The following is a 72,089-nucleotide window of genomic DNA, read 5'->3' as shown; positions in this document are numbered from 1 at the left end:
AGAGAGACGGCTGCAGGCAAGATGGCAGAACAACAACACGAGCGCTGCCCAGGTCGTCGTCTTCACCGTCTTTTTGGCGCATTCTTCCATGCTCGGCATAGCGCGTAACACTTTAATAGAAGATACATAGATACGTAACTCTAAAGACCCTAGTTTCTTAAGCTGCGCTGAAAATGCCATGCTATGCGCGCCGACGAACGACGTCTGCCACGAAGGGAGGGAACCCTCTGCACAAGCTCGTGTTTCCCCGACTGCGCGCCGACGAGCGCCCTCTGCCATGGAGGAAGGAAACCTCTGCACAAGCTCATGTTTCCCGATGTATTGCCAGATGGCGTCCATGTCTCACGCAGCGCCTCCTCAATTTATCAATGCCAGCCAGATGCGGCCGATTCCGCCTCCTCAATTTTATTAATGCCAGCCAGATGCGGCCGATTCAACATAAAGGAAGCGCTGTCTGAGGCAGGGCAAAACATAAATGGCCGCATAAAAAACCCACTCTACAAGACATGCCCGGACAACGCAGGGAAAAGACCGACGACCAAATTGCAGCGGAGAAGCGCCTGCCTGCCGACGCTCGTCGTCTCAAGCGTGCCCAGGAAACGTACGAGCAACGAGCCGAGCGGCTAGCGCAAGGAGCTTGGCAAGCGAAAGCGAAGTGCCTACAACCCGGGTTTGGAACGGCTTCTCGACACGTCTTCCAACGCGGGCTAAAGAACGTGGAAGTACTGAAGTACGCCTCCTACTTCAGCGTACACAGACCTCTGCTCTGCTTGGTTGCCAATGCGTCGGGACGACGAGGGATGTCATAGTGACACTCAGTGTGCCAGTGGTACCAGTGCCACTGGTGGAACGTGATCGTGCCTCACACCCTGGCGTCACCGGAGACGGGAAGGCGTTCTACTTCGGCGCACCAGTAGTACATGCGCACAGCCATTGACCCTTCCACGCAATAAAATACATTCATGTCTCACAAATGGTTCTTCTTTGCAAACTATCATGCCTATACAGTATACCACACGCGACCGAAACATTGCTGACATATCGTGGAGGTACGCAACATGGCATGCAGCAGTGACAATGCGGTAAAATGAAATCTGTTCAACAAACCTCCATTGCATTTTATCATGCCAGGACGGAAATGGTACGAGAACAGCATCACGGGTGGCCGCGGATCAGACCAGCACTCATGTAGTACGGCCGGCAGAAGACTATCGTCTTTCGACGACATTTGCAGCGAAGCAGGCAGATACGTGGCCATTTTTTTAGGGGCCGAAGCTCCTTATAGCGGCAACCCGTTCGTCCCCGTCGTCGTCGTCGTAGTAGTAGTGTGTAACCCGTTGAGAAAAATAAGAAAAAAATTCCGAAGTTTTGTCCGTAGCGCGGAATCGAACCAGGGACCCCTCGTTCCGAGCGCGCGGCGTTACCACACTACGCCACGAAGCGGCATGGACACACGCACCACGATGGCAATAAATACCCAACATTAACGAAAGGCCCGCGTTTCTAACGCGTTTGTGCTAGCGGGCGTTACGGCCCGTGTAAGAAGCTGGTGTAAGACGCTGTGGCCTCTCCGCCTTACCTTCAACGCGTTTCGACGCGCTGCCTACAGTGGTACTAGAGAGTGTAGTGCGCTCACACCGCGGCAGAGCTTGACGCACTTCATGTCGCCGCCGACCGTGGCGCGGTTCGCAGCGTCACCTGAAACTTTCCTACGCGTCGCGGTAAAACAGCTATCGCGTGTTGCTGTTTTCTCTCGTATAAAAGTAAAATGCACGACGTGCAGCGCACGAAAGTTCTTTTGGTGCACCTTCGCAGTGTGCAGTGACTAAATTACTATTGTGCGGCTGATCTACAGAGGGCTGCCGATTTTTTTTTTAACACGAAAGTGTTTTATTCCGGGGTCCACCAAGACTTCACTGACGTATTTCCGTCACGGAAATACGTCATAGAACATAATACAAAGAAAGAAACCAGAAGAAAAAGTTCCACAAACATGCAAAATTTGGGAATCGAACCCACGACCTCTCGGTCCGCGACGATAGATCGCCGAGCGTTTAACCCATTGCGCCACAAACGCATTCGCAGAGAGCTACACAGACGCGCCTTATATATCTAACACTCCTCCGTGTACCCGCGCTCTTGCTCGGGGCGGTGCCGCCGCCTATGAGCAGAAAAGAGAAGTACTGCATTATGACACTAAAGCCCGGGATACATGGAGCGAACTTTCTCGACGAACTTCACGCGTCAAGTAACGACGCGGCGACACGACGCAGGATGTTTGCTGTGTTGCAATACATGCGGCGAACGCCGCCGCGCGTTGGCCGCCGTGTTGGCGGCGGTCCCGGCCGCCCGCTTCGAACTGAATTTGGCGTTGTCCTTGTAGAATTCACTTAGTTGGAAGCAAATGACTGCGTAAACGGCTTTCGCTTAGTCTCAGGCCGCTTCGACGACAGAGTATTATGGATAACCTTGAGTAGTTTTCGAGATCGCTTCTCGTTTCGAACGCGTCTAAGCCTAGCGAAAGAAATATCCGATGCCAACGCCATCTATCGGGGAAGTCGGGAGATAGGCATGACGACAGCATGTGGCCTCTGAGATCAGAAGATTTCTGTTGAAGGTTGTTGTAGAGAGCTTGCACTGCTTGTCTGTTTCCTCGCAGATCAGCGGATATGGGATGTACAAATACAACGCGATTCCTGAGAGATCATACTAGGAACTACTCAATCGGTGCAGAGACATGCAGACACGGCAACACCAACGCGATTGCAGACGACGCGAAAAGGCGCGCGCGCGCGAAACACCAGCATGCATTGCGACCGGAACTAGTGCCTCCTGATTGGCTGTCGTCCACCGCTGCGCGCTAGACGCTTCCGGCGGCGGCGTTCGCCCGACGAAAATGTTTGGACAGGCAGATCGGCTGCGGACGGCAAATTTCTTGACGCCGGCCGTCGGACGTTCGCCGCCCGACGAAGTTCTTCGCTCGGACGCCGGTTATTCGCTCCATGTATTCCGGCCTTAACGCGCACCGACAGTGAACGCTTCGGTGGTCTCAGTACTACGACGCCTCGATGCCAGCATTCGAAGGGACGCTGGCATCAAGAAGCACTACCAACGCCACCTAGGTGGCGTTCACCGTACTCAGCACAGCGGAGCGTGGCCTCCGCAATTAGCTCTGAAAATGTTTCTGAAGTTGATCGCGGAGGCTGCAATTACGACGCGCTGTACGCGCTGATTTGACTCGGTGACGATTCAGTTACGTGCTTTGTCTTGCGCGTTGTATTAGTGTGTCAGTTACGTGCTTCGTCTTTCGCGTTGTGCTAGCGTGTGCAGCGTAGTGCAGCTTCCATATGCACGACGGTTGCTCATGGTCATCGACGTTGGTAGTCGTGATGGAGGAGACGTGCCACCAGGCGTCAGCGTGGGTGCATCAACGCCTAAGGGCGCTTTAGCCACAAAACACCAATAGACATTATATATCAATGTGCAATAAACATTACACTACTTCTGTGAAGACACGTTTCACTTTCGTGTTCTATACCGATTCCTATATAAGAGGGATCAACCACATTTTTTTTTTTTTGCCGGAGGCACGGATGAACTAGCCTTCTATTCATGCTGTTCTGTTAAAGGCTTGATACGGCCGCTGCAGTCACGGTAGCAAGAGGCACTCGAGTTTTTTCTGCAGCTGATCGATAAAATGGTCAGTGTGGTTTCGCCACAACGACCGCGCATCCCGTTTCCAGCACCACCGCGCCGAATTTAACCACCACTTCGAGTTTTTTTTTTTCGCAGGTAAGGCGTGCAGCGCCTTAGACATTTTCACGTTGCCCCATCTATTCACGAAATTAAATATTTAGGTATCACTGCTGCACAATTTAAGTTGGTTAGCTGGTATTTATGTATTACATCTTCGTAACGTTAATGGGACATGAAATCGAAAGGATGAAAATACCAGGTACACCGGTGAGCAAAAGTATACAGACCACAGGGTCGCCGAAAAAACTCAATTTCTTCGTAATTAACATGCATAAAGTGGAATTGACCAGTACACGTTAAAGCTCGCAATGCCAAGATTGGACTGCAGTCCTCAATTTCAAGTTGCATTCGCAGGCAGTTGAAAAAAATCAGCTTTATCGCGCAATCCCTGGTCCGTATACTTTTTGCTCACGGGTGTACATTTCTGCAATAATTAACAATGTTTATTTACAACGAAGTAAAGAATGATCCCGGAAGCGACGGGAGCAGCCGGTGAAAATTCCGAATAGCTACTGTCTAGTGCGCTTCGGTTTTTCTTCCCGGTTGCTTCGTCCCTTTCACACCATTTCCTTTTGTTCCTGGGCTTCGGTGTCGTCTTCGTCACCTACTGTCGTAAATTCGGAAGAATCGTGGGAACAGCGTTTTCTGATAGCAGTGGCAATTGTCACGAGTAATTCACACCTCTTTGCATTCTATATTTATAAGGTGCACAGGTCCCTAATTATGAATCGCGGTTCGAAGTGTAAATCACAGACTTGCAAGATTCCTGCAGTGTCTTATCTGCACGGTTGAGGTTCCTCTCCCATTCCTTTCGCCGTTCTTCACGTGGAACGCTGAGCAAAGACGCCTTTGGTGCATCTTTCACACGACTGTAGCCAGTTCTGCACTCGGGTGCATAGCAGTATTTTCGACGGCGGCTAGCCATTCTCACTCACTGAGAGTGCACATTGAGTAAAGCGTCAAGCAGAGAGCAAGCAGAGAGGATACTGCTGAAAACGCCGGCGGGACTTGCAGTCGAGAGCCGACAACGTGGTTAGTTTAAGTGGTTAGTTTTCATAAAGGAAAGGTTGGCGCTATCTTCTGCAGCCCTTGAGGGAGAACGGTCAACGTCGCGATCCGACAGAACGTACTCCATACCAAGCGAGGGAAGTTTTCAGGAGAAACTGGCGGCAGCGCCTCTGGCGGGCGCCGGAGCAGTCGACACTGAGTGCGCCGCGGCGACGCGGCGCAGGGATATGGCAGTGAGCACACTGCCCCTATTCTAGTACACTGTAGCCATGGAGAAGGAGAGCGCAAATGCTGCTCAACAGCGCAGAAGAATGGAGAAGCTTGACTCATAAGAATAATCTTAAGAATAAGCTAAGAATAATCAGCTGAACCTTTGCTAACGCTACGTATATCCTGGCATAGCCGAGCTAAGCCACTGCTTTTTTTAACAGCGAAGCTGTTTAAGCCAGCCGTAATTTCTGGTGCGTAGGCGTGGTAGCCATGGCAACGCGGAGGAGGAGGAGACCGCGTGCAGACCGCGCGCATGCGCACGCGGTCTCCTCCTCGCCAGCTCCCTGCCTTCCGGACCCCTGGCTCTCTTCTCTCCGCGGCGCGCTGAGACAGGAAAAAAAAAAAAAAGGCGAACGCTTGCACTAGGCCGCGCAAAGCTCAAAACACAGTGAAGCTGGTCGATTGATATCGAGCGGCTAGCCTGCAACGCGTTCGGCGTCGGCAAGCAGCAGCGTTCTTGGCAATGTACCAAACTTGGCTAGCCTGCAACGCGTTCGGCGTCGGCAAGCAGCAGCGTTCTTGGCAATGTACCAAACTTGGCTAGCCTGCCTGCGTTTGTGGCACGCCAGAACTGCTGTCGCTCGTATAGGCGCCCACGCGTTCAGCGCTAGTCACGCGAAATGTCGCGAAAGGGAAGGCACCTCCGAAAATGATCGCTCGAGAATGCCTTCCTACATGCGTAGTTAAGTTAAACCAAGTTAAGACCTAGCAGCAACCAAGTTCATACCTGGCAGTAGCAGCCAGGAGGCTTCGCTGCGCTTTGCGCGACCGAGTGCAAACTTGCCTGAATTTTTTATTTCCTTACACAACGAAAACATCACAAAACCCTATAGGATGGTTTCCTTGAACCGGCGCAGCGGCTTGTATATTTAAACGTTTCTTGTTTACCGTAATGTATCTCTACCACGACGGCGTGATGATGATAGTTTTCTCCGCAATGCATGCACAGGCACCATTGAATGCCGAAGAACCCGAACGATGTTCCGCTGTAAACAAGCACATTTCAGCGACCGCAAATACGAGTAGCGCTCCTTTATGCGGTGCATCAACTCAAAGAGCTGGCCTCCGTCTAGCCTCTAACTGGGTTCTTTGAAGTTCGGTTGCTACCAAGGATTTTAAGGTCAGTACTATTCTTTACCGGCATTAAAATGAAACTACCCGTCTGATATTAATGCGAAAACATTATGAGCCCCGGGAAGCGCAAAATCCGGCGTTGGTGTGAACACGATGGTCCAAAAAGTCAAGGGAACCCAAGCGAGCCAGTCGAGGCAGTTGATGACGTAAATTAAGGTAGTTTTAATTTGGGCGAAGTTAATTAGGGCAGGTTTAATTAAGACAGAGTTAATTACGGGTCTCGAACCCACGACCATTATAGTAGGAGTCGAACTCAGGACCTTTGGTGGTAATCAAGGCGAAGTTAATTAAAGTAGAGTTATTTGAGGGATTTGAGCCCACGACCTTTGTTGAGAGTTGAACCCACGCCCTTGCGTTGTGTGCACCTTGTGAGGAACACCGTTGGTTGTCGCAATTACACAATGCATCAAAACGTTTCGGTGTTTACTGAACAAGAGAATAAGCATAGGCATCGCGCGGTGGTCGTAATTCTTTCACATTCGTCCACGTAGGAATAACTATGCACCCCTTAAATTAAAAAAAAAAAACTTTTTATATTGATAAGCTTGTGAACGTTTAATTAAGAAAAAATTCGTCGGCCCTTCCACTCCGTGAAGATGGTTAAACAGCGAAGCTGAAACGTACGGCCCCAGTGTTTATCACTGGGTTAATCCCGAGGGTTCAATAAAGTATTTCTCAATTATGAGGTTACACACGCGTTCGGCTGCGATGGAGAGAACGACGTCACTGACGGTATGCCCGCAGTCCGCCGTTGTCGCTTGCGTTCGATGTCTCGAGATTGCTCGGCGGCGTGGTTAGCAGCATTCGCCCGCCATTACGATTCTTCGAAATTGCTTAAAAATTAAATATGTCCGTTACGTAAGACAATGAATGGCTCATACCCCCTTAAGCAATGGCTCATACTCCCGTAAACGCGGCCTCCCCATTACGACGGCAGAAGAGAAGTGAAGTTATACGCTGCTGTGATGAGCGGCAACGCAGCCAGCTGCGGAAGCAGACGAGGACGACGACGAACGCGGCAGCAGTGGCACGAGCGCGTGCCGAGCATTAACACGAGCGCACCCCAGGGGTGCCAACGAGCTATAGCTGCGGGAGAAGACGACGACGTTCGAGCCAATGCTGATGATCATAGTTTTCTGTACACAGGCGATTTCGCCTAGACGTATATAAAGCTTCGCTTTGAAACATCTGCTTTGCTCCGCACACACAAACGCACAAGCGCGCATGCACACATAGAATAGAAGGAAGGCAGGGAAATGAAGCAGATGCACATTCTATTTACTACCCTGCACTGGATATTGCGATAAAGGAGAAAATATCACACCACGAAGTTTTCATAGTGCAATGACCAGCGTATCTTCGGCGTGTTCAATCGAAGATCCTTGATTGTCATGCTCCACTGTGGACAGTCAGCAATTTTATCAAGACCGGGAAACTCGGTCGCTGTCTGCATAGCGCTAATCTGTACACCGATATCGGGATCACTACAACGTCCGAGCACTCTGTTTCCGGTGTCGGTATTGCTTCTAGCGCGTGGCGACGTTGATATATTACCTATTGGAGGAATCAACAGTAAAGAAATAAAGCGTAGGGATGTTGAACCATTGTGCGAACGTTGCGCCGAGAGAACGTCACAAAACCGCGCTGCACGACGTATTCCGAATGTCAGTTGCGCATACTTACATAACGAAACGTCAGAAATATAGTGGTGCGAAATAGCAGAACGAGGCCAACGGCGTATTGTTCGTAGCCGTGCTAAGTTACTAAGCGAATTTGCGAAGTGCGATTATTCAGCTGATTTGTTACGCTTAACTATGCAAATTTTAAATATTCATTGTAGGGCATAAGCCGTACTTGAAAAGTTGAAGAGCATGCCAAGAAACATCGAATAAAGCTGTCACTATGAAGTTTTTTTCACGTAGTTGTTTATTTTCGGGCTCTTAAGAAAGCACGCAAAGAAAAAAAAAATATGACGCTGTCACACGCTTGAGTGTCTGGATTGGAGCGCTCTCAATTGTGTTTCAAAAGAACAAAACTCGCATTTAACGCTTACGTAAAATTGTTACAATGTTGATGGGGGCATGTTAATAGTGAAACTCAAAAATTAGTGGCGTGCCTCAAGTCTTTGTATGTGATATCAATTATGTCCGCTTCAGATTATTATTATTATTATTATTATTTATAACAGAGTGGGCACGGGAGAGCGGCTGAGGTGCGGTCACTCATGAATCCCCTCTTGTTTTACGTGCAGGTCGGTAAAACCGCGTCTTTCATTGTGAGCGCTCTAACAACATTTACTTGCTCGTTCTGTCGTGCCCAAGTGCGCTTTGCCAGTGTATATGCGAATGTGTATTCGTCGTGAAAACGCTTCTGCTCTGCGGATACGTTGATACTAACCGCCACGCGAAGACCCTGACAAACGACACAGTCAATTAGTTGAATTCATAAGAATTCTTAACGCGAAATCTGACGTCTGTCTTACCGACGGGCGCCAGATTTCCTTGGTGAACTAAAAAAAAAATGATCAAGATGAGCTTGCGGTTACTGCCTCTCACCTAACATCTAGAACGACTGCTGTGGAATCATTTGCTGAATCATTTCCAAGCGCCCCTACTTCAGCAGACATGCCTGATCTAGTCTCAGAAGCAGTATCAAAGGCTTTTTCGGATGCTTTTACCAAAGCAGTCTTCGAGGCAGTGTCAAAGGCGGTTTCGGCAGCGTTCTGGGAAGCTTGCAGCCACAGTATCCTCTGTGGCAGTTTCCACTGCTGTCTCGGAGGCAGTCAAAATCGAAAACGTGGAGCTGAATTCCCGCCTTGACGATCTCGAAGACAGATCGAGACGCGGTAATCTACTATATTCTACGAAGTCTCTGACACCCCGATGGAAACATGGCAACAGTCCAAGACTCACGTTCGTGATCTGTTGCCCCGGTATTCCATCACGGATTTAAAGGACGGTGCAATCTGTCGAGCGCACAGACTGGGATCCTTCGTAGCAAATAAAACCCGTCCAATAAAAGTTACATTTCCCCTCTTTAGGGTCAAAGAGAGCATCCTGTCGCAAAAAAGTTGAACTAAGGAGTGGTAGTGCCCCTTAGAGTGAACACTTCTGTAGGGCTATGCGCCAACCAAAAAAAAAAAAAAAGATTAACAGAATACGCAACGCTAGCGGCCATACCTATTCTATTCGGGCTAACAGGTTATAATTAACCAAAATGGCGCCGCCACTGACCGCGTTTGCGAACTTGACTTGCTACGAAGTGCACGAGCACCTGAGACCATCCGTACAGACAGAAATGGACGTGCTCCTGATAGCAGCGCTACGTCTGTAGATAGCTCTCGTACACATTCTTCACAGATATACGTATGTCTGGCTCGACCGAAAGGAAATGACGAATCTATATTCTTTACAAATGCCCGTAGTACGTTAAATAAACGTGCTACACTAACGTCCATGATTGATTCTTGCTCAGCCGAAGTTGTTATCATTACAGAAACTTGGCTATCGGCTGCGGTAAAAGAGGCGGAAATATTCGATTGAGAAAAGGCTTACAACACGTTCAGATGTAAACGTCACATTCGTTCGGATGGCGGAGTTTTGACTGCGATTAATAATGCGCTTGTTTCTCACACCATTCCAGTTCATTCATCCTTGGAGATTGTGTCCGGGTGATTATACATCTAGTCGTGAAATTGTGTAGTGCACGTGTTATCGACCCCCAACTGCTCCTTCCTTATGTTTTGAGCTTCATGATGTAATTAGCCAGATACTCATGATGTACCCTAACATGCCATTATTGTTTTTGATGATTTCAACTTTCCTAATGTTGTGTGGGCCAGGGATGAGATAACTGTTAAGCACACCTCGACAGGCTGTACGGAATTCTTAAATGATTGTCAGAAACTCGCAAACGGCTATAAGGGATGAAGACGGTATCATCTATGAAGGCGATGATGCGCTGCGGTACATCACAGACGTTATCAGGCATAACTTCGGTACGAGAAAAAGCGTAGTTAAGACAACAGATCCAGCAACAACAGAGAGGCCTGAGAGATCAAAATTCAGCATAGAAAGCTTTTATTGGAAAAAGGCAGCAGAAAATGTCCCTAACAACACGGCAGCAGGACCTGATGAAATCCCAATACAGCTAATCAAAAACCTCGGTCCAAAAAGCAAGGCACTGCTGACTAATGCCATAGAGCAAGTGATTAAAACAAAGAATATTCCCGTTGGATGGCGTGAAAGCAAGATGAATCTTATCTACAAAGGCAAAGGAGATAAGGATAAGACGAGCTCGTACAGGCCAGTTACAGTAACGTCGGTGATATATAGAATGGCAATGCAAGCCATAAAATTAGAACTGTCGAAGTGGGTGGAGGAAAACGGTGTATTGGGGGAACTACAGAATGGGTTCAGGCCAGGCAGACGCTTAGAAGACAATATGTTTGTACTAACTCAGTGCATAGAGATTTCAGTAGCTCAGAAAAGACCTTTATGGATAGCATTTCTAGATATTAAAGGAGCTTATGACAACGTAGACAGGGAATTGTTGTGGGATATTCTTCAATACGAAGGCATAGATGACGATTTCGTGGAGCTGCTGAGGGAGATATATCGAGACAACCAAGTACAAGTGGCATGGGAAGGCCGAAAAGGAAATGAAATGGTGGGAATTCACCAAGGATTGAAGCAAGGATGCCCTCTGTCACCATTGTTGTTCACGCTTTACGTCAAGGGCATAGAAAGACGACTGGAAAACAGCGAATTAGGTTTTGATTTATCCTACATGCGTAATGGACAAATGGTGCAACAGAAGATCCCTGGACTGATGTACGCAGACGACATTGTGCTACTAGCGGACAATAAAAAAGATTTACAGATACTTGCGAATATCTGTGGGAACGCAGCGACAAATCTAGGCCTTAAGTTTAGCACAGAGAAATCAGGGATTATGATCTTTAATGAGCACACGAGTAACTTCGTGGTGTCAATTCAACAGCAAGTAATACCCATAGTGAAGCAATATAAGTACCTCGGCGTACACATAAACGAAGGAAAGAATTACTCAAGCAACCACCAAGATAATCTGAAAATAAAGGGGAAGCGGAATGCAGCATTAATGAAACACAGAGCACTGTGGGGCCACAATAAGTATGAGGTGGTGCGTGGAATCTGGAAAGGAGTAATGGTGCCAGCGCTAACATTCGCAAATGCCATTATATGCTTAAAATCGGATATATTGGCGGGTTTGGAAGTTAACCAAAGATCAGTAGGCCGGTTGGCTTTGGGAGCACACGGTAATACGACAAATGAGGCAGTGCATGGCGACATGGGTTGGGCCTCTTTTGAAGTCAGAGAAGCACAAAGCAAAATTAGTTTTGAAGAAAGGCTCAGGAACATGGATGAAAATAAATGGGCGGCTAAAGTGCACAAGTATCTCTACATGAAAAGCGTGGACACAGAATGGAGGAAGAGGTCAAGGAAGTTGGCAACCAAGTACAGGATAATCGAAACTGTAAACAGACAACCAGGGGTCATCAGAAAGAAAGTGAGAGAAATAGAGACCGTAAATTGGATGCAAAGAATGGAAACGAAAAGGACAATGGAGATTTACAAGAATGAGAAGAAAGAAATTCGAAGGGAAAATCTGTACGATAACACAAAGGGCAGTGCGTTGCTATTTGAGGCTCGAGCCGGTTGCCTAAGGACGAAAACATATCGGAACAAATATTCGGAATTAGATGAGACATGTGTATGCTGCAGTAAAGATCCAGAGACCACTCAGCACATCCTAATGGAATGCGACGGGATCCACCCAGCGAGAACCGTAGGTAACGGGCAACTCCCAGAAGCGCTTGGGTTTAAAGTGGAAGGAAACATAAACAGATCAGCCGTAGAGATCAGCAAGAGACGATTAGAGTACTGGTGGAAAAAAAGTTGGGAAAAGATGGATGCGACCTGATCTCTTAAAATCATAGGCAGCGGTACAAGGTAAATTTTTGAAAAAGAAAAATAATGATAGGTATACAAAAATGCAAGATAAAGAACATCTATAGTATACCTGATTAAATCAAGCAGGCTAGGTGACTATTTGTCGCCGCCCCGTTTCAAAGGGGATGCCAATAAATCATCATCATCATCATCATGTCACGATTTTAGCTTCACACAACTTGTTCATATGTCTACACGTGTTAGGCCTACAACTGCGAACGTCCTATATCCCGTTCTTTAGACTGCACCTGACCTTGCCTCCCCACTAACATATCTGCCAGGTGTAAGCGACCACGTGATACTTCGTTTCACTCTGCGAGTGCAAGTAATTACTCCAGTTTTCTTTTCTTTTTTTGTAATAGTGTACACGTTTCACAGAATATCATGGGCCGTACGTGGACCTATCTGTAACCGCGATGAACAGTCTTAAGCAATTATTTCTAAGCAGTCGATACATTTAGCGACGCAAAGCTGCAACACATTTCAGTCAATATGCCCAGTTCCGAACGGTGCTACAAATACCTTCTACGGAAAGTCACGCAACGAATATCGTTCCTCTCTGTCTATCTACTATGCCCGCCTCATAGCTGAAGAATTGTAATCCTGATTTGTTTTTATTTGTTTTTGTTGGGCGGGAAATCAACGAAGATTCGGTAGTTTGTTCAACGCAGCAATTTTTGCAGTACTCTTAGCAACTGAGAAAAGCTCATAACAGTTGCAGCGCTCTAGACTGAACAGCGCGACAGTATGGCAACACATACCTGGAATATACAGCGAGGAGTGGCAGATAAAGTTATATCGATAGGTAACGCTCGTGCTTCACCTTCACATTTTTTTTCTTCATATCGACAGATACTGCCTCGTGCAAGACATCGCCGTAGTGGATACAGATAACAACTATGATGCGGCACAGACTACCGTGACATATATTCAAATTTGAAGTTGTAGCAAACGCTTAGTAAATTCATTAGCAAAACTGTTGAACGACAGATTATGCAGCGCACAATACATGCGGTATTCCCCAGTCCAACTTTCGGAGGTCATGCTCCTGTCTATTCTTGCGTTCCTCCGTTATAAGCTTATGCAATTTTAGAATGAGAATCCTTCAAATCTAAAGAAACTGAATTCTTGAGGTTTCCGTGCCAAAACACCACGACCTGATTATGAAGCACGTAGTAGTGTAACACTCCGGCTTAATTTTGACCGTGCGGGTTTATTTACCGTGAACACAATGCACGATACAGGAGCGCTTTCGCATTCCGCTCTTAGCGGAATGCATGCGAACGGGCCGCGGCGGGGAACGAACCGGCGACCTCGAGCTCGGCAGCTCAACGCCATAGCCACCCAGACACCGCGGCGGGTTTCTTCAAAGCCCCCAGCCAACTCAGAAAAAGAAATGACTCCTACAATACATCGGCGAAAAAAGACATTCGGAATTGATAACCAGATAAACGGCCCACTCATCAGCAACAAGAAATAGGCGTCAAGAAAGGAACCTTGTATCAGCAGTTCTACATCGAGATAGTTTCGATCACTCAGCTTATTATCAATCAGTCGAATCACCACGAAAGGGAACTTTTCTGAGCTTAAAATGGGGCATATCATGAGTCAGGCATGCGGCGGATCTTCAAAAAAGGCAACTAGAAGAAACGGGGGGGGGGGGGGGGGGGGGGGATGGATTACTGTTTTTTTTTTCATTTTGACAAAGCGCGTCATAAGCAATGTTATCACTGACTTCGCGTGATGCGAAAGTTAGTCACGCGGACATCGGAAAGGAGTCGCGGGAAATTAGGGATGCTTTATAAGGAGCCCCTTCAATCCTGCCGAGGACCATTTGGACGCGGAGCATATGTGTACGCGCACGAGCTAGCCGGAGTGAACCTCGCCAGAGCCTATCCACAGCCAAGATGTTCACCAAGGCGCAAGCCCTGGCCATGACGCAGATGATGGCGGTGATCTTCTCCAAGCTGCCAGCGCAAGAAGACTACTACGACTTCCGCGAACTCTCCGAGACATACGACTTCATCATCGGTGAGTGCTCTCTTTCTGGCCAAACGGTTGCACGGGCGTGTGTCTGGTGTGAGCAAAGTCAGAGTCCCACTTTACAGTAGCGAACACAGTCACTTTAGAGTGGCAGAGAATGCGGTTATTTCACGACTGCACCTAAGTTTTCTAATGGTGAAAAGTAGCTTAATCAAGAGGGAAACCGTAAGCTAACCTTCAATTTGGTTGCATTTCGTCCTTACTTAGTTTATCCGTGTTCCCGTCGGCCCTGCGGCCTGTGTAATCCCAGCAATTTCGAGGTATTCTTTCGTGTCCTAACCGTTTTAGTTTCATGCAGGAAAGGTCTCTCAAATGTAACGAAGTGAATTACTGCTTATTTGGTCCATAGCGTATATTTATCGCTTTGCAATAGGCCAGTGCTGGACTTAGGACGCCTTTGCCCATGCAAGCACGCAGTACACGTTCCCGCTTTCGTAACCGGCACCTATAGTTTTGGTTGTCGCACTAACTGTCACCTAAGCATAACTTAAACACTAAACACGAATGTTTAGTTGTATGACCAAAATAGTTACGGTGCTCCTCAGAGTGGCGCCTCTTATCGCGACACGGAGACTACAAAAGGACTACATTGCATTCTAAAGAAACGAAGGACTTAACCTGACAAATTCTGGTAACTTTTGCTAAATGCGATAAAATGTTTTGAAGTCTGTGACGTCACGCTAACGTACCCGCGCTCAGGGTACGACGCGATATTTCAGAATGGGAAGCTTGGTCGTGGTTTTATCCAGCAGTAATAAAGTTTCTCAATTTTCCATGTTCCATGCATTTTTCCATGCGTGTGTAAGGAGTAGGTGCATGTATTAAACAGGTACGTCAGTAAAGTATACACAAGCGATAAAGGTGTAATCAAGTTGAGTTGTTTTAGTTGTGTATTACCAATCAATGTTTTCCGCCACGATAACATATATACAGTTTCTGAAGCGTACCTTTCTATACTGATTTAGCGTTGCGCTTGTGTGTCACTTCAGAGGCTGATTTTCAATATTCACGGCACCCAGCACCCACAGAATGGAGGGGCACTGCAAAAGCGTACCCAAAAATGATAACTAAGGCATGAAACATCAATTCATTTTCTCCATAATGCAAATTATTTACCGCACGAGGCCGTAAGACAAATTAATTGAACTGTGGGATCGTGAACGAGTACAAAATACAATTTGTTGTTGACGTCATCATGGTCAGTTTATCCTGTTTTAACTGCTGAACGAGTGCCTCCCCCAGCTATGTCCGTTTACGTCAGTCGTGCGCCAGTTGACACCATATTATGTCGTATCCTCTTTTTGAGTTATAGAGCTTTGAAAACGGGATATGGTGAAATTCAACAACATGGCAGAGAATAACCAGCAGACAAGCATGATATAATGACACCTTACGAAGCACGTAGCAATTCCTAAGCCGAATGAATTATTGCAATCAGAGTGTGTAATACTGCCTATAGCTCAACTGACAACTGACAACAAAAACTGACGTAAAATATACACCGTTAGATAAACAGGTCCCTATTTTAATATGGACTAAGTTTACCATCGAAACTCGAACACAGATTTAAAGGCTACAGTAGAAGGAAGTTGTCCTCACCGCTGACCAGCAATTCATGCGCTAGAGGTATACCCACGTAGGAATACGATAGCAAGATGACCCTAAGTACTAAGAAGACAAGTAATCGTCAAAATTAAAGGAATTAACATTCTTTCAGACACTGTCAGACGATCGACCCTGTGCCAGACTTGAAGCCAGTTATCGAAGGAGCTAATAACCGGTCGAAGAGCTTTAAAATAAGCCTATAATAAGAAGAGTAATACTAAAAACGTGAATACGATAACAGGCGGAGTCATCGGAACTATCTCGACATAAAGCTCCTGATATAATCTCCTTTTCTTTACGCTTATCTCTTTTCTGGAGATGACTGGACCGTTTATCTGGAAATCAGCGCTTTCAACTTCTTTCTCTTTCTTATAGTTTTTTTTCTTTTATCTCTTTTTTTCGTTTTCTTTTTTTAGCGGACATACGGTATAGGAGTCAAAATTTTCTCTGTGTTGCCTGCGAGCTTCAAGGAACTAGTCGTGGTAGCCAAGGGGCTATGACGGTGTGCTTGTCACCTGGAGGTCGCGGGTTCGATGTCGGCGGCGTATGCCGCCTTTATCATGGAGACGAGATGCAAAAACCTCCCGTGTACTTAGGTTTAGGTGCCCCTTGAAGAACCTCGGGTGAGAAAAGCTAAACCGGAGTCCCCCACTATACGGCGTGCCTCTTAATCGGATCGTACACCCCCGAAGACGTGCAAAAAAATGTGGTTGATCCCTCTTATATAGGAATCGGTATAGAACACGAAAGTGAAACGTGTCTTCACAGAAGTAGTGTAATGTTTATTGCACATTGATATATAATGTCTATTGGTGTTTTGTGGCTAAAGCGCCCTTAGGCGTTGATGCACCCACGCTGACGCCTGGTGGCACGTCTCCTCCATCACGACTACCAACGTCGATGACCATGAGCAACCGTCGTGCATATGGAAGCTGCACTACGCTGCACACGCTAGCACAACGCGAAAGACGAAGCACGTAACTGACACACTAATACAACGCGCAAGACAAAGCACGTAACTGAATCGTCACCGAGTCAAATCAGCGCGTACAGCGCGTCGTAATTGCAGCCTCCGCGATCAACTTCAGAAACATTTTCAGAGCTAATTGCGGAGGCCACGCTCCGCTGTGCTGAGTACGGTGAACGCCAACTAGGTGGCGTTGGTAGTGCTTCTTGATGCCAGCGTCCCTTCGAATGCTGGCATCGAGGCGTCGTAGTGCTGAGACCACCGAAGCGTTCACTGTCGGTGCGCGTTAGTGTCATAATGCAGTACTTCTCTTTTCTGCTCGTAGGCGGCGGCACCGCCCCGAGCAAGAGCGCGGGTACACGGAGGAGTGTTAGATATATAAGGCGCGTCTGTGTAGCTCTCTGCAAATGCGTTTGTGGCGCAATGGGTTAAACGCTCGGCGATCTATCGTCGCGGACCGAGAGGTCGTGGGTTCGATTTCCAAATTTTGCATGTTTGTGGAACTTTTTCTTCTGGTTTCTTTCTTTGTATTATGTTCGTGTACATTGTAAGCTGACGTATTGCCGTGACGGAAATACGCTGCTACTTTCTGCAGCGTATGTAATTCCGGCAAATATCACCGGAAACCAAACTTGAATTGCCGAGGAGCATAACTGTGACGCCCTGTTTATGTTTCGCCATCCGGCAACCATGAAGCGAGTGTCCTTACGAAGCCGCGATCTCGTTCGCTTCATGATCGCCCGACGTGCCCGACGGTGTTGCAAGGCTGGGGCCGCTTATGAATTTCTCGTTCAACGTTTGCATAAGCATCAATAGTCTGGCATCTTCAACGAAAATGTTATGGACTCAAAATTTCATGATTACTTGACCAATGACCATGAAATCTGAGAAAAGGCTGAACATCGCCGCAGCCGCACAACGCAGCCTGGTATTTTCGTTTCGGAGCCTCGACTAGAATATGCTGACAACATTGTTGTGTACAGTTTTACTGGTTACGGCTGCATGCTGCTCGAGAATTGAACGTTTTCTGAGATCCCATGATCCGTAAACTTTTGTGGTTGACTGTACATATGTGGTGGTCGATGCGTATAAACTCAAAAAGGTTATGTAGAATTGCACTACATGGCAAGTTACACATTAATGCCGGCATTACATGAGAGGGGCATCAAGAAATCACACACATGTTGTTGCACGCACACATGGAAATCATAAGTGCCAGGCAAACCATACCGCACAATACATTCAGTAAAGTTGCTTTTGGTGGCTTCTCTCCGAGAGGTCAGGCTGGCCGCAAAAAAAAAAAAAAAAAAAAAAGCCATGCGCGCCCATCAGCTGTCGATGTAAAACGGCAAAACCACTGCCAGACAAACTTCTACTTCCCAAGGAGCAGTTGCTCCGCGAAAGCGATTATAGTCCGAAGAATACCAAGTGTTATTCTTGTTTGTTAGCTGCAACAGATTTTTAAATATAGCTTGTGGCAGATAGCAGAATTCTAACCCTTGAGCAAAATTACCCGGTGAGGCGGCCATGAATTCTACGAGAAATGAAAATGCTTAGTTAGAGAATTATCATAATTACACTGATTAACTTTTTTATTATTTATTTTACTGCACATATTAGGAATTATAGCCAGTGAGCTCGCATGGCGCGTCCCGTTGGAACGAATTCTCAAGGCTACACCAGATTCAAGATATTAATTTTCAATGTGTCTGACGAAATGCATTGACGTTCCAGTTACTTTTGTGCTTCAGTGCATAAAGCAGTGTTTTCATTAAAAAAAAAGTAAGTCGAACAACAGTGCATCTTTATCGCAAGTTGGACAGCGCACATCTCGAAACCGGGGCCATCCTCAGAATTCGTTCCAAGTCGACATGCTTTGCAAGCTCACTAGCTACAATTCCAAGATTGAAATATGTGCCGTCACGTAAATAATGAAAAATATAATTATTGTAATTATGCTTATTTAATTAAGCATCTTGATTTCTTCTACAAGGAATGGCTGCCTCATCGAGTAATTTGCTCGAGGGTTAGAATTGTGCCACCTGCCACAGGCATTTTCTTTTGTAATGTGCTGCAGCTAAAAAAAAAAAGGAACTATGCTAGAGCTGTGCCACAATCGAAAAATAGAGCAGCGCAGACGTTTTCCTACGGCTACTGCCTCGCACTAGTTGCACCGCAGCTAAAAGACCGCCGCTGCATTAGGAGAACATGCGGAGAAACGACGCGAGAAGTGACCAGATGTAATGAAACGGTTAACTCGGAGACCACGCAAACCGTCATACAAGCCCCCCCCCCTCCCCCCTTCCCTAAAAGACCCCTATCAAGGTCACATTGCTCCAGCATGCAACACATGCTTGTTTGGCTCTGGAAGGTGGCAGTTCAGACCAACTGAAGTTCAATCGATCACGCGTTGGGAGCAAGAGACTGCGTGATTGTGGTCTCTTGCTTGAGAGAGACTGCGTGATTGCGGAGAGGAAGAGTCGATATTATATGCAACCATTTAGGTAGCACGGCTAAGCGCCCCCCCCCCCCCCCCCTCTTGACTCAGCATGAAGTCTCGCAAATGATCAGGAAACAAGGATGAGTTCGTCCGGAAATATCGCTTTCGCGGCGTGATTTCAGACCGCTACCTGTGGTGGACTCACAATTTGACCGCACTTTAGGACCAAATTATTTGCATCACAGATGATCTCCGCATAGTGGCGTGCACCAAATTGGGAGGAACGGCTGCGTTTCTGCTGGACGCGTTCATTCAGCTCTTGTTCACCAGAGAATCGCTTACTTCACACCTGCCTTGCACTACTTGGCTGCGACCTCACTTCATCGAGTACAGCTGTTACAGGCTCCGAGATTACGCGTATGCCTAGGAGCACCACTAGCTACGTCCAGCCACCTGTCTATAATAGAAGCACGGGAGCCGCAACTTACTGCAATTTGCTGCCTGGAAACGTGCCCGAAACTGTTCTGACTTCCTACTCAGCATTCCTCTCATCCACTTTTTTCGTTGGTGGAGAACCGTCCGGGTGAGAAGAAAGAGACCTTGTTCAGAGTGTAAATCATGAGTTTGACAATCGGCTTTTTGGCATTTAGACCTCTGCTACGCTCCATGGCTTCTACGGGTACCGAAAATAGAAACGTCAATTGAAGGCCTATAATAAAAGCAAAGTCTTGACGTTAGCAACAGCACAAATATTATTACATCAACTATTTGAACAGTATTGGGACTCTATATTCACGTTTGCACACGCGGTTCTGTCCACAAAGAAAGCGATAGCAGCTTATATGGCACCAGTTTTTCATCATCAGTTTACCAGACTTTGTAAACTGATGACATTGACCAATTTATTCTGTTGTAAGTTCAACGGCTAGTACTAATTCCAAATGTGCGCAGAGTGTTACTGCCCCCTCTGCGTTTGGGAATGCAGGAATCCTTCATTATTCAGGCCCATAGAGACACATCAAGCGCATGCGTGTCGCAGCTAACGTTGGCCGAACTGCTCAACGAAAAGAAAGATGTAAAAAAAGAACACAGTGCAAGAAACCGTTAAAAGACCCATGGCGTTCAGTCGTCACAAGTCTGACGACCAAAGACCGTACGTATGAAAATCATATCTTGCATCAAGTTTTTTTTTATCTTTTTCTTTTCTCTTTACAGCTTGGCTAACGTTAGCCGGGGCACCCTACACAAGGCCCTAAGAACGCCTGAAGCCACAAGCACGAAAATTAGACAAATCCACATATACTATCACTCATTCCCGTGCTAGTGCGAACGATCGCAGCACAAGATTTCTCTCTGGTAATTTTTGTAGGAAACTGTGTAGTCGCGCCAGTTTACACACGCGCTGTCTCGCGCGAGAGCATTCAGTTGCGGGGCAATTTTGTCGGCGATACCTACGGCGCGTCCTACCGAGATGCCCCGTTTCGACTTTTTACTGCACTAATGTTTCTATTAAATTGATACGAAAAGTCTGTGGAACCTTCGTGATTTGTCACGCTCGTTTTCTATACTAATTCTTGGTATGAAATGGGAGTTCAAGTTCTGCCAACGTTGTCGTATCTTTCAAAGCAGGACTACAGACGTGCCACCTTACACGATTCTCTCTGTCTCTCTGGTGAGACCGTAAATTTCGACTGAATGGTTCTTCGGCTATGCAAGCTTTGCGAAGCGTAACCAGTGCAGGCGGCAGAACTTTTCTCTCTTCAGGCGCCTATTAAACTAATTTCTCTCGCGTAAACATCCAAAACGAAAAATAGAGCCTTTGAGCTCGTGGTCGTCGTTGCGACCGTTACATCTAAACGGCATCGAGGCATGGTGGTACAGTTTTATTTACTGACTCCCTGCAGCCCAGATAAAGCTAGCAGAGCTCTTTTTCCGTCAGCCAGGAAAGCGAGTTGACGCTGCGCCGTGGTCCCTATTGGGCAGCAGAAATGGGCGTCATGTTTATTAATAAATCACTACTACTACACCGACGCAAGTGAACCATCCGCGGCGTGTTGATCCGCGACCTTGTCATCTACTGGGAAGAGAAGACGGGGAGTTTTGAAGTCCGCTGGGAGCGGTATAGTTCGAATGACAGCCAGTTGTGAATGTCGTTCTCTATATAGAAAGGCGTTCGCCTTCCATTTTCAAGTCTTATACGGAGTACTATACGGTGCTTCGACCCGTCGCTAGCGCCGTGGCAATGGCGTCGCGATGCTTAGCGTGTGGTCGCGGGTTCAATCTCGACCGCGGAGGCCGCATTCCGATGGCGGTGGAATGCAAACGATTGTGTTCCGTGCTTTGGTTGCATGTTAAAGGACCACGGATGGCCAAAATTACTACGTGGTCCCCCACTACGGCGTGTCTCATAATCAGATCACGGCTATGGCACGTAAAACACCAGAATTTTTTTTTTTTTTTGATGCGTTGGCATAGGAGTGTCAAAGAGGAAAAACGTGTTACGCCAAATCTATCCCCTCTGTTTCCCTTCTCCTCGTATATCAGGATAAGAAGGGAAACAGACGGGCTTGATTAGGCTTCATATATATATATATATATATATATATCGAGGGCGGTGCAACTTAAGGTGGTCTGCTCCGGGCCACCGTCGTCAGTTGCACTTGGCTCCCCGAAAAGGAAAGGAAGGACGTGTGTCGAATGAGCTCCTAAGCAACACTTTGTTATCGTGTAGAACGTGATTTAAATCACGGATCCAGGACCATGAAGAGGCGCGACGTAATGATAACGCATATCTCTCGCGTTTACCGCTAAATCGCCACTGATTTTCATTTTAGGCGCATCGTTCCCGATGAAAACACACCTCGGAGGGAAAAGCGGCAGCAGTTTTATTGCATCAAAAGGACGGTACGTTGCGCACGTTGGTAATCCAGTTTTATTGCGATAGCATAACCATGCGGACACCCAGGCGCGTTCCCATCGTCGTGCTGTTATGAATACCGACGGCGAACGCGCTGCCTGCGCTTCCATGGTTTAGGTTTCCAGAGACGCGAAGTGCGTTTGAGTGCAGGAACTACAAAGCCAAGTGTTCGCACCGTCCCGCTCGCGACTTTACAATTGCTAGTAGGTACAACGGGGCGTGGCACTGCGGGTCACGTGACTTCCGCTTAACACGTGTTCTCATGACAATCGTGGAGCTCCTAGGTGCCTAGGGACATAATCGCTTAGGGACTTTTGAGGCACTGGTTTGCGCGGCTGCGCGTCGGCTGCTAGTTACCGAGCGTGGCTATCTTCGGTACCGCGCGCAGCGACCTTGCCGAGCGCGGCTCCTACGTGCGCAGGGAGCGAATCGTTTAGAGCGCGTTGAATGTCTGGCGGTGTCTGGCCCACACCGGCCGCGCTTTATTATGGTAGCATTTGTTCTAGTGGAGGAAATCCTTGCAATAGTGGTGGTGTGGCATGACGGCTTTTGATCTCGGTGAACTGTGGTGGTGTAAACAAGCGGATACTGCTCGTGTTTGTGCCCCGGTGCCGCGGTGTCGGGCGCCGACACGAAGCGGCGGCCGTTGGGGTTTGGCGGAGCGCAGCATAGCAAAATGATATGTCATGATAGGTCATGACATAAATGCCATGATATGTGTTTCATGTAGGTCAAGAAAGAGCCGCCTACGTCTTGGTGCTCTTATGGCCGTTTCGTTAACTTGGTATGTAACTAGAATGGGTTTGGACGTGGTTACTAAGTGACGGAAACACTAAAGGATGATGGCAGAAGTCATAGTCATAAGTATGACTCAACAAAAATGACAATGATTCAGCGAAAAAAAGATTAGCACTAAAAAAACACTGAAATGGGTTCGGACATAAATGATAGGTCATGACATGAATGTGACGACATGCGTGTCATGTAGATCATGAAACAACCGCCTAGGCCTCAGTGCTCTCATGGTCGTTTCGTTAACTTGGTAGGCTCCCCGCGCACTGCTTCGTATAACATAGATTCCCACAGAGCGTGGGATCTGCCCGCTTTTTTTTTATTTGGCGTGTTGCTACGCTGCGCTCCGCAACACCCCAACTAAAACGCGTTGCATGTAGGCTCCCTACGGCACCGGGGTACAAACGCGAGCAGTATCCGCTTGCGCAAGAGCGGACGCAATTTTCTCTCTTGCACCCGCTTGTCCTCGCGCCTGCGGACAAACGACTGGCGGTCCCTCCAAAGACCGTCTCGTGCCAGACCAGTGCCTCAAAACTCCCTAAGCGATTATGTCCCTAGGCACCCAGGCGCTCCACGATTGCCATGACAACACGTGTTAAACGGAAGTCACGTGACCCGCAGTGCCACGCCCCCGCTGCAGCTACTAGCAATAGGTGACCCGTAAAATAGCAAGGGATTGTGGGATGCGCCGTCGGCTAGCTGCTTCCGGTTCGAGTCAGCGCAGCCGCCGCCACCGCTGCGCCGTTGAATTCCATTGATGCGCTTGCAGTCCGTTCTTCTTTCTGGTGTTTTACGTGCCAAAACCGGTTCTGATTATGAGGCAAGTCGTAGTGGAGGGCTCCGGGTTAATTTTGACCGCCTGGGGTTCTTTAATATGCACTACAACGCAAGCACACGGGCGTTTTCGCATTTCGCCTCCATCGAAATGCGGCCCCCGCGAGCTCGTGCTCAGCAGCACAACGCCTTAGCTGACTGAGCCACTTGCACTTGCAGTCCGGCTTTGTCCCACCCGAAGATTAACCGGTTGCAGGTGCGTAGCAAAACCATCGTCGGCTGTTCAGCCGTTGGCGGCTCAAATTCAAGCGTTAAAGGTGAACGCATGTAACTACTGCCTTGCAGCAACCCTTGATGAGTCAGCTGTGCACAAGCATCAGAAGAATGGCTGCCACTTCCAAAATTGTAACAAGACAGAGACCATCCGTGAACAAAACGAAAATGAACGTACAGTGCCACTTATCAGGCGGCGATTAGCTGTGGGCCACACGGAATTATTCCCCAAGATATTTCTTTCTCTAACATTGACTCAGGCAACCAGAACTATGTCAGTACTCGCATGCACATAAAGTGCTATTAAAGAAACGAGGTTTTACGGCGCGAATTTAAGCGGGACATAGCGAGATACATACATAATACTCGTAACCAACTAGCCCTCCTTAGCTCCCTTAGCACAGATAGAGATAATGCGCAGCCGTAATTTGACGGCGATACGGCCATTGCTGACAAAAAAAAAAAAAAAGCGAGAGCGTCTAACTACGTACCACTTCTAATGAACGTAGAGTTTCGACCGAGAAATGCCGTTGAGAGCGCGCAAAATTATTATTTTCAGTGCTGGCTGCGCCGTTAACCGACGATATCGGTTTTTAGCTATGATCACAGAACAGCACGCACCGCTGTAGCCATCGCCTCACCACCCGATTTTCTAAGTAATGCTTCTATACGCTTGATAAATTATGGAATAACGATAACTTTTTCACCTGTCTAACTGACCCGCGGGCAGATCAGTTAGTGACAGTGCGTCCAAGCAACGGCAAATGTCTTAGAGTAAACCCTGGCAGAAACAAAAAAGACCGCCGAAACGAAAACCACAGTTCCTTTATGAATAAAAGCGTATCCTTGCCTTTCTTGACTCGTCATCGTCGCGCCCAGATTGAACTGAAACCTAGAAATCAGCTGCATGATTGGTACGACATTGCTGGTCGACAAAGCGGACGGAAAGCTTCGCACGACTGACAGTTGAAACCGCGTAGAAAAACACGTGCGCCGGGCATGCCGCCGATGCCGCCGCGTCGTCCGTCGAACCGGAAGCTGCTAGCAGACGGCGCGCCCCACAATTCCCTGCGATTGCTCATTTTACGGCTCAGCTCAGCCGGCGCTTCAGGGCAGCGTTCTTCTGGCTTCTGCTGTTGGCACGAGCCTCGCCTGCAGCCTTCTTGCCGAGCATCCGTGTGCACACGACACCGTGGCGCATTCGCTGGTCTGAGCGGAACGAACAATAAGCGACAAGCTAAATCAGGGAAAACTAATTGTTGGGCCAGTCGGTCTTGCACCGGTGACGAGGAAAGTTAGCCCAAGAAAGAGACAACGCACGCAGGAATGGCAGTTCCTGTGTGCGTTGTCTCTTTGCAGCGCTAATTTCCGTCGTCAGAAATCCATATAATCCTTTCACTGGGCACCCCGACAAACTCTACGGTTTTCCGTCGGCGTAATCTCGTTCTTCGCCATCGATGTGAACTCCTGCAGCACCACTGCCGCCGTTCCGCACCGCGCCAGCGTTGTGAGACGCCTGGCACGGCCGCTGGATAAAAAAAAAAAAAAAAAAAAAAAGTGCGGCCTGCCGCGTGCATCGAAAACGATGTGTGTTGTCTGGCATCGGCATACCAAATGCGTCAGGAACGCTCTTGGAACGCCGTCGCGCGTGCAAGCCGATGAGTTCCATCGCCGATGACTAGCGCCGTTCGGCCCAGCCAAGCGGCCGACAATGCAACTACGGCTGTCACATTCGCTCCCATTGCAATGCGCCCGACGCGGCAGGCCGCACCTTTTTTTTTTTTGTCAGGGCGCTGTTCCTGGTGCACAAGATGCAGAAGTGGTCACTTGTAAACCTCCTCCCATGACGTTTTCCACCGACCACGTGTCCAGCGTGCTCCGCCGGGCAAAGTCGCCTCCATGTATTGTTATAAAATCGTGTGAGGATCTCAAGCGCAACGGTAAACCTCTGTTTCAATGTAGCGCCTTCGGGCGACACTGCTAATTTTGTAGCGTTAGCTACACTGGCCTAGCCAAGCCCGTTTCGCGCGGCACATCAAGAGCCGTGCTGCGCATGCGCAAGGATCAGTGATGTCACACGGCTTGCGCACCGAAGCCACCGGAGCCGGCACCTCTCGCGCGCTCCGCCGCCGCCGCCGCGCGCGACTCACCGCCGCCGGTCTGCGCATTCCAGAGGAGTGACGTCGTAGCCGTGGTAGACGCACTGGCGCCGGCGCGCGCTCGCTGTGCAGTCGCCGTCTGACACTGCGCTGGAGCCGCTGCGCTTCTGACTGGCGTTTGCCAGTGTGGTATAGCCATGGAGAAGGAGAGCGCAAATGCTGCTCAACAGCGCAGAAGAACGGAGAAGCTTGACTCATCGGATCCCGAAGTAGTTGCCTGGCAATTAGCGGTTGAGCGTAGGAGACAACCAGGAAAGCTAAGAATAATCAGCTGAACCTTTGCTAACGCTACGTATATCCTGGCATAGCCGAGCTAAACCACTGCAACTTTTTTTTTGCACGAGTCACCTTGGCTTGCCTGTCCATTTCCTCGTGATAGTCGCCCACTCTTTTATTCGTGTAGAAAGCGCATTAACCGCGATCGAGAATTCTTTTTCAACTTCCGCAGAGCGTCATGCTGTGGCGCCCGTTTTTTACCGGATATGGTATACATTGCGGGCGCCTGTTTCAGGAACAATTTGAACAAAACATCTTCATTGCTCACTATAATCAAGGAACCTTCTCGGCTCTGATAGCCGGTCATAAGCGAATCTGTAATCGACATCCAAGTCAATATTGTCCAACGTAGCATTGGTCACATGCTGTTGCCTTTTCTATAGTGTCCAGGTCAGTGCATGCGGCTGCCGTAATAGCAGACTATGTTCCTTTATGCTGGGGCGGAGAAAAATAGACAAACTGACCTTGTTTCATCATTGAATTAGCTGATCAAGATGTCTGGCTTGCTGTTTGTTTACGCCTGGGGCCGAATTCGCAAAGGTTCTTTTGTTCGTAAGAGCTGCTTGCCATTGGCCGGCCGCCGTAGCTAATTTGGCCAACGTTACGACTGGTTTACATCTGCACTTACGAACAATTTCTAGCGTAAGAACATTTTTGCCAGCACATCCTGTTACAGTCAATGCCACGTCTCCTCTAGCCCATCTATACTGCACCTGTAACTTGACAGCTGGTGCGGAAGCGCGTATCACTTTTGCCAATTTTAATAACAGCTTTGCTAACGTCAGGCCTAACGGCAAGTAACCAAAGATTCAGACCCCGTGCTGTTCTTGTCGTAACTTCCGGCCAGATGTGGCGCTTATATGTAGCAGTGTGGAAAATCGGCACTTCAGTGGAAGTTACTGTGTTTCGAAAGAGAGTACATAAATTGGAAAAGCGCGTAGGTTAACCGGAACAGACACATGTGGTTTGGTACGCTATACACTGAGGGAGGGGCAAGGCCACGTTAATAAAGTGTATTCAATATCTATGCACTGTTCACATTTCCGTTTCCTTGTCCCTTGCATGATTTAATCAGCTTTATTTTCTTCCGAATTTGCCGTGCAATTGTCTATCACCTGTTTAATGTTTACTGCAATAGTAATTGTACATATATGTGATGTATACTTGATGATTTCACATCGAACACAATGCATTTGAGCCCTTGAATTATTCTGTCGTGTTTTGGCCACCCACTGCGGCGGTCTGGGCCATGACCGTGGGGCGTATAGGCCGCGTTGAAAGCCTGTCTTTTTATGCCACACCTCGTTGGCATCTTACACTGTCCGTATAAAGGCAAATCGAAACGCTCACCAATGTGTCGTAATGAATGTTCCCTCGTGCAGTGGGTGGCGGGTCGGCGGGTGCCCTCTTGGCCAACCGTCTGTCGGCCAAGCCCTCCCTTCGCGTGCTCCTGCTCGAAGCCGGAGGAGTGGAAGACACCCTGAGCGCCGTGCCACTGATGGCAACACTTCAGCTTCAGGGACCCAAGGACTGGGCCTACTGGACGGAGCCCCAAAGAAACGCATGCCTCGCGCTCACCGACCAGGTACGCAGCTTTTCGTGGCCTCAGTTCTGTGCCAGTTTTTTTTTTATTTTTTTTACTGTGATCTCGTGCCTCAAGTCTATATAGTTCAACAGCGACATGCTTCAGCAGTACGGCGGCGGGAATGTCCCCAGTCATCTAGATTTTTGTCAAAAGAAGAATAAAAAGAAGCATGCCTTCTAGGAATGATAATCAACGTCGTGGCTGTTAAAAGGGCCGCTGTGCATATTCTAGCTCGTGAACTTGGATTGAGAACTTGTCACTTACGTGCCACGACTTGTGATATACTCGCAGGAAAACGTGCCTGAGTGCTTTTTGCATCGCTGTGGCTCTGTTGCAGGAGGCGTCAACATCTCCTTACAAACATTTGATTTAAAAAGGAGAGAGAGAGATAGAGAAACACTAGGTCGCTTTAAACTGATAAAATACTCTTTCAAAACTCCACTTTTTTTAAAGTCACAAGTTACATTTTATTTGTTAATAAAATAAAGCCTTTGGCTTTCTTCTTTCACTGCTTTTGAATTTTTTTTCGTACAGTAATATGACGTCACAGATTTCAAAGTATTTCTCCGCATATTGGCTGTCGTGGCTCAGTAATACCTACTGAAACTTGCCGAGTCATTGGCTCTTTTAGAATGCAATGTTGGCCGTCTTGACCGATAAAAGTTCGGGCCAAGGCAAGTAAGTCTCCTCTCAGTAATGCTGGCTCCAGCGACATTCCCTGTTCGGCCTGACTACAACTCCAGCCAGACGCCACCAAAACCAATGACGTCACGGGGAGCAGGTGCAGGAACTTCAAGGTGGCGTCGCCACCTGTCATTCGTTTTCGCGCGTTTTCTGGCTAGCCAAGCCTCTCTTTATTATTTTAATAGCGAGTTTATGTGCTATTCTAGAAAGGCAATTTACGAACGCAGCTCAAATTCTTTTTTTTACAGCGAAGCTGTCTAAGCCTAGGTTCTGGCGGATCGCGTCCGCGCACAATACGACGCCTAGAACAATTTTCGGCTCCATGTGCGTGGTGGTTTGGCTCCATGTGCGTGGTGGTTTCGCTCCACGTGCGTGGCAGTTTCCCGCCAGTTGTGCCTTAGCACAGGTGTCAAAACGGAGGATGGATGTCCCATTGTCATAGCCCTCGCCACCACCGATGCCTCCTTCAGAAGTGTCGCGATACTCGGCGACGGCACGTCCCACCAATCGTTGTGCCCCTTTGTCTCGTGACGTAGAGATCGCGCTAGCGCTGTTAGCAGTTGACCTTTAGATTTGCTATGGGACGGACGCTCGCTTAATCACATCTTCCAGGATCCTGACGTCAGGATCCTGACGATGTCGTGCAGTGTGCCGTGGCTATGAGCGCTGTGGCTTATACGCTAGTCTACGATGATGGGGCGTACTTGGCGCCGCAAACGCAGTATTTGGCCTTCGGCCGGGGGAAAACAGGACGCCGGTGTGCATGCTCTTTGACGAACATGCCGAAGACGCTCAATATAGCCAATTAGTAGCGCACCCAGGATCTCTGCCAGGGGGAGGGGGGGGGGTTGAATTGTTGTGTGGGGGGGGGGGGGGAAAGGAAGCACTTTGCAGAATAAGCAATTTCTTTGCTTTAGCCAGAGGAATCCAACAGCAGATAAAATGCCTAATAATTATAATAATATAATGATACCAATTATGATTACAATGTTTATTTCTTCAGCGTTTTACTCAAAGTAATTTAAGAGTGAATGAATAAATACAAGACAGTGATAGAGTGTTTTTCTTGATCAGGAAAATTCGACCTCAAGCCACCTCCTGAATTGTAATGACAATGTGAACATAGCACTGAAGGTACACGTTAGACTGGTGGGGCTAGACGCGTGGGGGGTGGGGGTTTACTCGGCCTCAGGGGGGGGAGGGGTGCTACAACACCCCCCCCCCCCCCCCTGCGTCACTGGAGCCAATAGTGACAAGCTATAATTTCACTATAGAAGGTATTCACTATAGCTGACCCACCATAGTCACAGCTACTACAGTTGCTACTTTTTACATTTACATACTTGTATACTACAGTTATCCTACTCGAGATTATACTGCATGGTTTTTTTATTGATTTTATTGTATCATTCTTGAATCTTTTTTTTCTCCACTTCCGGCAACTAAGTTGTGGAATTGGCAGTAAGCTTAAATAAATACGCAGAACCGTGAACCGTTACATTCTCACGTCCTTTCTCCGTAAATCCCCGAACGTTACACAGCGCAGTCCGTGGCCGCGTGGCAAGGTGCTGGGCGGCTGCTCGGCCCTGAACTTCATGCTGTACGTGCGCGGCCACCCCGAGGACTACGACCGCTGGAGCCGGGTGCACGGCGCCACCGGATGGGACTGGGAGAGTGTGCTGCCCTTCTTCAAACGCTTCGAGGACCAGACCGACATTCGCCTGGCTTCGTCCGGTACCGTCCTTTCACCGCACATCATGACTGCGAGCCATTTAGAGGGTGTAGCGACCTGTATTTTTAAAACTTGTCTAATGTCGCCAGACAGCGAATATACAAGACGCCGCTTCCCAATAGTTGGGAAGTGGCTTCTTTGAGGACGAGAAAAAAAAGATTAAGGAGATGTAGACAAAACTCTAGAATGAAAAGAATGTATAGCGTACCTGATTAACTCAAGCAGGCTAGGTGACTATATCTCACCGCCCCGTTTCGAAGGAGATCTAAAAAATCATGATCATCATCATGGTCAATGTTTATTGTGCATGGTTAGGGCCGCGTCAGTCTTCTTTCGGCGCATTTTTTCATGCGGGAACAGTGGATCAGTAGAACACTGCAATGCACTTGTCTCTCTCAAAGCTCTACAATTACGGCCATATGCACCACAGTGAAAACGCAGTATCCATACGAAACTAGCCATTCATAGTAGAGTACCCGCAGTGCGTGTTTTGGTACACTGCAACATTACATCGCCCTCCGCCCCGATGCTGTGCGCATCAGAAATGATTCGAACTGTCGTCGAAGTAAACTGTCAAACTCTACTCCTGGTGGCTAAACGTACGCGCAGCCTGACGATTTGTTGGGAAGCGCCCACCTCTTCGTGGTTATTTAAGGTACCTCGCGTTGAAAATTGCTGCAGGCATGTACGGCTTGGGAGGCGAGCTGACCGTGTCCATGCCCGCGTCAAACACACCGCTCGCCAGGACATTCTTGGACGCTGGCAAGGAACTGGGCTACGACATCGTTGACTACAACGCCGGACGCGGCCACATGATAGGTGAGGCCGCACTTGGTGGAATCTTTTGGTTCTAAGCCTGATGTTCTCAATCTCAAGTTGTGGAAATGTGCTATGTGTCAGAGGCAATCGAAAATACCCTTAAAATAAATAAAGAGTACTTGTATACTTACTGGCACTTTCAGTAAGGTGTTCTTGAAAGTAAGCGCTTGCATATATTGAACTTTGCTTCGTCTTTGTCTGCTTCCGTGCCGTACTTGTCTTCAAGACGGTATCGATCAGTTAACCATCATAACCCAATGAAGCACGTTTCTGTGCATGCGCGCAGGGTTCTCGACCTTCCAGACTACCATGCGCAACGGTTCCCGCTGGAGCACAGCCAGCGCCTTCCTCAGGCCCGTGTCCGGTCCCGCGGGAAGAAAGAACTTGCACATCTCCCTGCACTCGACGGCCAACAGGGTGCGTGGTACACTATAAGTAGGGTTATATGACGAATTAATGCTGAATGACGAAGCGATTAGCGTGTACGCCTTGACCGAAACGCATCTACGAGATTTGGAGCAGCCGCCTATTATTGGCAATTTTGTATGGGAACTGTGCAATAGAATGACTGGTTCAAGGAAAGGCGGAGGCGTAGGCATGCTAATTAGGCGAGGTCTGAAGTGGCAAAGGGAAAGAGAGACATGTAAGGAGCGTTTATGGATTAGCGGGACATGGCAAGGCAAGAAGACGTGGCTAGGAGTAGCTTACCAATGGACAGGTAGTGGCAGCAGGGAAAAAAATAAGGAATTGATTGATTGCATTAGAAACGATATTGATGAGTTCAATAAATCGGGCCAGGTGATATTAGTGGGAGATATGAACGCGCACATGGACGATTTAGATGGATATACTGATTAGGCAGTTCTTTATAGTGCTGGATCTGTGCGATGAACAGAGCCTTATAGTAGTTAACAGCGATAATAAGTGTCGAACAGGTAACGAGGTAATGCGGAAATAGGCCTTCATGTATCGTCTGCGCCTTAGTCTCAGAAATGGTCTACGAACCGCTAGACCAAATGATAAGAGACACCATGGAAAAATAGCCCGTGTAGTGATCATAGACGTTTAACAGTAAAGTATGGGAGACATACTAACGCAAAACATCAACCAATAGCATTAGAATTTCTAAAACTGAATAAGGAGTAAATTACAGGGATTGCAAAAAAAAAAACAGAGAAGAAAATGTAGGCTTTTCCTACACCAGTCGGGGAATATAAGGAACTCGTATACGTTATGCAGCAGGAAATAAGACAGACACGGCAAGAAGATTGTTGAATTGGAAAGAGCAAACCACGTAATTGTTTGAACAAGGAAATGAAGCAAGCTATAGAAGAGCGTAAGCAGGCGTCTAGGGATCACCGAAAAGCCAAAAAGTTGGGATTACAGGAAGAAGAGGTGCTCCTTAGATGGAACAAATACCGATAAAAGAAAAGGGTAGCGACTCAGCTCGTGCAAGAGAAAATTAGATGCGCAACTGAACGTTCGGTGCATAACATTCGCAAAAGAGTCATAGGCGCCCCAAGAAGATTCTGTAACCATATAAGAGCACTCGGAACTCCAACTAAAAATTCTCAAACGGCTATAAAGGATGAAGGCGGTAACATCTACGAAGAAGACGATGCGCTGCCGTACATCACTGACTTATTAGGGATAACTTCGACACGAAAGAAAGCGTAGTGCAGACTACAACATATCCAGCCACAACAGAGAAGCCTGAGAGATCAAAATTTAGCATAAAAAGCCTTTATTGGAAAACATCAGAAAAACATGTCCCTAATAACACGACAGCAGGAACCGATAAAATCCTAATACAGCTAATCAAAAATCTCGGTCCAAAGAGCAAGGCACTGCTGACTAATGCCATAGAACATGAGCGCGATTAGAACGAAGAAAATTCCGGTTGGATAGCGGGAAAGCAAGATGAATCACATCTACAAAGACAAAGGTGATAAGGATAACACGAGCTCGTACAGGCCAGTTACAGTAACGTAGGCGATATACAGAATGGCAATAGAAGCCATAAAATTAGAACTCTCGAAGTGGGTGGGGAAAATGGTGTACTGGGGCAATTACAGAATGGGTTCAGGCCAGGGAGACGCTTAGAGGATAATATGTTTGTAGTAACTCAGTGCATAGAGATTTCAGTACCTCAGAATAGACCTTTATCGATAGCATTTCTAGATATTAAAGGAGCCTATGATAACGTAGACAGGGAATTGTTATGGGATATTCGTAAGCATGAAGGCATAGATGACGATTTCGGGGAGCTGCTGAGGCAGATATACAGAGACAACCAAGTACAAGTTGTATGGGAAGGTTGAAAAGGTAATGAAATGGTGGGAATTCACCAAGGACCGAAGCAAGGGTGTCTTCTGTCTCCATTGTTGTTCACGATTAATGTTAAAAGCATAGAAAGCCGACTGTAAAACAGCGAATTAGGGTTTGATCTATCCTACATGCGTAATGAACAAATGGTGCAACAGAAGGTTCCTGGACTGATGTATGCGGACGACATACGAGTAGTGCTACTAGCGGGCAATCCAAGAGATTTAAAGCCACTTGCGATTATCTGCGGCAACGCAGCGACAAATCTAGGCCTTAAGTTTATCACGGAGAAATCAGGAATTATGATCCTTAATGAAGAGACGAGTAGTTTCGTGGTGTCAATTCAACAGTCATACCCATAGTGAAGCAATATAAGTACCTCGGCGTACACATAAACGAAGGAAAGAATTACTCAAGCAACCACCAAGATAACCTGAAAATAAAGGGGAAGCGGAATGCAGCAATAATGAAACACAGAGCACTGTGGGGCCACAATAAGTATGAGGTGTTGCGTGGAATCTGGAAAGGAGTAATGGTGCCAGCGCTAACGTTCCCAAATGCCATTCTATGATTAAAATCAGATATCGTTCGGGGTTGCAAGTTAACCAAAGATAAGTAGGCCAGTTGGCTTTGGGAGCCCACGGTAAGACCCCAAATGAGGCAGTGCAAAGTGACATGGGTTGGGCCTCTTTTGAAGTCAGAGAAGCACAGAGCAAAATTACTTTTGAAGAATGACTCAGGCACATGGATTAAAATAAATGGGCGGCAAAAGGGCACTAGTATCTGTACTTGAAAAGTGTGGACACAAAATGGAGGAAGACGTCAAGAAAGTTGGCAACAAAGTACGGAGTATTTAAAACTGTAAATAGACAACCAGCGGTCATACGAACGAAAGTGCGAGAAGCAGAGGCAGCTAACTGGCTGCAAAGAATGGAAACAAAAAGGACCATGGAGATTTACAAGAATGAGAAGAAAGAAATTGGAAGCGAAAATCTGTACGAGGCTCGAGCTGGTTGCCTAAGGAGAAACACATACGGGAGTAAATATTCGGAACTAGATGAGGCATGTGTATGCTGCAGCAAACACTTTGGAGGACGCTTAACCCTTTCAGCCCTGAATTTTTTTTAACGTGCAGAAAATTTTTTCTTCGTTTTGTATTGATTTACTACGGCCTAAGAAGTACAAAAATATTTATTTTATTCGGAGTACCACATCAGCATAAGATATGGCGTCATGTCCTATATATAGGACACCAGGGCTTAGTGGTTGTAAAGAGCAATATGAAGTATTTCGAAGTTGCATATTATTCTCGGCTGTATCACACATTTAAATGTATAAAAACTCGCATGATGGTCATTTTACAGTGGTTCTTTTGCATCAGAGGCATCAAAAATATTCTTCGTGCTGGTTATACACGGTTCATCATTGCACTTCAATGGCCTCTATCTTTGATAGTCGCTTTGTCGGATGTGTTTTCGTCATAGATAGTCAATTCTTCTACTGTACGAAAATTACTGCTCCCCAAGCCTGCAAAAGCAAACTATATCCCACTTTTCATCGTCATCGTCTGCTAGCTTCAACACGCAGACGTCCTTCATCATTGCACTTGAAAGGCCTCCATCTACTTGATAGTCGCTTTACCAGATGTATTTTCGTCCTAGATAGCCAAATCTTCGTCTATTGTGCAGAAATTACTGCTCCCCAAGCCTGCAAAAGCAAACTGCGTGTAGCGCCCACCGACGCCGCAACGCGGCGACGCTAAGGTCGGCGCTCTCGGCCGTCGCCTTGGTGCCGGTTGCAAAAGACGACGAAAATAAAGTTGGGCGGCGCGTGCTCGATGCGTAAGCATGGCACGCGCTAGTCTGTTATAAAAGCATGCTGCGCTGGTCCTCTTGTTCGGGCGCTCCGCTGTGACCCCTCGGTTCCGGACATGTGTATCCTGGTTTTCATCGTCATCTACCTCCAACACGCCCACTTCCTTCATTATTGCACTTGAATGGCCTCCATTTACTTGATAGTCACTTTGTCAGATGTATTTTCGCCATATATGGCAAATTCTTCGTCTGCTGTGCAGCAATTACTGCTCCCCTAGCCTGCAAAGGCAAACTGTATATCCTGATTTTCATCGTCATCGTCTTCTACCTCCAACACGCACACTTCCTATAGTGCAGCAAACATATTTGGGTCTTTGATACACATACTTATTACTATAGGAGTCCCGTTTCCACTGAATGCAGAAGTTCAGGCTGACTTAGCGCCTTGGGAATAATAACATAAGAAATCGGAAGCTGTTACAAGCAACGGCGTCCTCACTGTACATTGAGCTTATTCCGGGCCCTTGACAACCATTGAGCCCTGGTGTCCTATATTTAGGACACGCAGATCATGGCGTGCTGCGGGCTATGCGCAAATAATAGGCAAAAGTTCCCGATATAAATACACTCCTAACCATATCAGAAACAACACACAAAATTATGATTGCTACCGAGACAATAGGTGTTGAGTAAAATATTATCAAACAACGCGGAAACTGCTGCAGTCGTGTTTCTTGCCTTCCGCCATTTTGATTTCACCTCTAGGGCATTCTGAGAAAGACAAGGATGCAGAAACTGTCGCCTATGCTGGCGGAGGTGTATGGAGAATAGCTTAAATTCTTTTTTGAGTTTGCTAACCATTTGCGTAACGATTAAGAACAATTTCTTTTCGTGTCCTTTATATAGGACGCCAGGGCCTAAAGGGTTAAGCTTCGCCTTCAACAGTGGAACGCGATAGCATTCAAATGTCCTTGACTGTCACACTTCCACTTCCCGGCAGCTGCAGCGTATGTAACCGTAATGTTCACCGGGAAACGCTGGCGGTGTAGAAACGCCGCCTCTTTCTGGGGCCGGCCTTCTTTGAATGTTTGCACCTTTAGTATTTCAGCCTGAGAAGATTTAGCATAAAAGGCATGCGCTGTCGGCGTCTTGTTTAATGACAATTGTTTGTGGGCTGTCACTCTCAAAATTCCGAGGAATAACTTTGTAAAGAATGCAAGGCAAAGTGTGAGCAACTTTAGTGGTAAAATATATTTGGAGGGCTTGCGTAGTTGGGGATGATTTTCTCGGCCGCGGGTGGTAATGCCGACGACGGATTTTCTGCGCCATGGGACCCTAAACGCTATCGCGTTAAAATCCAGAGACCACTCAGCACATCTTAATGGAATGCGAAGAGATTCACCCAGTGTGAACTAGGGAGCCTACATGCAACGCCGTTTTAGGGTGTTGACAGCCTTTGTAATGGTACTTGCCGCCGCCAGCTGAATTGGGGGGGGGGGGGGGGGGTTAAATCTGGGGCACATAATGGCGAAAGACCAGCCGACAGACAACATTTCCCACAACCGTTGGTGACGTGAAATTAATTAACTTCTTTTAATAAACTTTGGCCACAGCAGCCAGAGACAAATGGCGCGTCGGAGCGCCGTACACGGCACGTCTACGTTTTATTTAAACAGACTAGTAAGGACAGTCTTTACTACAGCACACTTCGAAAAGCACGCTTTATATATTATGTACAACTGGAAGGCAACGACAATGCTTAATGCAGTTCACATTCTTGGCGTGAGATAATCCTACCACGAGCACGCCATCGTGCGTTATAACTTGTTGCTTTATACGTGTCGCATGGCGTGCAATAGAAAAGTAAGTTTGACGTTTTAAAATAAAAGGAAAAGGCAACTAGTATATTAAAGATGTATGCAGGTTTCTTGTACGCATTGGTGCAAAACTAAATTAAATAAATTTAATAGATCGCGTGCCAACATGAGTACATCAGAGCGTGACAAAAAAAGGCAGAAAGACTGGGGACCAAAATGGCTACCCACCAAATTTGGCGGCAAATAGCGGTCAAAATGTTGGTGTTGTCACCACCCTGAAACGGCGTTGCATGTGGGTTCCCTAGTGTGAACCGTAGGTAACGTACACCTTCCGGAAGCGCTTGGGTTTAACGTGCATGGAAGCGTCAACTGGTCAGCAGTCGAGATAAGCAAGAGAAGTTTAGACTATTGGTGGAAAAAAAGGAGAGAATTGACACGACCGGATCTCTTAGTCAGTCATAGGTAGCGGTACAAGGTAGATTTTGAAGGGGAAAAAATGAAGTGGATGTATTTAAAAATGATAGATAAAAAAACATGCATAGCAGACCTGATTAAATCAAGCGCTAGGTGACTATTTCTCACCGCCCCGCTTCAAATGGGATGCCATTAAATCATCATCATCGGTAACGATTTTTAAGTTTTGCGGAAGTAAAAACGCCAATGCGTTTCTTCGCAAAGTTCGGGAATTAATATCTCGAAACTGGTGTCATCCCGAGAATTCGTTCCAAGTGGATCCGCCTTGCGAACTACATGGCTATAATTTGTAAATTGCAATATTGGCCATCAGGTAATTACTTTAAAACTTAATTAGCGAATTTTTGGTAATTAGTGAATTCAATTCATATTTCGATTTCTGGTGCAACTAAGGACCGCCTCTTCGAGCAGAACAGCTCATGAACTAGAATTGTGCTATCTGCCACAGGCAATCTTTAAGAATTTTTGAAAGTGTTCGCTGAAACACCCTGTATATGCCGCTGCGGTCACCATCAGTGATAAGGTTCCAAGGTTCCAAGTATAAGGTTCCATCTGAGGTTCCAAAGAGTTTTATAAAAAATCTTTTTAACTTGGGGATGACACTGCGTGTTTCCATGACCTTGCGTTCGTTACTATCCTTTAAAGATAATATTTCAATTATTTCACGTAATTTCTTAATTTATTCATGCATGACAACGATCATTTTTCTTCCTTAGTTCAGAAAGAACGGGGACAGGACGCGTTCAGCTGCCAGCAAAATTTCATATTTCTGATTTCGTATGGGTTGCCGCACGGTGTAATGCATGCGAACTAAATAAAAGCGTGTAATCAGCACTAGAGACAATGCGCATGCGTTTTCTTCCTCTCAGGTGCTCTTCGAAGGCATGCGCGCCATAGGCGTCGAGTTCGTGAAAAATGGACGCATCCGCACCGCATTTGCCACCCGTGAGGTCATCTTGTCGGCTGGGGTCATCGAGTCGCCGCACCTGCTCCTGCTCTCAGGCATCGGACCCAAGGAGCAGCTACAAGAATTCGGGGTAACGTATTCACCGGCTTCAATGCTTATACAAAGGGAGCATACAGGATGGAGTTTATTTACGTGCCAACTGTGCAAAAAGTTCGCTTCACTAGGACAAGCGTCCTCGACTGGCGAATTGACTATTAGCTGAGCCATTTATTTCCCTTTGTTTAGGTATTCTGCCATAGCACATTTCAAACTGTATTTTCATTTGTCAATCTGTCGTCGTTCGTATGTTTAGCAATTTTTGAGACAGTGACGTTAAGCTCATATTTCCACAGGACACCGGACATCCGGTTCAAATACGACAAACTGAAAGGTGCAGGGGATATTTGGAACTCTACAGTAAATATCAAGACAACATTTAAAAACAATCTTACTGAACAACTTCGAGTAGTGTTCCGCACACATTGAGGTTAGGTTAGGCCCAGGTGCGGGAGGACAAATGCTCCAGGCTATTTTGACAATGCGTAGGCGTTTCTGCCTTGATATACCCGAGTCTGGCGAACGCTTAAGCACATTTCTTGCCACTCAATCTCAAACGAAATAGACCAGCAAGGACATCCAGAAAACATGGGTATTTAGCGTAATCATGGAGATTAAAACCCAAGGCTAGAGATGAATAAGAGGGGGTTGTAGGAGTGACAAAGATGGGTGGTAGAATAGGTCTTCATAAAAAAAGCCTTCAGGTCGCATGAATTCCCCTTCGTGGCTAGGATACACATTTTGCCAATCTATACAAACTGGCAGCACCTGCAGGGCATTCTCGCAAACACGGAGCATGTTGTTATTATTTTTTTAAGTCGCGCCTTTTATATGCTTGAAAGCACCCGTAGGTCAGCCGCTTTCTAACTAAGCCTGCAGTATTATTTTGTGTCCTATAATAAATAATCGGTAGTGATTACTTAACACACTGTTTAATTATTAACTTATGACCGCAATGCCAATACAGGGTTTGTAAGCGCATTTCAAAACGCCGCTTTGAGTTGTTTGCGACGTGCTGCTCTTTGCGTAGCTTTTTTCTTTCCTATTGAAAACAAAGCAACGCGGTGTGCAGCGGGAAAGTACCGCGCAGCCGCTTTTGAAGAATTTGCGGGCTTTCTTTGAAGCACACAAAGGAGGAGGAGGTATGCGTACAGTAAGACTTCGCAAACAAATGCCATACAAACCACCGAGTGGCTTCTTAAACCTCTTAATGTCTGAATTTTAGTTCTTGATCCTTACTAATAAGCTAATTAGGAAGGTAAGAAACAGAATATCCTTCCTTTGGAACTTGCTAACATCACACAAGTGAACTTCATTCGCTCAGATGGCTTCGCTTTCTTTTCAATCTTGCGGTGCGTCGGTTGGCACTCCCATATCTATTACTGCTATGCAAAGAACATTGCGTCCGAGTAAGCACACGGTTCAAGTGCAGGCTTTGGAAATAGCTCGAACACATAGTCGAAGAAATGCTGCTGACCTGTACCTACTTTCGCTGGCCACTCAAATGATCTCGTACCTTTTACAACCATACCAAACACCCCTCGGGCAGTTAACAGGAGACCTAAAGGTTCGCGAAAATAATCCGACAGTAAGCTCAGGGGATATACGAATGCGTGTACCTGGGTCTTTTCAGGCCCGCTTTTGCCGATTATGTACCCGGTGCTTCTATTCCCAGCTCGTGCTGCCCGATGTGTGGTTGTAAGTGCCACAACTGCCACGCGATATTCGTAGATTCCGGTGATCGCCGACCTGCCAGGCGTCGGAGAGAACCTGGCCGAGCACTTGTACCCCGGTGGCCTGAGCGCTAGCATCGAACGCAAGATGGACATCGACGTGACGCCGTTCGCCGGACCACTGCTCTTCTACTCGCGCAACAAAGGTACGCTGGTGCACGGGTAACCTTGGCACAGTCAATAGTTAACGTAAGGAACATATAGATATAACGAAATATCGGGATATAACTAAACATACTCGTAAGGTTTCTCTGTTATATCACCGTGTAACATATATCCTTACCCATCTTCATTATCCATCTGAATCTCCAGAGCGCAGATTTCTCAGAGCCCAACCTGCCGTTGAATTCTGAGCGTCCGCATCGTGTCTATTTCACGCTTGCGATCTCGCCGGGGAGGGGGGTTGGTGCCGTAGTGCCCGAATCTGGTCTAGGGAGCTTACATGCAAGCATGTAGGCTCCCTAATCTGGTCAGATGCCACGGGGCAGTCAGACCAAGCCAGGGAAGAAAGAGAAATAAAGATACGCAGTGGGCGCATGCTCAGTTATCAGCTCTGCAGCCTACATGTCGGTCGTCTTTTCTTTCGCGTTCCACAGTATCACGTACGGCTCACCACTGTAGAGCGCGAAAAACGAACGGTCCGTGGGCTGCGTAACTGAAAACCGAGCACACGCGTACTGGGCTCCTTTATCTTAAAGCGAAGCTTTCAATGTCTCACTGATTCGTCCGTGAGCGCCGAAAACGCACTGCAGGAAAGCCAAATTACACAATAGAATCGACCTTGATGAAACTATCTGCGCATCTGCGCACACAATATAACAATGGCGCATGACATGCGTATCGTAGAACACTACAGTTTAATTTCGCAGTTGTACCGATAAGATCAATGGGAACTGCAACGCCACGCTACCCAGACGAACTGCATATATCTGCATTGCATTATGCGCGTCACGCAATGCATTCCCGGCCCTCACTATGGGTAGGCCGCTGGTGCAGCGAACGGCAGAAGAGGCTGCCGTACGCGAACGTAAGCGCGAGCGCGATCGTGCCGGCAAGGCAAATCCCGTGTATCGGCAACGGCAGAGCCCCTGACCGTCTACCACAGCGATCACAAGGCAATACTGTGCAAGTGTAGAGTCGTCCGTGAAAGTGGGAGTGTGTGTGCGTCAGTCTCACTGATGCCCATGAACTTATTGCGAACTGAGAGTAAGCGATGACTTCATGACATCGTTGTTCCAGAGGGTTTCAAGGGACTGGAAATCTAGTCCAGGTATGGTAGCCAAAACTGGCCCGGTCGGTGTCTCAGGCAATTGCCAACAGCATCTCTGTCTTTGAAACATACCCTGCAGCTCCTTGCCCATAATTTCGCACCTTAGAGTGAGTGAAGATTTATTAAAACCACCACAGTCTGAATTATCCCGTGCATTTACGTGTACGCGATTCAGACTGGCCAGGTGGCATTTCGACAATTTCAGCTGTCGCCTCAGCCTAACGCTTATCCATGAAAATTTAGCCAAGGCCCCTGTGATCGCTTACGCGTTGACACCTAATCTTGGACGGCACGCTTTTATTTAAACGCTCCCGACGGCAGCTGCTCATTCGTCTTCGAAAATGAGACGCCTAAAGCCGAAAAGGCGTTACGGGTGCCATGCTCGTTAGTCTGGGTGCAAGGCGACAAAACGTTCGTAGCAGAGAGCAAGACTGCAGTGCTAGATCGCGGGACCACTTGGGCTTGAGGCCTTCGAGCGCGACCGCGTCTACCGTCATGCCGGGCATGCGCATTTCTACACACAAACAAAACACGGACACTTTCCAGCTTTAAAAAAAGCTTTCAGCGCCGAATAGAAAGGGAAGACAAATAAGTACACATGGATGCGCCTTATCGTCCCTCCACGTCTCTAGCGTTGGGTAAGTTCTTGGCGATAAATAACGACCACCATAACCATTGAATGTGCGGTCTCCTGTTCCACCAGGTCCCTGGACCATCCCCGGCGGGGTGGAGACAGTGGCGTTCGTGCAAACCGAGCCAGCCAACGGCACGGCCGCTGATGTGCCCGACATCGAAATCCTGCTCTTCTCCATGTCGCCGGCCTCCAGCGAAGGCGAGAGGTTCATGCTCGACATCGGACTCGACCCAAAGGTATTGCGTTTGCATGTGTGTCCCTGAAAGGCAAAAGAAACATTGTGAGAGAAACCAAAATTCGTTCATGTACCCTGGAGGTGTTGCTGTTAAGTTGATCGGGAGATAATATTGCGCCCATGATTGAGCTTATCATAAACCTCAATCGTGCAGGAGCAGCTGGCGACAAACGGGGACACGACTACAAAAGATAGATACAACAATAGGAAATATACAATGAAGTACAACATCTAGATACTACTTTGAAACCTCGTGCAAGTGCTCAAAAATTACTACAGATATTCTTCTCCTCATAAAAGAGCATGTCATTGTTGTTTGTGTGATAACTAAGAGCACTACTAATAAAAGAGCACTGCTGATTGTTTGTGTGATAACTTTTTACTATACAAGTGTACACATCGTCTACGATGGGCGCCATGGTGAAAGCATCGAAATAACTATTGACCAATCGTGGCTCATACTTGATACGATTTGCATACATGGACTTTCTTTTTTTCATTTGTTTAGCCTATATATTGAAAAAACAATCGCAACAGTAAAACGAACGGTGACGGATTCTCAACGGATCTGCTCCAATGAGAATGCGCACCTGTTAAATTTACTGAAAAATCGAACGTTTCTATGCTGGATTCGCATTTATCCAATCGCCGCAAAGTTCGCTCGCAGATCGTGCACTCTTGCTCGGAAGGTTCTTAATAGCAATACGCTGACAAAAAAAGGCTAAAGCTTGCACTAGGCCGCGCAAAGCTCAAGACACAGCGAAACTGGCCGAAATGCCGACACCGCGTTTCACCGCGTTGCAATGCCGACAACGCGTTCTAGCAGACCCGCTCCGTGAATGCGTGTCTCTTTCTCGGACTTACGGCAGTCACTGCGGGTTGTATAGCGCAGCTTGCAACAGCGACACCGCGTGCCAATGCCGACACCGCGTTCCAGCAGACCTGCTCCGTGAATGCATATCTCTCTGTCTCTCATATTATCTTTATTATCTCTCCTGAGCATACCGCGCAAAACCTCTTCTTCACCTCGCAGAGCATTGGCACGAGCACGTGCGAAGGTGCCAAATGTGGACGAAGACGACAACGCTCGAACGCAATCATATGGTTCGCATAAATGCATGTTCTGCAAGTGTGGCTGTATAGCCTAGTGGTTACGACGCGCGCCTTGGGACCGTAGGTACGCGGGCTTGAATCCCGCCTCGGCAAGAAAGTTTACTTTCTTTCTTCATTGCTGCTGATGATATTTTCTTGGTACGAACCACAAATTACGGCTGGCTTAAAAAACTTCGCTGTTAAAAAAAGAAACAATTACGTCATTGCAATTTCTTTGGCCAGCAATGCTCATTACGTGGGAGATGCACATGTCATAGAAACAAGTGGGCCTGCAAACCCCTTGGTTTTCCTGGCGAAGCCGCCTCGTGGTGTGTTATCGAATGCGTACACCGTTGCTTACAGGCGTACGACGACTACTACAAGCCTCTGCGCGGTAGCCACGGCTACAACCTGGTGCCCGTCCTGCTGCACCCGAAGTCTCGCGGCGTGCTGCGACTCAAGAGTGCCGATCCCCGGATTCCCCCGGCCATTGACCCCCGATACCTGTCACATCCGGATGACATCCGTGTCATTGTCAAAGGTATGTGCAAACAGAGACAACTAGAAAAAAAAACTGAATTTTCGTATTAAAGGCGGGGAGAGGGGGATGACGGGGGTGGGTACGAACCAGTACCGTTCACCAGTACGAACTGGTGAACTGCGCAAAGTACCGTTAGTCCGTGGTACTGGTGGCTTCTGTCGGTCATAGAAATTTATGCAGGGGGCTCCGGCGCTGGTGTCTGCGCTACCTGCAAGTGTGGTGGCTTATCGAACGTGGGAAACATGCACAGTACATGGATTCGCCTGAACTTCAATCTTCTGGCCTAAAACAGCTTCTCTGTGATTGTGAAAATGGATGATTTTCAACAAACATCACACTGCATACGCAACCATTGGCGTCGATTACGGATGTGCGCAGAACATTGCCGTCTAGCGGTGTTTAGGAAAAATATGATGAAAATACAAACCATAAAGAACTAACGCCACAATAACGTCTGAAGCCACAGCACAAAGATTGCGCAAATCCATGTACTATCCGTCATTCAATCAGTCAAAAATACCTTCGTGGGGGGCAAATGCGATAGCATGCCAAGACAGTCTACCTATCCCGTTGCGTTAAACTTAACTTCCGTGTGTAGGACCATGCTACGTGGCGAACACGCTATGCAGATATCACAACATTACAGCAAACTCATTGAGACCTCTAGCAGAGCATGAACAGCCCTCAAAAATTTATACGCATGTCCTGTGCTCGCCCGCATGTCTATCCTTCACGATGGGTGGGTGCAAGAACTCGATGTGCGCGCAGGGTTGTCGGCCTAATGCAAACATGCTTATATAATCCTTGTCGAAATATGTTTCATTTCACGACGAGTTTCACATAGTTGTCGCGGCCCGAACAAGGCCGCTGTGCTCTTGCTCTGAACGCGGTGAAATCGGCGGATTCCGAAAGCCCGTGGCAAGGTCCTGATTATTGCAGTCATAACAATCAATGCGTGGGTACCAGGGGCGCGTCACAGCCGAAGTAGTACGTCTGGGTGCATCTCACGTGGTCGCCGCTTTCCAGATGTGGTGCAAACATAGTATGACGCTTACGTGCAGACGGGTATATCAACGTTACTCTGACGCGGCGCGTTGGCATCGACACCGACGTTATCATGATGTTGGATGAAGCTATTTTTGGTGTCGTAGGTGCAGGATGCGAAGAGCTGTGGTGCTGGACTGCTAAGCACGAGGTCGCGCGATCAAATGCCGGCCACGGTGGCCGTATATCGATGGGGGCGAAATGCGAAAACACCCGTGTACTTAGATTCAGGTGCACGTGAAAGAACCCCAGGTGGTCGAAAACACTACCATGTGGCTCATAATCAGATAGTGGTTTCGGCATGCAAGATCCCACAATGAAAAAAAAAAAATTAACCGTAACGAAAACCATGACTAAACGTTTTAAAGTTGTATAATTGCATCCTTGACTGAAATTAGTTTAAAAGTAAATGCCAGCTGTCGAATTTCAGCCCGTGTGTTCTTTTTTTAAACCTAGTGGAACACTATGTCGCCTTGAAAGAGTACCGAAATTCAGCTGCTAGGGATAGCAGCAGCATACATGCCTTGTCATCAGTCACTAGTCCCTTCCTGTGTACACGAAACAACGCTATTTCGTGCCTGCTTTCGTTTTGTTTGTCCGTTCCTCGCTGTCGTTGTTACGATGAGCACAACACGACTGGTTTGACGTTCTCGGCTTCTGCGTTGCGTTTACAGTAGAAGGAGGAAAAAGCACAAACACAAAATGGAGAGGATGGACTTTTACCGTCATTGGCACTGTAAACATGTTTTGTAATGACATTAACCAGCAAGCCCCGCTTTCATCAATACTAACGTCGCTCACTCGTTGGCGTGGATTCGTGTGGACACCCTTCCCGCCCGGTGCGGACTCTTCCTCTGCGCGCAGGCATGAAGGCCTCGGCACGCATCGCCGAGACGAAGGCCTTCAAGCAGCTCGGCTCGCGACTCTGGCCTCGCCACTTCCCGGGCTGCGAGCGGCACCTGCTGTGGAGCGACGAGTACCTGGAGTGCCTGGCGAGGCACTACACCACCGCCCTGTGGCACCCGTCGGGCACCTGCAAGATGGGCAACGCCAGCGACGCCGTCGTCGACCCGCAGCTCAGGTATGCGTTGTACACACGAACTTCCCCGGTTTCGCTTGTTCGAGGCTCGCACCACGGCAAAACGCGCAGGTACCTTGCGCTGAGCCGTTTTAGGGCGAAGGTGCTTACCTCCAGCCTCCCTATGCAAACCGCGCATGCATTCCCTGCGGGAGGGGGGGGGGGGGGGGGGGGGAGTACTCTTGGCGGCTTACGTGCGTATCGGGGACACGGCGCTCGACAGGAATGACGACAGGTAGGGTACAGGGGGAAAGAGTGTGGCGACAGCGCTGCAGTAGTGGAGACCAGTAGGGGGAGAGGGAGAAAGAGTGTGGCGACGGCACCTGTGCACGTGGCCTGCGCTCCTGTGGTTATTTATTTATTTATTTATTTATTTATTTATTTATTTATTTATTTCACATACTTTCAAGGCCCGAAGGCGTTACAGAAAGGAGGGGAGTCAAAAAACAAACAATGCAGTAAAAATACATACAAAAAATATTAACAAATGGCATTCTGAACAGCGGTCTTGAAGTTGGTAGGGTCGGTGATGAGTGCGACTGATGCGGAAAGGCGATTCCAGTCCATGCTTGTCCTAGGGATGAATGAGTAACTGTACCGGTTTGTGCGGCACAAAAGCACCCCGACTTTGAGGCTGTGGTCAGTGCGGGACGAAATAAAAGACGGAGGGGCAAGAAGGGTTTCTTTTAAAAGGGGTTCAAATGAAAAACTTTGTGAAAAAGGGAGAGACGGGAACATTTGCGGCGTGACGAAAGATCAGGTAAGTTAAGAGTTTCATTGATGAGACACTTGCATAGCGAGAGTAATTAGACATGATAAAGCGTGCACTGTGGTTTTGAATACTCTCTAGAGTGGCAACTAATGAGGACTGAGCCGGATCCCAGAGGGCTGAAGCATACTCCAATTTGGAGCGAACTAAAGTTTTGTATAAAGTTAGTTTCAAGGAGGAAGGGGCAGAGCTAAAATTACGGCGCAAGTAACCAAGCGTGCGGTTAGCGTTATTAGTAACATAGTCAATATGCCAATGCCAAGAAAGGTTATTTGATATGTGAAGGCCGAGATACTTGTACGAGGTAACTGACGTCACTGGTGCACCATTAATAAAGTACGTGTGAATGGCAGTGTTACGAGATATGCGCATGGCCTTGCATTTATTTGAATTTAGTTGCATACACCAATTAGAACACCACTCAGTTATGCGATTAAGATCGTCCTGCAGTTCTTGTGAATCGGAAGGATTAGTAATTTTACGGTAATTAACACAGTCATCCGCGAATAGTTTTATTACTGTTATAGTTATAACGTGTGACGTTATAACTATACCGCGAATAGTTATAACGTCACGCGCGTCGGAGGTGCCGGTGCGGCTGCTGCAGCGGTTGCGCAGATGCATGGTAGGTGCGGAGACCACGGCGGAGCTTGTGTCGGCGTAGTGTGGTGCCGTATGAAAAAAAAAAATGTATGATTTCATAATGTATACAGCCCGTGTATGCAGCCTAAACAGCGTCACCGCTAATCCGTCCCATAAGAAAGTTGAGGCCCCACAAATTTTCTTTTCTTCAAGGACGCGACTAACCTTGATATGATTCTCGCGGCCTTTCGCATGACCGGACAAGCGCGTTCTTTTTGTACATTTCGGGTGCTTAGCTTCGAAAGGCTTAAATCCTCAAACAGCGACAGTTTTTCACGGTCACTTCGGTGGCTGCACAGAAAGCGCGGACAGCCCACTTTTAACACACACGCTCTGAAACATGAAAAAAATATATATATATTTGCCAAAACCACGATTTAATTATGAGGCACGCCGTAGTAGGGGACGCCAGATTAAGTTGAACCACCTGGGGTTCTTTAACGATCGATCGCTTGTCGCCACGCGAATGTGCCCAAGACCAGGAATGTTAAGCTGCGCAGAGCGTCCTCGGATGGCTCGGAATGGTCGAGCAGGAACGCGACAGCACGAACATTCTCAAGCTTCTGCTATTACGGTTGGGCAAATCTAGGCTCGTAATACATTCAGACGAACGATAAAGCATGGGTACACGTATTCAATGTCAGTTCACTTCCTATGCAGTCTTTTACATAGCGACGGGTATCCTCAGCACTGCTTTCATAAGTACATTTTTCAAAAGCTTCATATCATATCCTTTATTTTACTGTAGAAACATGAGGTCTGTATCACGTTAAATAACATTATTCAAACTAATTATCCATTACCATTAAGCGTTTTCTCTTTTCCGAGCAGTGAAGCTAGTCAAGCTTCTAACTCCAATTTCAACTTAGTTTTTAAAATGTAGCAAACTGTACGGTAAGCGGTTAAATCAGTCGCGAAAGTTCATAATTGGAATTGATTTGCAAATTATACTGTTTATCTAACCGAACCGAATGGTGATTTTTTTGGTGCTAAATGTTCCTTTATTGTCGTTTTATTTCTTATTTTGAGGTTCTGAATTTCTTGTGTTGACGGTGTATTGTACGTTTAAATGCAACGCATATAAACTTGTTCTCGCGTCTTTTTAAGTGGCACTTCATCCTTCGTCAGCGTACCCACTTCCCTGCTATAACGCTTCGGCGCTGCAGGGCGCACTGTAAATAAAATAAATAAACAGCACATGAAGACATTTCGGAAATCAGTTCTTTGGCATCACACATGGCGGGTGAAGTATCATGAAAGGCAAAATTGTTGTCCCCCTGAATGTTAGAAAGAAGGCTTCGCAGTTGAGGAAAAATTCGTCCTGCTCCGGGATTCGAGCTCGGGACCAAAGGCGGGACCTCGGGAGCTCGGGACCAAAGCGACCACCCAAAGAGAGTGGTCGCTCTTCCATCTGAGCAAACGAAGTGATTAGCAGATCGCAGCGCGAGGGCGAAGCAATCGATAACTCGAAACAGAATATGGCAAATCTAGCAATCTCAATTATTTTCCGAGAAACCCATATGGGTCTCATTTGTATAGTCTCATGCTATACGTTTGGGTGGATGGCAATTTTGCCCTTTCGTGAACACGTATTGTATCTGAATTTTGCATTGTGCGTATTTCCTTCTTTACCCATAACTTTTATGTAGAGTTGATATTGCATCGGCTGCTAGCTTATCGAGGGCCTCGAATCCGGCAGATTTGATGCCTTCAGGTAGCATGTGTGGGTTTATGGACCAGTTGCCCTCACCCGAAAAGTTGACGTAGACGTGACGCCTGTGGCAGAACGGATGTTCCACATCCGCCGCCAAGGCCATGAGTGGTAGCACCGGCTAACACTCCCAGGGTTAGTTCTAGTAGATCAACATAAGTACCCCGGAAAGTGGATGGGAAAACTGCGCCGCGGTAGTTCAATTGGTAAGGGCATCGCACGCGTAATGCGAAGACGCGGGTTCGTATCCCACCTGTTGCCTTTTCATCCACTGTCATTTCCATTTATGTATAACTTCTTTTTTTTCAACCAATACCGACATATAATATCCTCTATGCAGCACTTATTGTCATTGATTGTTGGCTTCTAATATATATATATATATATATATATATATATATATATATATATATATATATATATATATATACATATATATAATTTTTTTCGGCAGCGCGCTTCTAGCTTTCCTGAAAAAATTTAAGCTGTGGTTAACAAAATATAAAAAATGTTCATAAGAAAAGAAACAAACAAGTATTTATGTATTCGGAGCCCATCTGTAGCATTTTTAATTTCCACTTTATAAGAACTCACTACCAACAGTTACTTTTGTCCATTAGCTATTCTTAAGTGTTCGCGCTGTTTCTTAACCATGCCACGTCACCATCAAGGTCACACTCGCTCCCTGATCGGCATAAACGCAAGATTATGACGTAGAGTAGGCAAACGATAACTTTCCAGCCCTCATAATCAGGCCTTTGTAAACAAAACGAGAACTTTGGAAATCGAGTAGCGTTTCGAAATGCTCCACTTCATTTCCCTTTCAGGCATATATTTTAAATTTACCAAAGCATACTTTATGCTTTTACGCAGAATTCTACCATCTTCGAGGACAATAGCGCTTCTTATGAGTTGTGAATGCGAAAGCATTATTGTCCAATTGAACGTCGCTGAGCAGTCCTTCGAGTTATGAACTCCTCGCGGGCACGCGAGCGCGTTGGAATTTGGCCTTACGAAGGCGCATTAGAACGCAGGCTAGAACATGCGCGACCAAGGAACACGGGGATATTACAGGCTTCCAAGAGCCAGGGTGACGAGACGTCGCGGCTTTGCCCTCTCCCCTCACGCGCTACTGCGGCAGCAGGTGTTCCCTTTCCCTCGCTCGGCTCCGTCGTGGCGGCATCATCCGCCGGGACAGCATCGCCGCTGACCTCATTCTTGGCACTGTGCCAACTTTTATCGCCGAGCTTCATACACCCGCACCGAGAATCTTTAAAGTGGGGGCACATAGGCTCATGTGTAAAAAAAAAAAAAAAAAAAAAACCGGGGAACCTCACTTTAGGAGCTCGGCCTCTACCTTGTGCGTGACTTAACCTAAATGGCTTCGCGCGCATGCGCGTACGTGCAGGGTGCTGGGCGGCGTGCAAGGCCTACGAGTGGTGGATGCATCGGTGATGCCCGAGCCGCTGTCGGCGCACTTGAACGGCCCCACCATGATGATAGCGGAGAAGGCGGCCCACATGATCCTCCAGGACCTGGAGGGCGAGGACAACCAGCCCCTGGTGCCAGATGCCACGGCCGTCGTTTGAAACCTCCATGGATGCGCATGCCCGTGCTGCGACCGAAGAACATTGCATCACAATGATCTTTCTGACAGCCTTCTCGACGCGGTTGTGCGTTACGTGAACTTATTCCGAGGGTACATAGAGCATCATCACATATATTGTCAAAACGAAGCGCCTGAATTTAGTGCACATTACCACTAGTGTTGCCGTGCACTAACTGAGGCGACGGTGCGTGAAGCTATTGAAGGTCGGCGTTGATCCTACGGGCTACACAGAGCCAACTGATTCCTGGTCATGCAAAGAAAGTTGCACCGCGTATATTGAAAGGTTGTGTACAGTTTAGATGGTTCTCAATCATGCCAGGCATGTTGCGCGGTGTATGTTTCATAAGTATGATGCATGCCATACATTTGTGACTGGTCGGTGCTTCACAGATTCTTCCCTTGTTGAAATCATATATCGAAGCAAATGCGCGCGAAATTTTAGTCTCGCAAAAATCTCTAGACCGCACTTTTCATCCTCTCAAGGCCGAAAGTCACTATCACCATCATCTCTACGTTTACGTATTGGAATATTTATTTTCCACGCATCGAAAAAGACAAAGCTGTGAATCCATGCTACATCTTCATGCCTGGCGACGGAATCTGCAAGCAAGCTGATAACATTAGTTGTAGCCACTATTCAGACGTTACTAGACAACACTAGAAACTACTTAAAATGTTGTATAACGTATTATACACGCTCACATTAGGGATTTTCGTGGTAAAGATTGTTGGCTGGTCATTTCGACTACGCTTCATAAGTGCTAATGTTCTTTTAACCGTGCGTTCCATCAGAACCATCAGGCTTGTGGAAATGAAACTTAACAGAAGTACAGATGTACACTGCGTTGACAACAACGTGCTGCGATATTTCAGATGGGTATCTTTGATTTGTCATCCCGGATGTACTACAATATGGCCTTTGACACTTCCGTGAAATTCCATAGCATTGCAAGCACTTTTCTGTGCTTGAGTTTGTTGATCGTCGTGATCCATATCTTCTGTTAAGTTTTGATGACACTTGAGTCGTGATGCGCTGTGTTTATGCAAATGTATACATGAACGTTCTTCATTGAATAAACATATTCCATCTCGAATGAGCGCTGCTGTGTACGTCTCTATTTTAATGCGAACCTTTATTTGCCAACCGTTCCATGGTTTCGCCTGAGTCGGTCGGTCGCTGGTCGGGTTCTCATCGAAAATATTGCTCCTCACTCTTAAAAAAATAAAAATGAAGGAAGAGCGTCCTGCGACGGGATTAGAACCTCTACCATCAGGTGCAGCAGCCCATTGCTCTAGCCATTAAGCCACAGCCCTTTTTATTCCTTTACTGCGTTGTTAGCCACAATACGTACACACGTACAAAGCCTCTCACGTGGTGCTAAACAGAAAATATTGCATTATTATGTCGAGATTGTACAAATTTTAAAGCCCTTGGGAGAGGCCATCACAGTCACCAAAACATCAAGTTTCTGAAACCATTCAGGGGGTTCCATCACGTCCTTTAGGGCATCGCGCGTGTAGGTACTACTTATCAATTAAGTATTTTCTCGCAGACCTTGCATCTACTGGCAAGCGCCATGCACAGCCATGCGCGTTTTCCATCCTCTGCTCATACACAAAAGCATTAGTTGGTCAGCCGGCACTCCTCCTGCCTCTCCACATGGCAAGAAACGAATACTGAAAGTGATTATCGGCAGTTCTATTTTCAGAATTCGTTTGTAAAACGTCCCACAAGAAAGGAGTTGAGCGCATCTTCTTGGATTGCCACGACTGCATTAAGCCACAATCACACCTACGTTTCTCGCGCGCATCTCATTAAAGCATGTTTCTCTCTCTCTCTCTCTCTCTCTGGTGCCAACACGAACTAGGTCTTCGAGATGGTCGCCATGTATGGATGTTGGTTATATATATATATATATATATATATATTGTAATGTGGAGAAGCAGACAGACAATCGGCCTTCCGCCAGAACGCCTGGTTTACTTCTGCTTCGTCTTCCTCTCTCTTGCCCGCGCCCGCAGTCCGAGCGCGGGAGCCTCCGTGAGTCATTCTCTTCATTACACTCGGCCACGCTGCCGAAGATAGCTCAGGTGATTGAGAGAGCGTGCTGGTGATGCAGATATATAATCTACATGACTTGGGGAATGGGAGTCGTCATCGTTAGGGCCGTCCTGTGCGCAACCAGCTTTTCTGGCGGTCGGCACTGAGTGTTGCGCTCAGGTCGCACTTGGCAAAGCACGGCACACTGCACAGCGGCTGGCCGCACTGATGCGCCATGCACACAGCCAAATGCTGTGCTCAACCATCGTGTGCCTCTTCGCGACGTTGCCGGTGACGGGTCAAGGCTCGCCAATGCACTCGAATCGGCGAAGCTCCACAATATGCCTACTGCTGCCGAGTCATCTATGTCCGAAGGCGGAGTCAAAAGCGATGCCTGGTCAGAGCCCGCGATATTTTCCGCGCTTGAACCAGGGAACAGCTGTTTCTGCGCTTTATTCTGTGGTATCTTGTTCGTATGATAGGGACATTTAGGCGGCACGATGAGGTCTTTGATAATTACGGTCTCAGCGATGCCAGCCGCCTGGGCTTCCTTTAGTGAGACCTCACTCAGTGCGTAGCGAATGGTCGCACGTTCAGCCAACGGTTGCTGCGAAATCCCGAGGTGTGGCTCCGGCGGGTCCAGAAGTTTATCGTCTGCGCAATCCATAGACAGATCACGGTTGCGGACCGGTAGCTCCCCATCATCGCAGCTCGACGGACCCGCGATGTTCAGAGGCGTAGACGGCCGTCGCTCGTGAACTCGAACTTCGCTTCCGCCAACAGGTGTTATGGGTTGAACGGCTCTTCTGGAATGCGTAAGCTCCGAGGCCACCTGGCGGTGGGTCACAGCAAGAGCAGTGGTTTGCCGGGCTATTCCCGCTGGCTGCTGGAAATCGCGGTGCCTCATCTCCGCCAGGCTGCTTGTCCAGCTGCCCGAGGTACCAGGACCGGTGTCCACGGATAGTGCGGTCGTTGTGGTAGTCGTGGCAGCCGGTTCTACCACCAAGGAAGCATCGACGGCATACCTTGGTGGCTGAGGAGTCGAAGAAGTGCCGGGCATGTTATTTTCGCCAAGGGAAGCGTGGACGGCGTTCCCAGGCAAGGCAGGTCCAATACGGAGGGCCCGAAGCGCTGTCCCACCGTCTTCGGTAGAGCCGACGACGACAGCCGGTGAGCCGGCACCTACGGCGGGGCAGCCTGCGGCTCTCCCTGTTGAGGCGTTGCTGGGCACATCTGCCGCAGGATCGAAGCGGTAGCTCTCCGGAGCGCCGTGCGCAGAACTGTGCTGATCGGACTCACCGCCGGCATAGGGAAGTGGGCCGAAGGCAGCTATCAAAGCTGCGCTCCATGCAGACCAGGAAAGCTGCCTGATGCCTTCATAGCTTTCCCATGCCTTGGCGGCACCGCATAGTCGTTGTGCTGCAACCAGCCATCTTGTGAGGTCGGGCCAGGCATGACGATCACCCAAGGCATTGATGTTGCGGAGCCAAAGGGTGACGTCGTCTGGAAAGCCGCGAAACGTTGGTATTTCCACGAACGCCGGCGGCAGGGAAGCGTGGACGGCGTTCCCAGGCAGGATGCAACCGTCGACGGACGCGAACGCGGTCGTCATATCCTGGAGCTGTTGTGTCAGCTCGGCGATGGCGTGGATGAGGGCATCAGTACATCCCTGTCCGAGAGCCGCCGAGGAGGCTTGGACGCCGTCCCCGGACGGTGCAGTGGATACCTGCGACGGTAGGGTGGCGGGCTCCATACCGGGGGAAGCGTGAACGGCGTTCTTGGGAAGGAGGGACCCGGCACGCCGAAGCACCGTGCGAGGAACACTGAAGGCTGGAACACCTTAAGACAGGTTCTTTGTAGGCTGCGCCATTGTAATGTGGAGAAGCAGACAGACAATCGGCCTTCCGCCAGAACGCCTGGTTTACTTCTGCTTCGTCTTCCTCTCTCTTGCCCGCGCCCGCAGTCCGAGCGCGGGAGCCTCCGTGAGTCATTCTCTTCATTACAATATATATATATATATATAAACTTTATTTGACATGCAAGCATTTTAAGGAGCGGTGGTCGGAGCCCCTCAGTCCAGGGCCCCACTTGCCTCTGCCGCCTGCCTGACCTGGTTAATTAAGGACTTTTGTCTTGCCAAGTCGGAACGGGCGCGCTGTGTCTCCCACTGCTCCATTGTGATATTGTTAGTTGGCCTATGAGGATGCTTATTTCACTCTCAGGTTACATGCATTAGGGTGGGTATGCCACCGCACCAAGGGCACTTGACCCTATGCAGCGAGTGGGATACATGGCGTTTAGCATTTTTCAATGGGGGAATACCCCGGTCTGTATTTTGCGCCAATCGGAGGCCTATTTCCCGCTAAGTTGTGAGTGAGGGGGCAGGTATTATCTGCGGACTCCACGCTGATGAGCAAGGATGTCTTTGGCACTTAAATTGATTGGATTTTGTGAGGGATAGTGTGAGGATCTGGGGTTCGAAGCGGACCCTATTGCTCGGTTAGTAGACGCTCGAGCTAACGCGTTAGCCTGTTCGTTCCCCTGTACCCCCGCGTGTCCCGGGCACCAGAGAAGGCGATGGTGGTGATTGAACGATTCGGGGACTATCGTGAGGCTAGCCGCAGTCACGTGCCCCTTGAGAAACATGCAACATGTCTCTTGGGAGTCACTGCCCAGTGATTTCCAAAATTTAACTGCTTATGTTGTGCTTATAAGTGCTTATGCAAAACGACGTCCTGCCTGTAGTTGTTGAGCCCTATTTATTTAACGAGCATGAATGCGAGTCCAGTAGGCAAAGACGCAACTGAAAATCTGACAGAAGACACGCGACATATTGCGCCGTGTGTTGTCGCAGAGCACTAATCAGATTTCGATCATGCACAGACGAACTAACCCCAACGTTCCTTGACGTCAGTAGAATTAGCAGCGCCTTGAACGGTACTTTTGTGTGAAAATAAAAGGCTGCTGACCGCAAAATAGAAGTGTTATTGAAACAAGATATGATTGTTAGGATACTATGTGATTTCTCAATGGCCACGCTTATTACCCGCACATCACGATAAGGACCTACAAGCCTAACAGTGTATACATACTACGTGTTCCAAGTGTTGCACTTGCCCTAGAGCAACATGATTTTTTTTGCAGGTACATTAGACATAAACAGTAGACTGTGATAGTGCAAGACTACCACACGTTGCACCGGTAAAGTTGTCTGAGGCAGAATAAACTGAGAAGCTGTTTTTTTTTACATAAAAGAAACAATTTTGTTGCGATTGCACTAGACTAACTCAGTGTTCGCACGTCGAGTAGTGGGAGTTAAAATGTGTACCTTTCGTTCTCCAACAACGACTAGGTAGCTGGTAAAGTGTCCTCTAAATTTTCCTTCCCGATGTTGAAAATACTCAGGCGTGTCATCAAATAGCGCTGTGTACCAATCCGACAGTAGCCGACGAGGAAAGAAATGTTGTTTGAGCTGTTGCTCCTGCAGGAAACACTGTCCACCAAAAGGTTAATCTTTTCGCCCCGCATTAGTATTCTTCACACTGAAACGAATGTTACCACTGCCTTTTTAACTTACCAGTTTTTAGTGTGCTTACTGCCAGATTATTTCACTGCTTCTTTGTGTCAGTACTAACACAATAACTAAATGCCATTCATGTATCCCTAACCTAATACTCCGAGTGCTGTTGGTGTTTTATCTTTTACTTGTTGAAACGCCTCCTTACAGTCCCAGTATCATATAGTGCATACGGTCTTTTAAGGCTATAAAAAGTGAAATTGGGGCCAGAAAACATGCACTCGCCAAGGATAAAATAAGAATAACAACGTGACATTTCGGGCCCCATACGGGTGCCTTGATCACAATGAAGATTCTACAATGAAGAATCTACTGTAGCATTTCCCTACACTTGCAATGACTCCGGTTCTCTCAATCCCTTCCCGGCTTTTTTCCACCGAAACCCTAGCGTCTCTTACATATATCGACTGCTCACCAGTTAATCATTCCATGTTCTTTGAATCACAACTCTTCTGGATGATCGTCGCACCCTACGGGCCTACGCTGGGTCAAAATCTTGGCATTCCATTAGGATGTGCCGAGTCGTTTCCGGCGCTTTCTCTCTATCTCTCTCTCTTCATTCTTTCTTCTCTTTTTTCTATTTTTTTTCGGCACACACACGTCTCATTCTGTGGCTCATATTTGCATGGGTATTTTTTTTTTCTTGAGGCGGCCAGCTTGGACCTGAAATAGCGAGGCACTCCCTTTTGCGTTATCATAGAGATTTTCCGTCTTGATTTCTTTCTTGCGTTTTTTTTTGTAAATCTCCATGGTCTTTTTTGCTTCTACCCTTTGCATCCAATTCACCATCTCTGTTTCTCTCAGTTTCTTTTTTATGGCGCCTGGTTGTCTATTTGCGCTTTCTATGGCCCTGTACTTAGCTTCCGACTTTCGTGACCTCTTGCTGTATTCCTTGACCATGCTATTGAGGTACTTTAGCCGGCCATTTCTTTATAATCGTGTTCCTTAGTCTTCCTTCAAAACTAATCTTGCTCTGCGCTTCTCCGATTTCAAAAGAAGCCTAACACATGTCACCTTGCACTGCCTCATTTGTGGTTTTACCATGGGTCCCCAAAGCCAGTCGGCCCACTTCCGTCTGGTTAATCTCTAAACTCGACACGATTTCTTGCTTATAGCACATAATTAGAGCCAGGCGCACCGAACAATATCTGCCTCGCTTTCGAACAACATTTGCGAACGTTAGCGCAGGCATCGCTGCACTTTTACAGATTCCTCGCACCACCTCGTATTTATTGTAGCCCCAAAGCGTTCTCTGTTTCATTATTGCAGTTCCACTTCCATTTATTACCTTAGATCTTCTTGGTAAACACTTCAGAAGGTCTTTGCTTTGTTTAAGTATACACCTAGATATATATAGTGCCTCACAGTAAGTGTGACTTCCTGCTGAATTAATACCACGTCAGTATTCATATTTTTATTAAAGGTCATAATTCCCCATTTCTCTGTACTAAACTTAAGGCCCAGTTTTGTCGCTGCATTGAACGTACATTCCCAAGTCACTGTAAATCCCTTGCATTGTTTTATACACGTTGCCGCCTCCATTATCCCTGCGTTTCCGGCCACAACTTCCACCCACGAAGATCGACTGCCCATTCTGCACAATAATTTCACATTAAAGCCATAATGTGCTTGCAAACACAAAGTACATTCTAAAATGTATTTTTTTGCGCTAAATACACATAACGGTGTCAACAAGGTGTTTGGAAGCGTGAACATGGGATGTCTGTAGTGAGAGAGAGAAAGGAAGTTTAAGACAGAGGCAGGGCGCACGAAATTGAAGGCTCGTTTTCGTGTAGCCCGCGTTGAACACCATATTGCGTCTCGTGTCACATGGCATGCCAGCGCACACAGTCAAACGGCCGCGCGTGCGCGTTCATGGCTTGGACTTAGCAGGCCAGTCGAGAAAGTCGTTTCGGGGCGCCTCGTAGTCAGTGAGCGCCTGAAGCAATGGCGCAGACGTGTTTGCCGTCCAGTCTCCCTTGATCGCCACGCCCCTCAGCTTGGCCCAGCGCACGAAGCGAGCCTGCGCAAAGTTCGAGCCCGGAGAAAATGTAGCCCGGAATGAATGGTCGAAAAGGAGGCATAAAACGTGCGAGATGGTCGTTAGAAGGTGCGTTCACACAAGTGAGTCTGAGGTTCCGTGACCGAGTTTTGTTGAAAAACAAGTACTTTGGTCTGCTAGCTTCAGTGCACAACCGACGAGAGAACGCAGATATAGACAACAAAGGGTGCTAACTAAGCACTGCATGGCGCTCGCGGTGGGTTTCTGCGTTTTTCTGTCCTCGTAGGGGCCCGTATTCACAAAAACATTCTGATGATGGAAATGTTCGCAAGTGCGTGTGTAAGCCAGTCATGATGTTGGACACGTTATTAATGAAGGCGGCTTGCCAGCGGCAAAAACATGTTACGCACGAACAACTGTGATTTCGGGACCCTCAACTTTTAGCAAGCGCTCGTCGTGTGTTTCTGTGTCCTTGTAGCCTTCGTCTGCTGGGCTCTCTAGGTGCAGACCCTTCCTACCGGTTCAACAGAGACCTTCGTACCGCACTATGGCGGCTATGAAAGAGCCCCTCAAAATTTCACCGCTGCTTGGCAGTAATCTTGTATCAAGTAGAGTCTCTCCGTAGTTTATCGGTGTTCAGTTTAAAGCTACGACAAATTACTTTTTTTTTTCCTTTCAACAAAGCTTGAAAGTTGTCTTTGTCTGCAGCGGGTCTTGTGCTTTCGTATAAGAAGATAAACTATGCCCAACATAACAGATATACCCTTCAGCTCATAAAAATAATGAAAGGAAGTATAAAAGGAGAAAGCTGGAGTTATAAACTTCATGGGAGAAGTGGGCGTGGTGCTAACGTTTTCTTTTTCAGATCTTTTTTCCCACTTTTATCAAATGTGCGCTTGCTTGCTCCAATCTAGGAAATTAACGCTTGAGAAAGTGAAGCTGCCGCCTACTCAGACAGCTTAGATATCCAGGAAAGCGTGATCAGACAGTGATGAACATTGGCCAGACGATAAGAATAGTTTCGAGGTGTCAAACTAATCAGGCGGGTATTCAGTATAGCGGTTCTGACGTGTTTCAAAGCCAAAATACTATAGGGAAACGTTGATAAGTAGCACGCGTGCTAACTATAGACTGGTAAATACGTGGAAAAAAAGTTTAGGCGTTTCTTTGCCTGGCACAGGCGTATTCCTTCTATACGCTGCAGCGCGATGGCTACGCGGTTATCACGGCCCCCAAGTTGACGCCGTGAAACATTCCCTCTTACCGATAACCAAACGAAAGAGATTTTGGCCCCGTTTGGAGCAAGGTCATCGCGCAGGTTGTAATGAATGTACTACTAAGGTATCTATAGATAGCAGCGCCGCCGTCCAGAAGCGGTACTATCGACACACGATGACAAGGGGGACTCCGGAGATTTGGACCACCTGGGGGGCTCTTTAACGTGCACCTAAATCTAAGTACACGGGTGTTTTCACATTTCGCCCCCATCGAAATGCGGCCGCCGTGGCCGGGATTCGATCCCGCGACCTCGTGCTCAGCAGCCCAACAATCGCGCTGGGAGCAATGAATGCACTAAGGTGCCTATAGATAGCAGCGCCGCCGTCCAAAAGCGGTATACTATCGACACACTATGAACACACCGACATCGGGCGACGACATGCGGAAGAAACGTCACAAAGGCGTTCCGTGCATTGTTACTGCGGGTTTTACACATAAATTTCACGGTTACAATGGCGCATAAAATAGAATGACTCCACACGCCCTCTCAAAAAAAAAAAAAAAAAAAAAAACCAGTTCCAGGTTACTATACACTATCACCCAAATAACAGCACTCATTCACTGTTTTCTCCTTTTCACAGCTGCCGCGGTATCTAGTTGCTAGTGGTGCGCTGCTGAGGTTGCGGTCCCAGATTCGATCCCGGTCGCGGACGCACCATTCCGATGGGGGCGAAAAAAAAAGGGTCGTGCACGTTAAGAAAGTCTAGGCGGTCAAAATAAATCTGGAGTCCCCACTAAGACGTGCTTTATACTCGTAATCATATCGTGGTTTACATTGGTAGGAAATTAGGCCAACATTTGCGCAAACGCTAAGCGCAACTGCCTGTGAAAGTCTATTGCTTTTGGCCATTATATGGTGCAGACTCGTTCTGACCACCTTCGATTAAAACAAACTCACAAAATAAATTCCGTGCACTTTTTCAGGGTTTCGCTATTGTCACTACATAAAAAAAAAAGAAGCTTTGTGAGCTAACTGCATTCTCCGAGCGTAGTGCAGCGTATCTTTACTGAATAAGCGCACTCAAAATTATGATTCCAGCTATTAGACAGTTTTAGTATTGCGGAAATGGCACCACGCTAAACCCCCCAAAAATAGCGAGGTCAGACGGCGCATGCTCAGAACGCCATTTCAGTTTTGCGCGTAGCGTGCGTCCGCTATTTTTCGAATATAGCGGAGACGCTAAACGCTCGCTAAGTTTTTAGCGTTGAAAACATGGCGGCACCCTCGGAATCGACGGCTGCCGCTTCGCAGAAATCGTCTCGTCCTGCTGCCTTGTAGGACTCGCTGATTTACAAATAAATGGTGCTGCTGGTTTTCGCGTCGGGCATTCTTGCTTCGGTAACGGCCTACGGACTATAAGACAGCGTTGTTTTCGCTGTCGATTCTAGGTTAAGCACACTCCACATGCACAGCGAAAGCGTAACTCTGCCTGTAAACACTCGTCAGACTGAGGCAAGATTAATCTTCAAATTATTGTTGCCCAATTTATTTTCCTAATAATTGTTTACGCGCTTCAATTGTTTTGAACTTACTAACAGCGTCCGATACGTCTCAAAGTTGTTACCGATTAATTTCCGTGTCCAAGCGCTCGACTATGCAGGCTCTTTCCAAGGCTTGGCGTGGATCCAAACGGCTAGTTTGGTTGTCGAGCTGCTCAGTTTGCTGCTTCGTCTACTCGCAGCTAGATGGCGCGGCGAAGTTTTGCGCTTAGCGGCGCCATCGTTGTCTTACGCTATACTAAAACTCTATCGAACAGCGTTCCGCAAAGATTTAGCGTGCGTATAACACGCTAACGCAAACATTTTCCGCAATACTAAAACTCTCTATTATCTTGCTTCAAGGATTACCGCAAAAAGAGAACCCCGCTTAGAGATAAGTATTATTCGCAAGATAATTTCGACCGAAAGAAAGGTTTTGAAGACTTCTTAAACCCAGGCATCACTTGTTTGCAAGCAACTGATAGGAGGCTGATAGTCTGCGTGCGCGCACAGCTGAAAGCTTCCAGCCAGCCAACTAATCTTTCCAGATGCCGCATTTATTTATCTCTTCACAATCAAACATACCATATCGCAAAGAAACCGTATATTCCCGTTGGACATGGACAGTTGTGGTTGGTGACGCATTAGCCCATCACCGGCCTGTCAATTTCCTGCGCGGGTCACTCGTCTCTCTTTTGTCTGTAGCTCGCGGCGCTTGGGGCTTTCCCGAGAAGCTACACGATTCCTATCGTGTCAATGCCAAGTCACGGATATTGCTGGTTTGTCTCTTGCGAAGACGTGGGCTCACTCATGTACGGATGTTGCGCACATTGCAAGTTTTAAAGGAACGCTATAGTTCCGCATCTGAAAGGTCAAAACAGCAGACACTTTTACACCTTTATGGGTGTATAAAGGATGTTCGGTTGTCGCGTGGATGACACCCTCACGTTTAAGGAGTAAGATGAAATTGTTGGTGAGAACCAGTGATGGCGTCTTGTTTGCCGACTTTTTTCTTGCAAGTAAAAATGATGACAGCTGTGACAGGCGACATAAAAAGTGCAATAAATAACGTTTCAAATCTATCTCTGTGAAAATATCCTGTCGGATATTCCTCTGCGCCCAAGGCTGTCAGATTACATTACAATGATTACATTGTTTTCAACTACGTCGTTTGTAATCGCACGTCTAGTTAGAGCTGCGTTGTCGTCCTCTACAAGTTTTTGTAAGGCCCTAACGGTAGGGGTGTTACCTGTGTGACAAGCAAACACCTTTCAGGGTGTAAACGTTCTTACAGTGTACTTTTTGCATGACAGGGAGCTTTGCCAGACACGCGCCTCGGTTGCGTAGTGGTTTCACTGCTAAGCATAATGTCATGGCGTCGACTCTCGGCGGCGGCTGCCGCCGCGTTTCGATGGGTTCTAAATGCAAGAACGCTTGTGTAGCGTGCATTACATGCGCGTCAAAGAACACCGCGGATGGTCATAATTAATATCGTGGTTTCAAATCAGCATCATCTTTTTTTTCAGTTTCAACGAAGGAACTAAGGGTGGCGAGAAAAGTAATACCACCACGTGACCACCCTCGTCACCCCGTACAGACAGACAGTGTCAGCGCATGATGCAGATCGATGCATAACAGTCGTTGCGCATCGTGTACAACAAACTGCAAAACAAAACACAAAACGAAATGCAATGTCTAAAACATTTTATTTAAATGAATCACACAATTCCACTAATGAGACTAACTGGTCGCAAAGCACATTAACTATTACATATGCATATGCAGCGAGAAAAAGAAAGAAAAAAAACACGAAGAGACAAATTAAGAAAATATCGCTACAGCAACTGTATTTGTTAAGTTATACGTGTAAACTCCCAGAACGTAAAACGCCAAACCATAAAGTGCCGGTACGTAAAACTCCAGAATTTAATTAGTTTAGTTTAGTAAGAAAGCAAAACCGCAATGGCAAAAAATGGGTCGCGACGCCGCCCTTAAGCTCACGCACCAGCTCTGCATGGCGTCACGGACTTTGACAGCATCTGGTTGGGTCTAGTTAATTGTTTACCGGTCGATGAAGGACCTGCATTGCATTATAACGAAATTGCACCCGCAACCCACCATGTTTGGACAACTTTTATCGTGCCCGAACAGCGCGAGCGCAACAGGTGGTTTGAAGTCGGTGACGCCACAATGCCGTACAAAACGCTGAGGTTTCAGCGCGAAACTCAAAATAGTCGTTGTAGTTACAGTACTCGGCATGGAATGCGAGATGTGGGTATTACATACCGGTGGTTACTTTCTGCGGAATTGAAGGGAAAGCTACACGCTACACAGTACAGTGTGTCCTTCTTGGTTCTGCACACATGTTACTGCGCCAAGTAGTCCGGAAGATTTTGGCAGCGCTTTCTGTTTACGACAGTTTCGGATTTGCCGAAACGAGGGAGAGTAAGAGGGAAAAAAGAATATTCAAGTGTGACACTCACTACAAGTATTTTTATGTCTTGTTTTATAGAAACCTAGTAGTATATATGAAAGTTTTGTATTCTGTTCCCCAGCCTAAACAAACTCGAATGAGACTAGGACTATTTTCAAGAGCACTTTCATACGCGCGCTTCGCCTCTCTTAACTTTCCTCTTCACTGCCACAGAAAGTTGGCCGCCACTATAGTCTTTGTTACAAAATCGCACCACCAGCATCGGCGTCCGCAGTAATCCGTTTATGTTATTAAACATAACGACATGTTAAAAGAGTTCATTATGGAACTAAAGAGCGCCATAACGACCGCGAACACTACGTTAATTGAGCGGGAAGGCATGGACGAAATGCTTTGGTACTCTATGCACTCCTTCCTCTTTCTGGGGTTTTACGTGCCAAAACCAGTTCTAATTATGAGGCATGCCGTAGAGCAGGGCTCCGGAAGAATTTTGTCCACCTGGGGTTCTTTAAGCGCGCACAACAACGCAAGCACAAGGGCGTTTTTGCATTTCGCCTCCATCGAAATGCGGCCGCCGCGGCCGGGATTCGATCCCGCGAACTCGTGCTCAGCAGCGCAACGCCTTAGCTGACTAGCCACTGTGGCGGGTTCTATGCACTCCTGTTCTGCAGTTCAAAGGATATCTTCTAGTAAGTGGGGATGGGCCATCAACGCTTTTCGCAACTACTTTGGGGAAGGGCCGATGTTACGGCAACACGCTTGACGACTGACCGCTGGCGATTTCACAATTGCGATTTGTGCACTGAAACTAATAATTGAAAAGTAATAAATGAAAATGATGTAAGGTGCTTAATTTGGTTGTTGACGGTTGCATCAAAGTTGCGAATATCGGCACTGAATGCAGGAATAAGGTGCTTAATGCACGAATAAGGTGCTCATCAGCGCGAGTGCTGTGTACACGAGATTGCATTCGAGTAGGTGAATAATGAAGCACTTGGGGGGGGGGGGGGGGGTCACACAACACCGATCAAATCTTAGGCTATAAGGCACCCGGTGAACACGTGGCCGGAGCCGAAAGTCAAAATGAATGCCTCACCTTCTCGACCAGGGCGTTGACGTGAGCCTCTGTCCAGTTTGCGCTGCCCGGAAACTGGACAGCCATGACTATGTGAGCCAGGTTGCCAGTGGCTGAGTAGAAGGCGGCCAGAGCAGAGTGCTGCGTGGTTTACGCACCCATGTCGAACGTATTGCCTATACTGACGCGAGATATTGCGGCAAATCCAAAGCATTTGGTGAAATAAACTTTCAGCGAAGATTGAAACGTTCATTGAAACGCTCCAATGGAATGACATGCGAAGCCGCACGCGATACAGGCGATTTGGTTTTATTTGCAAGTACGCCCCAAGAAGGCGGTTCACGTTTTTGCCCTCTTGCAGCCGTTTTGTGGTATTCACGGTAACGAGCATGTAACTGCTCGTAACAAGCACCCGTTCTGTCGTGTGTGCTCTTTTAGTCCTCGTTCTTAGCTCTGCTATATATGAAGACTGTGAACTGTTCCAGTTCTGCACCGCGTTTTACAGCATAGCGAACGCTATGCAGCAAAACGTGGTGAAGAACACGAACAGTTCGCAGTCGACCGGGCAGGTGACCGGCTGGCAAAACTGCAAGAACCTGCACCACGTGACTCACGCGATCATGGATTACGCCTTCTCCTGAATCGGTCCATTATTGATTACACTCTCTCCGAGATCAGCCAATTTTTCTGAATGCACTCTACAATAGGGGTTCATTTTACTCGGTGAGAAATTGACTGAGCAGGCGCATCAAACGTCGGAGAGGAAGGGGTAGTATGCTTCGTCTTCATAATGAAATTAGGCGCTTGGAGGAGGATATTTGTTGCAGTAAGGATATCTAGGTACCACTCGTTGTTTCATTGTGTAATTCGGCATAGAACAGACCCGGTCACCGCCACAACTGTCCTAAAAGCCCGCTCACTGGCCGCACTACAGGTACAGTGTGCCCTTCTTGGTTCTGTCACAGTTCAGGACAAGAAATAGGAAGATCTAGCCAGCGTAGCACATACACTTGCGAGTTTGCGGCAATTCAGTTAAGCAGTGGGTTAGGTGCGCATGATCCAAGTAACTGTTAGTTATAGGTTCCGCACGTGCGGACCTAATATTAAAGGGAAGGAGAGGAACACGTGACACGATCCATGTGCTCACCCAGCTCTGGGTCCCCGTCAGGGGACAGGGCTCGGAGGTGTCGACGCACGGGTTTAGAACCATCAGGTGCACATTCCTGCAATACGGTGCAAAAACAGCAGTAACGTGGGCCTCGAGGTCTCGAAGTGTGCTCTTAGTTAAAGTGTATAGTCACACCGGCAGTGTCTATAATTTGCTCAAGTTTCCGAAGGTTGCCTGAAAAGAAAGTTAAATTTGTAAAAAGAAACGAAGGCGATAAAAAGGAAACAGGAAGAGCATAAAAATAAAAAAAGCCAAAAGTCGTTTCTAATAACCGCCTACGCGTGCGCCGCACGCGTGATTTCCTCCCGCTCAATTAAACAGAAAGCAACTGCTCGATATCAAATACATCTTCGGAACATAAATCTCTTTGCAGTAATACACTATTTCTAAAGCTCCATTCACGTTTATCCATCTAGAAAAAGTTCCTTATTAGCGAAGAAAATAAAAGGTAAGTTTTTATTCTTTAGTTTCACGCCGGAATCCTCAGGCTAGGTTTCGTCAGTGTGACGTCACAGATTTAAGGCTTTTCCGCGTATTTGTTCCATCTTCTTTTTCGCAAAAGGTTTTACAAAACATCCCATGTTTTGTGGTATGGCTTGCCTTGTCCTGCTTGTCTTTCGATAAACAACTACGTATTGCCACGTTGATGTTGTCAATATCGATGTCATCACAGGTTGCCGGTGGGGGCATGTCACAGTGATGCCGCCCCTCGCCTTTTTGTTCCCGTGCCCTTTCCGATGGCGCGAAAAACGACGTATTTGCCATTTGAGGAGTGCAATTTACCAACGTAGCTTCTGTACTTAACGATACGAACTCTTAGTACTCGTTTGAATACAAGAGCATAACGGATACTGAATTAGTGCTCGCTTCAAGGCGACAGTGCCACTGGAAGCCCTATACAGGAAGCTCGGCGCTCACCCCCTGAGCTTGGCGAGCTGCATGTCCTCCATGAGCCCCGGTATTGGGTACACGTTGGTGCTGAGCAGCAACCGACCCGTGTCCAGCGTCCTCTTCATCGACTGTGGAGGGAGAAAGGGCGCCCGCATAGGGCCTGGCTCAGTTTTACTGGTTTTAAATAGATACAGAAATAAATAAAAAATAAATAAATAACTCATTTCCCATACTGCTGATTAATCCCAACGATAGGGGTTGTTGCGTAGTGGTACAAAGGGTATAAGCAATTGAAATACGTGAGAATGATAAAATATATAAGTCAAACTTGTCAATGGAAACGTATCAAGAAGAAAAGTAAACATACGTCATAGGAAAAAAAAAGAAGCAAGAACGCACACAGCAAGAAAGCACCTCATAGTTCCTAGAATTTCGGGCCACCCACTTATGTTTTTCAACTATATCAGCGTCAACTTCATTTCACTCGAATACTCTTCAAGGAAAGAAGGAATACTGTAAACTATAATTTTTGGTATTGCAAGGGAAGTAATTCATATAGGTGTCGGCGCCGAGTAGCACTACCTGAAGAAAAAAAAATTGCTTGTGACGCACAAACCCCACAGACGATGACTCTGGATGCTGAGAGTCCCACTATTTCGAGGTGTAAGAAGAGCCGTCTCATATATATATATATATATATATATATATATATATATATATATATTCTTTTAAGCCAGGACCAAAAAAAGAAACCGCATAATTAGGTTAATGACCACATTACTGTTCCCTATGCTTCGTATCATTTAGGAGGTAATGCTGTGGAGGCTATGCAAGTACTGCGGCCATGCAAGCCTCACTCCAGTGCGCTTCGATGCGCAGTCGTTCTTGATGTGCAAAATTTTTCCAGGAAATAGCTCTGCTTGGTATATTATGGCTGCGACTTGTAAACGTAATTTTACGTCAAATCCCGTATCACTGGTGCACATTTGTGCTTATAAGAGGCTGCGTACTGCTTTAGTCGCGAGCACAAGTGGGGCACTGTGACGACCAATCATGGCATATACTGCGCTCGTTCGGTGGCAAATGGGTTTACATCTCCGACGCTTTCACCTAATAAATACGGCACATTTGACGACGTAGAAGTACGAGACATAATTTTACATCGAATTACATAGCGCGTGTGTAATATCTTTCTTTCACATGCGACACACTACTTTTTCGGTCGCGGATTCGGACAGTGAAAGAAGTCTTTCTAGCCTTGTTAGCGTTGGCCGCTATATAGAAACGGAGTATAAAATCTACCGTGGATAGGTGGCGTGTATTTCTTCACCTTGCCCAGCTTACGTGGAAGTTGCGCGCGAACTTGAGCAACCGGGGTACTGACGTGTATAAGAAGCGTCAGGGATTGGGTTATCCTCCTGAGGCCCAGCATGAATGCAACATTTTGCCAATAGATTGGACATTATAAAGTTGGACGCAGCGGCCAGAGAAGCACCACTGACCTGAAGGAAACCCGTTTTTTTTTCTTCTTTTTGTTCAGGGAGCTGTGCTGCCATCTGCCATGCATGTGCTCTTGTTTCCCGCCATAGTAGGAGCTTTAAAAATGGCGGAATAGGAGCTCCGCCAAAGCACGAGCTCCTAGTACAGCGTATCGCAGACGAAAGTCAATTTATGGCTATCTATGCAAGCAACATTGTATTTTTAGGCATTTCTTTGTGTTTGTAGTAATTGAAGGAATATGTAGAAACCAATATCTGGGCGCATACCAAGCTTTCTTGCATTACCGGCAATGTCCAATATATTGAACATTGCGTGCTCAGAAGAAAGATTAGAAACACTATGAAATGCGGTTTTATGGTTTTCTGGCAGCCAACATAACACATGATAATCGTGCTGTAGAGTAACAGCGAAATGGTAGGCGCAGAAACAGCTTGGAAAGAACGAGGAAAGGTACTCGGAGCTCGACCTCGTCGTATCGCCGTTCCTGTGGTGCAATGGCATAGCACCATAATAGCAACATTGCAATGACGCCGTAAGTTTAGGAAGCCTGACCGTAATCAGCAAAGCGAGAACACGAAATGTGACGTAAGCACGGGAAAAGTCACTAGTAATGGCACTGAAGGGGGGTACCCATGACGTCATGCGTCGCTGTGTGCGCGAGCAGTGCGCATATGCGGTTGCTATTAATCATGCAGAGTAAGGTTGGTGCCCAGTTGCTTTCATATAGCGTTGTGAAGCTCGATTACCGGCCATGGCTTATGGTATAAAAGAAAAAAGAAATAATGCGGCCAGCTTGGGCACTAGTGGTGCAAGGCAGGAGTAAACAGCGAAGCTCGTGATCGATCTAGCTTCTTCAAGGTTTTACTTGGCTTGGCTAAGTTTTGCTAGGAAATGCTAAGTGCTGCTAGGCACGCTATTCCGAATTGGCTCGCCGCCGACGCGCAGATTCTCGCTTGGCCGCGCGGCGCCCTTCAAGATGAGCGGCTTCTTCTTCGGGTGTTCGTTTCTTCTTTGGTCGTCCCATATAAAGGGTTCATGTACACGTCACAGAGTCAACGAGAGTTCTGTCGCAGCAGAGGTGGCTCCGAGCTTTATCTCCCCGGTGACGTCACGGTCATGCTGTGCCTCCGCACTTGCCGGGGCGTGGCTGGTCGAAACCTGCCGAGTCACCGCCAGAGGCCCCTGCTGCCGTCACGGACACCGGGCACGTTCGGCGCGAACGCGGGGAAACGCGGACGGCGTCGGCAGCAGCTCTGCGCGTTGCCTCGTTGGTGCTGCTACAATTTCTTTCTCTCTCTCGCTCTCATTTTCTATTTCTCTCTCCCGAGCATAGCGCGGGCCAGCGCCCATGCTCTCCTTCCCTCTCCTTAACGTCCCATGTCAAGGCAACATGTGCACGGCACGGAGAGGAGGCGAAGCACAAGCCGCTCCGCAAGGTGGTTGCTAGGCAATGCGCTCTGACGTCATCGCCAGGCGCAGTTTTTTGTTCCCACTACGCGGCCTAACCAAGAGCTTAAACAGCTCCGCTGTTTAAAAAATCCCACGTGCTTACATTGCAATTTGGTTCAAGGTAAACAATCACAGGTGGTCAAAGTTAGGCCAATGCCCAGAGCTATAAGACATGTCTCGTAGCCCTGATAATGGTTATGCGCTTAGTTTGACTTCCTAGCTACGACTGTCCTGAGTAAAGGATTGCCCGATAACTTTGAATTTCTGGCACAGCCATGTGATTTCGTAGACCATTTGTTGGTGATACACGCCGTATGTTCATTTTAGAGACTACTATCACAGATGCGACGTTAATTACTAGGACTTGTATTCACGAAAATGTTCATGCCCGTATAACTTTTAGCAAGAACAGGTGCAGCCAATCCTGATTTTTTGGCGCATTAGCGATGGTGGCTGGGCATTGTGAAATGTCCTTTAAAGCAGTACTGACATCAGGGGCATGACATTTTTGATGTTTCGATATGTTTTGGCGTTCATTAATGGCCCTAGTTGTTTTCTTTGTTCATGTTAGACGTTGCAGCTAAACGTTATATTCTGACATGCAGTTTTTTTAAGGAGGCACCATTAATGTCTGTGACTACGGGACCTCCTTTTCTGTCATTTTATTGCATCACATCAGGACTTTAGTCAACTCATTTACAATTCCGATGTTGCCTGTTCAGTTTCGCACTCACTCACCAGCACAAAAGGAGAAGTCGTATAGTTTCCGCGCCAATGAGGCGCTTTTCTTTAACATGACGTTGGAACACTGGTAAGATAAACTATGCTATCGATTGCTGTGCGACGTAAAATGAACACGTTATTTGTGTTAATTAACTGTTGTTAATGACAACGGGCCCTCTGGTTTCCTTAGCGGCTCCTTTTTTTCCTTTTTGCGGGTTCAGCCAGTTGACACGTACTCAAGAAAATATTCCACACAGGGTCAAACGCAGTGTGTCAGCAATGTTGTTGAGGGTATAGTAAAAGTTCGAATTCCCATTTTCGAACGCGTTAAACGGGTTTGCGTGATTCCCGCGTGGTAAAGCGTCAATGTAAGGTCTTTACCTACTTTATCGCTGTCGGCGCCTTTTTGTGATTGCCTGCGCAGAAAAAGCTTGCCTGCACTTAAATACACGCCTTCGACGACGCCTCGGCGTCAACATATACGACGAGGTGTCGTTACCTCGTACTCCAGTTCAAACGTATCCACACAGTGTCGTTAAAAGGTATAACCTAATTCATCGAATCAGGCGCAACATGTACTAATGACAGCGAGTAGTCGACTATTCTTAAACGGTGCCGTTGCCTACATGATGGCTTCATAGGAGGGATGTGTGAATGACTAATATAATGATAATGACTAATATAATGAATATAATGACTAATATATGACTAAATAAGTTTGCGAGAAGTTTAATGGGACACCTAAGGGAAACGCTAAATCAATTGAGACTGATAAAGCATACTTCCCAAACTGTGTTTTCATTACCTACGTGGCAAGATGTTTCCATTTAGCAGGAAAAAAAATCTTCAATTTCGCGCCGCAACCCCAGTGCCCTTACGTCAGTGTGACGACAATGATTTTAAACAATTCTTTTCTATCAGGCCGTTTTGGCTTAGTATGACTTCTCCAAACTGGCTAAGCGTCTTTGGTACCTTTAGAATATAAGGTAGTTCACCTTGACCGATAAGAGGTTAACGAAACCTATGTCGGTGCCATCGAAATGTATGACGTACGTCACGGCTGGTTAGTGCGGGAACTTCAAGGCGGCGTCTCCACCCGCACTGTAAAATAATTTACCCCCTTAAAAGTGAAAAGGGGTGTAAATCTGTCTATAACTCAGACACTTTTTACACTCTTTTTGGATGCAAGGGTTTGAGTTATAGACATATGAACACCCTTATTCACAGTTAAGGGAGTCAATTATTTTGCAGTGCATCCTTCCGTTCACGCGTCCTGTATTATTTATTTCGGCTTACGAAACCTATTCTGACGTTCAGGAGTGGCTTTCTCGGTATTGTAGAAATGCAATCTATTAACACAGCTCGAAATACTTCATAACGGGCATCTCTGTCATGAAAGCGGATCAAGGAAAAAAATGGACGGGAACGCACCGCGACGATTGCGGCGTAATAGG

General features: G+C 47.3%; 2 protein-coding genes across 2 annotated transcripts; one reads left to right on the top strand and one right to left on the bottom strand.

Annotated features, from left to right (window-relative positions):
* The first annotated feature begins 14,068 nt into the window (after window positions 1–14,068).
* LOC119444713 (glucose dehydrogenase [FAD, quinone]) lies at window positions 14,069–51,273 on the top strand. The gene is made up of 11 exons (XM_049664712.1): window positions 14,069–14,192; window positions 27,790–27,992; window positions 30,218–30,489; window positions 31,064–31,227; window positions 31,514–31,644; window positions 38,527–38,694; window positions 40,392–40,539; window positions 42,367–42,533; window positions 43,988–44,165; window positions 46,074–46,290; window positions 50,818–51,273. Exons 1-11 carry the CDS (start codon window positions 14,069–14,071, stop codon window positions 50,996–50,998), a joined length of 1,953 nt encoding a protein of 650 aa, XP_049520669.1. The 3' UTR covers window positions 50,999–51,273.
* A 7,152-nt stretch (window positions 51,274–58,425) lies between these two features.
* On the bottom strand, window positions 58,426–66,122 carry LOC125944521 (uncharacterized). The gene is made up of 3 exons (XM_049665018.1): window positions 66,052–66,122; window positions 64,926–65,045; window positions 58,426–58,659 (listed from the first exon to the last, which is right to left on the bottom strand). Exons 1-3 carry the CDS (start codon window positions 66,112–66,114, stop codon window positions 58,510–58,512), a joined length of 333 nt encoding a protein of 110 aa, XP_049520975.1. The 5' UTR covers window positions 66,115–66,122; the 3' UTR covers window positions 58,426–58,509.
* Window positions 66,123–72,089: the final 5,967 nt, after the last annotated feature.

This window comes from Dermacentor silvarum, chromosome 3 (genome assembly GCF_013339745.2).
Source record: "Dermacentor silvarum isolate Dsil-2018 chromosome 3, BIME_Dsil_1.4, whole genome shotgun sequence".
Classification (NCBI taxonomy): domain Eukaryota; kingdom Metazoa; phylum Arthropoda; class Arachnida; order Ixodida; family Ixodidae; genus Dermacentor; species Dermacentor silvarum.
This window is presented reverse-complemented; position numbering and strand designations above follow the sequence as displayed.

What these genes read in the sequence shown, in the direction of transcription:
- LOC119444713 (XM_049664712.1), top strand. Translation starts at nt 14,069, where the DNA reads ATGTTCACCAAGGCGCAAGCCCTGGCCATGACGCAGATGATGGCGGTG. An exon ending in AGCAGCTACAAGAATTCGGG is followed by an intron (nt 38,695 to 40,391) that starts GTAACGTATTCA and finishes CGATATTCGTAG; the next exon opens with ATTCCGGTGATCGCCGACCT. An exon ending in CTTCTACTCGCGCAACAAAG is followed by an intron (nt 40,540 to 42,366) that starts GTACGCTGGTGC and finishes CTGTTCCACCAG; the next exon opens with GTCCCTGGACCATCCCCGGC.
- LOC125944521 (XM_049665018.1), bottom strand. Translation starts at nt 66,114, where the DNA reads ATGGTTCTAAACCCGTGCGTCGACACCTCCGAGCCCTGTCCCCTGACG. An exon ending in TGACGGGGACCCAGAGCTGG is followed by an intron (nt 65,046 to 66,051) that starts GTGAGCACATGG and finishes TAAACCACGCAG; the next exon opens with CACTCTGCTCTGGCCGCCTT. An exon ending in TCAACGCCCTGGTCGAGAAG is followed by an intron (nt 58,660 to 64,925) that starts GTGAGGCATTCA and finishes AACTTTGCGCAG; the next exon opens with GCTCGCTTCGTGCGCTGGGC.